This window comes from Corylus avellana, chromosome 10 (assembly GCF_965113065.1).
Source record: "Corylus avellana chromosome 10, dhCorAvel1.hap1.2, whole genome shotgun sequence".
Classification (NCBI taxonomy): Eukaryota; Viridiplantae; Streptophyta; class Magnoliopsida; order Fagales; family Betulaceae; genus Corylus; species Corylus avellana.
In genome coordinates, this window is record NC_142499.1 from 6,594,671 (window position 1) to 6,659,918 (window position 65,248).

Genomic DNA, 65,248 nt, shown 5'->3' on the forward strand with positions numbered 1-65,248 from the left:
ATAAATACAAATGGAAAAAAGCAAAGCAAGAAATTAAAGAAAGGCATCCTAATTGGTTGGCAAACAAGAGCCACTAGAAGAATTTTCATTTCTTTTTCTTTGATGATACGTAATGGTCATATACATGGAGGCTGAGGTGGTGCACAAAGTGCTTGATCCTTTCACTATATGGTAAGTTCTGTTTGGCAGAATTGCTGCTTTAATTTAATGAGTTGTCACAATAAAGAATCTGTATATTTAGGGCAAATCTGCTCTGTGAATACTCCATCCATTGACTCTTTTTCTGGCTAAACATGGGTGCATGGTTGCAAGGTTTCCATCAATCTCACTATTTCTCATTTGAAGGGAGATAAAAAGGGTTGGGACCATTTCCTTCCATGATTCCTTTTGTTCACACATTTTGGCTTCTTTCCTTGGAAATGACATTGAGAAAGTGCTCCCTACTATTGCTTGAAAACGATATTTCAACCTTCTAGACCCCTAAAATATTCGATCTTTAACGGTTCAATCTCTACCTCACCGTCTCAAATGATGTTTGTTTTTTTTTTTTTGCCGTCTCTATACAACTATGTAGCTCCTAGTTCATCCAGTAGAGTTAAGTTAAAATGGGTGTTCTTTGTTGATATCCGCATCGTCTACCATGGGACGCTATAACCAGTATCGCTGGTAGCTTTTCTAATTATCTTCGAGGATCTCCTTTACGGTTGTGGTTAGATTGTTGTCAATATTGAATTTTCTTTGCGGGTGTCTTACACATTACCCTAAATTTTCTCATTGATTCTTTAGTTAGATTAATTAGTCGGTGTTGAATTTTAATGGGTGCACTAATCTGACTTTTTTTCCCTTTTGTTTTTTTTTTTTTTTTTCTGCAGAACCTCGTTAATCACTCTTGATTGCAATCATATGTGATATTTATGTTACCATTGACCATCACATTAGATATTAAGGCCATAATTTTCAATTTTTAAGTCAACATGTTGATTTAAACTCGATTGTTATACAATATTAATCACTTCAATATTATTAGCCATGTAATTGATTAACCTCAAAGGTTAATCAAGCAGAAGTATTAAATTGATAGATTGTTTAAACTTTAAGGCAAACATTGTTCAACTCTAGAGGTTGGCTTGATGGGTTGTTCAACCAAAGTGTTTCATAAATCATTTTAATCTGAGTAATTCTAAGGGATTAATTGATCAATTGCGCTCAAGAAGCTTGACTATCACCTGTATAAACTCAATAGCAAAAGTATTAAACTGATAGATAATCGTAGCATATATTTTGCTCTGTTTTTATTTTTTATTTTTTATTATTTTTTATTTGAGTTGGGGAGCCGCAATAGGAGAAAATTGCCCATCAATTTATTTTTGAAATCCTGGTCATCAATTTTCATCGAACAACCACCAACCCGTCACATGTTTCACTCAATATAAAATAATAAAATATTATTTACATTTAAAAATTAAATATAAAATAAATTATTAAAAGACAGGGGGTATTTCGGCCACCCCATTTTCCCCATAGTACGTGGTTCGGGCCCCTAGCCACCCCCAAAGACCGGTTGGGGGTGGCTTCCCCCTAGGCCCTAGGAGGTGGTTCTGTCACCCCCTATAGGGAAAATGGGGTGGCCGAACCACCCCAGATTTTTTAATAATTTAATTTATTTTTTTATTATTTTATTTTAGTTTATATTTATTTTTTAAATGTAAATAATATTTTATTATTTTATATTAAGTAAGACACATGGCGGGTTGGTCATTGGTGGCTGTTAGGTGACAATGGATGGTCAAGATTTCAAAAAAATTGACGAATAATTTTCACAGTATTGCCGGGGATTCCAATCCCTTTTTCGGTGTTTTATCCTCGTAACCCATTCCTTGAAAAAACAAAAAAATATGATGGTTCTTCAACCTAAACTGTCTCGTGAAGCATTTTGATTGAAGAAAAAGGGATTAATCGATTACTCAAAGAATTTTTTTCCTGTAACCTTTTTTTCCTCGTTCAATTAAAAAGGAAATTATTCAAAGAGTTTGAATATCTTGCTTGTACAAAAAGAAAAGGAAAAAAGAAAAAAGAGCAAAATATCGCTAGTTTGTTGGTTAAAAATGAAGTGGTAAATGATTTTTTATTTTTTGTATTATCACCCATATTATTATTGCACTTTAGTTAGGTCAAAAGGTGAAGATATAATACTCATGTCGTTTACCAAGATAACTTTTTTTTTCTTTTTCTTTTTTCATGCAAGAGGAAGTACCATGAGTTAAGATACTTCAACCCAAGGTTTAGGCTTAGGTAACGTGTCACCTAACTTATCCTTAAGTGTTAAGTTTGCAATGGTCCTCAAGAGATAGTTTAATCGGTTGTAATCACGTTTAATGAAGTTGAGGTCACTAGTTCGAATTTCTCTCCCCCTCTTATGCGGACATGTCAAAAAAAAAATTACAATGAATTTGTCAAATAAATGATCTGACCCATGAAAGAACTAATATTACTTAAAAAGGCAATTTCGAACTAGCAGGTGATGGAAATGAGAATGATCGTCTCGAAACCCTTCCCTAAATTAAATAAAAAATATATATATTGACGGACCAATTAAGTTGGCAATAGGTTGGGTTTATGCGAGGGACTAATATCTTATATTTTTATTATACAACTATCTCACAATACTAATGTACCAGTTCAACCAATCTTTAAAAAAATAATAATAATAATTATTCAAGAGTTAATTAAGACTAACAATTTAATATTTTATAATAAAAATATAATTTTTAACATTATTTAATTCGTATTAGTCTTGGTCCTCTTGGACCAAATCAACAAGAACATACACATACGAATATGTACAAAAATGAAATTTTGATATAATTTACGTAGAATATAATTAATGGCATGCATGACCCTCATAATTATGTATTTATGTGGGCCACATCCTATCTCATCACCATTAGCTCTATTTTATATTTCCATCTGTCATATGATGACGCAAGACTACATGAGATCAGCATATTTCTTTATTTTTTTCGTCTAGAAATACACTATTTTATAATTTTAACAATAATTTCTTACAAATTTATCAAGTGCCACGTGGTACAATATAAATTAAAAAATGAAAAACTTAAAAAAAAAAGTCTTGAACTTTTACGTATTTTGAAATTACCTCATGAAAGTTTAAAAACTTTTAATCAAGAATATAAACTTTTAATTTATTTCAATTACCTAGTTCCTAGATTTATGTTTAAAATACTTATATTTTATTATTATAAAAAATAAAATAAAAACCGTAAAGATTCATGCGTTTATTTTTTTATAAACAAAATATTGTTGCAATATTTTTTATTTTTTATTTATAAAAAATTAGTATTTTAAAAATTTTGACAGGATTTAACAGAATGTAGTAATTAAAAGAAATTAAAAGCTTAATACCCTTACTTTAAAGTTTTTAAACTTTGAAACAGTGCCAGAACGAGTGAAAGTTCATGAGAGTTTTATAAAGTTTCCTCTAAAAAATACTGATATGTAATCAAGAGAGTTTTTTACGTAAATGATTACATATCAGTTTATAAAAAATTTATAATAAAAATGATAGTATCCTAACAACACTTTGTTTTTTATTATTATTATTATTAATTTCCTTTTGTTTATGTGTTTGTGGGAGAATCTTTGGCATGACACGTTCGTTGATGCACCAAAAGCAACATGATAACATATAATAAGCAGAGAGTAGGCAGCTTAACCTTCACAATAACAAAAGTAAATTAAAAATAGCCAAATCCCAACCATGTGCTGATGTGCATGCCAGCCATGCATATAACTAAGTTTGTGCAATAGCTAAATTGGTGGTGCCTATAACCTAAGTGGGCATTGTGAAATGGACCTTAATGGGTTGGTGGTTAGGAAGACTGATATTCAAAGTTGAAGTGTAATATTTGAGGTATAATAATTGGAAGGATTATGTCACATTAATTTTGGAGGATGGGGTGATTAATAGCGTTATGGTTTGTTTGGGTTTGTGATTTTAAAAAGTGTAATTTTAAAATATACGATTTGAAAATGTGATTTTTAAAAATGCAATTTGTCATTTGACAAAATCACAGTTTGACCTTTAAAATCGTAATTTAACCTTTAAAATTATGTGTTTTCAAAAAAGCATCACATTAAAAACGCAATCCCAAACAATACCAAACGCACCCTTACTCATGTATGAATTTGATCCACCAATTTTCTTCTCTCCTTAAAAAAAAAAAAATAAAAAAAATAAGGTAATGATAAGTCGGTTGTGGGTAAATTTGAACAAAAATTTGCTACAAGTCCATACAAGAATTAGGATCCTTTCCAGTTCATTTCAACATGAGAATATCCAGTTAGTTATAGTAGAGGGATATTTTTATTTCCTCAAAAAGTGAAAAGACAAAAATACTCATCAATTATAACTAACTGGATATTTGATCATGTTCTCCTATACAAACCCATATAATAAAGTGACAAATGTCCCATAGCTATTAAAAAAATATGTATTTCTCACATGTTAAGAGACATATGTCACTTTATTATATGGGTTTATATGAATTAACTACAATTTGTAACAAATTTTTATTCGGTAAATTTTGTTTTTTTTTTACCGGGACTGATGCTCTCCATTTCATTTAGTTATAAAAGGATGAGCAAAATTATTTAAAAAAATAAAATAACACTGTTACCCTTCTTTTATAACTAACTGAATCCTAATTATTTCATTTGTTTCCGTCCCGAAGCCCGGAAGCCATACAAAGCACACAATTTATTACCTTCATCAGAACTAACAAACAATAAAATTTTCCACCAAACTCAATCCTAATGATTGATTAAATTGGAAGGATTATTGTTTTCCCCAATGACCGGAAATAGAGTATCCATTGCTTGCTTCACTGTCGATCACCAAGTTTGTTTTGTGCCTGCCGTTGGGATTTGTCCCTTTGTGTGGTCCATGGGCATTTCTGTTTTTACAACCTCTGTGTCTTTGTTGGTGATAGTTCCAATATTGTCTTCTTCATATAACTCAGCCAAACAGAAAGAAAAAAAATAAAAAGGACACACAAACAGACACGCAAACAATGTCTTCTTTGCAAGAAAGGGCGTGTTTTTTTTGTTTTTTTTCCTAATTAAAGCTTTTTTAAAATAATAGATGAATAATAACTTCCATGGGCATTTTATTATTTCATTACAAATTTCTATGACAAAAAAGGTTGTGCTAGCTGTGCAAGCAGCTCATTCCAATTCACCTCGGAAAAGGTTTGAAGTGGTCCATGGATTGTAGTGATTTTTGTACTTTGTTTAATGCACACAAACTGACCTAGCTGTAAAAGCAACAACCCATTGTTGATATGAGCTGTAAATTTGTATGCGTTTGACTGGTAAATAAAAAATTAAAAGATAAAAAAAAAAAAAAGTATCTTTGCGTTTGCAAATAATATCAAATGCAATTTGTATTACAAATAGCTAATCAACGTGTTGTTTAGGTTCTCCAATGAAATAGAGTTTGTAGGGCTTGGATACCGACAATGTTAGGAGAGTCAGTCTGGTTCACTGAAAAATTCAATTGACTTCTAAAAGTATGAAAGATTGCGAGTCATAAGAAGCTCGATGACTTCACATTCTAATGATTCATAGTCTAACCAACTACCGGGATTCAAGTGGATTTTCGTGAAAAATAAATGTTATTAAGCAAACGATTTAACTTCCGTCGGCTCAGCTAACCGAACGCTCATACCAATTACCCCTCCTAACAGATTGAATGAGAGAATCTTCATGTTAGGCAACAACCTCTTTGCGGGAGACCTCAAACCCTATGAGGACGCCGTTATAACAAGCTCGATGACCTCACATTCTGACGATCCATAGTCCAACTAGGTATCAGGATTCGAGTGGACTTTTGTGAAAAATTAATGTCATTAAGCAAACGATTCAACCTTCATTGGCTCAGCTAACCGAACGCTCATACCAATTCCCCTCCTAACCGATTGAACGAGAGAATTTTTATGTTAGGCAACAACCTCTTTGTGGGAGACCTTAAACCCTAAGAGAACATCGGCATATTTAAGGAGCCTAAATGAACCTCACATGTATGCAATTTGGCCCTGAACAAAACTCTACCAAAATATTCGTTCGTCATACGCTTATTGACTTGGGTTTCAGAGTAGCTTTACCAAACCTTACCGGTAAACTTTTCTAACCTTACAGAGCTTTTCATTAAAAGACAATCTTAAAAGTCACCATAGTTCCTTGCACCATCAGAATTATGTAGTTCCAAAAGTATAATCAAAAGGCAATTGCGTGAGGTAGAAAATGTTTAAAGTTGAATCAAAGTGACAAATCATAGAACATACGAGCCTTAGGAGGAGTAACCTTCATTGTCGAAGAACGTTTTCTTATGTTTTTCCAAAAACACAAACATGAATTTCTGACTTTGCCACATACATTATTTTAAATAATATATAATATTAATTGTCCAGTATTAACAACTTCTCTTAAAAATTAAGCTAAAGTTTATTTCTTGAGGAACAAGAGAACAGCTTTCTAACATGCCCAACAAAGTGACGTGGACCCAACAATTCCCTTCATTTGTAAACCACTATTCTTAATTCACTTAAAAAAATAATAATAATAATAATACCATCTTGATAATGGACTGGCTCAATAAAGAAATAAATCTACAATCTTCTAGTCCCTTTGAAGAACACATTATTTTTATATGCATTTTTTAATAAAATGAATCTTACATACATTTTATAAGTACATGTAAAAATAAGTTACTCTTTCATATATGTCATTTCAATTGATATAATTGTCACATGATCATAAGTAGTGTGAGCCACATTCGTCCTGTGGTAGGCTTTGATATCATAAAGAAATTCGTGAGCATAATTCATCTCATAAAACCGGTTCAATAAGAGAATGTTGCATATTCCTTATAAACATGCCCAAGATCTTGTCCACACGCAATGTGGGATTATTCCTTAACATAATGTTCTCCAAACTTTTAATTGCGACAATGTCCCCCCACCCCCAACTACAAAAAAAATTGTCAATGTCTCCCCTAATGATGAAAATACCCTTAATAAAAAAAATTAAAAATTAAAAAAAATGGAATGGAAATTAAAAATATATATTTTTCGAATTTTTGACAAAATTTAAGGTAATATCTGTCTTTTTGCTGCCTTGAGGAGACATTGTCAATTTTTTGATAATTTGGGAATGACGTTGTTCCAAATAAAAATTTGGTGGGAACATTATTAATTGGGTGCTAGCTTGTAGAGAATACGTTAACTTTTTTTTCTACCATCTTGAAGAAAAATAATATGAAACCAATCATATGGTCAAAGCTAAAGATAAAAGGACCCAAATCCAATGCAGTTAACATTATCCAATGACAGAAATTATAGCCTGAATAATTCATGTGTCATTGTGTTTCTAAATAATTGATGAGAGATTTTGAGCCTTTTGTCATAAAAATCATCATAATTTTGGCCTCACATCCATAGTATAGGTTTAATCCTGGCCTGGACTATACATGCCGAGTGGTGCCAAATCGTACCACTAAATAACAAAATTATGCACCAACCATCAATCTGTTTCCCCAAAATCATTAGCAGTTTCTGGTAGTTTGCTTTGAGAGGGGGGGAAAAAAAGTTGTAGTGCATTTTATTGGAGCTTTTTGTGTGTCTCACTCTCGCTTTCTGAAACACAAAAAAAGTAGGAAAATCTTGCAGACGGGATGGATATCTTCATCCTGTTGTATTCTAAGCATAAAGACAAAAATAAATACACTAATATGATAACAAAATCACCTAAAATGGGTTGCGTTGATGGGGACTGTGTTAAGTTATGACTTAATTGAAAATAAAAAAAAATGTTTGGGGTTCTTACTATGTAGGCTTCTTATGCACAATTCTTAGTAAATAGGTGCTACTATAGTCATGTCTTTGGGAACGTTTGGCATTGCGATTTTGGGTGCGTTTGGGAGTGGGATTTCGCAAGAAAATAATTTGCGTTTTTAAAAAATATTGCAAAACATAAGGTGTTTGACATTGCGATTTGAAAAGTATTTAATCTAAAATATGAAAAAAAAATAATAATAATAATAAAATAAAATTATAAAGTAGGGTTAAATGCTTATTTGAAAGTGAACAAATTTAAACCAGAATCACAATTCCGCATAGCAAATTTTGATAAATAAAAAGATAAAAAAAACTTTTTAATATGTTTAACCAAACACCTTTTTGATTTTAAAAAGTTACGATTTCAAAAACGCAATTTTTAAAATCACACATATTGAAACCGCAATCCCAAACAGGCCAGAAACTTGTAGAAAATATATTTTTTCAAATCTCAGGTAAGCATGTGTTTTTTTGAAATGTACAGTTTTAAAGGTGAAATTGCGATTTTGTCAAACATTTAACTGCGTTTTTAAAAATCACATTTTTCAAATCGTTATTTTTAAATCGTACATTTTGAAATTGCAAATCAAAACTGACCCAACATAGCCACTCTAATCGCCCCCTTTTGTCTTTTTTTAATAGGAAAAAAAAAAAAAAAACTATGGCTTAAACCAACTGATTAATTAATCTATGTTATAATATAAGATTTCAGTCAAACAAACACTTGATAATGCTTTTGAACGGATGGTTCGATGAGACTTCCGACTCATGGCCAGCTGTTCTTGGGTCTCTTAAAGATCTTTGCTTCTTTAATGTTGTCTTTTTTAGCTTTGATTTAACGTGTTACCATAAAATCTATCGTTAAATCTAGGATTAACAGCTTTATTAGTTTGATTCCATCAAAGAACCTTGGTTTCGGAAAACGACACGCGCACGACTGGTTTTTCCCAAATCAATGCCTTTTTTTTTCTTTTTTTTTTTTTCAAAATTCTACAACCCCAAGTCTTTAATAAATATTATAAGAAAATAATTTTAATAACTATACATCAATATTTAACCATAAATACATAAATATTTGGGAAAACTTCACAGAAGACCCTCGAACTTTCACATGTTTTGAAATACTCTTTTAAACTTCAAAATCTCTTAATTTAGTTCCTTGAACTTTCAATTGCTCTCAATTTGGACCCTCCATCAATTTTAACAGTTAAAAATACAAAAAAAAAAATTGTTTTTTTTTAAATAAAAAAAAAACGCTTTGGAAGTTGGAATTTTATACAAAAGTTAAGGGTATAAACGTAATGTAACATTTAAAATCTGACGGAGGGTCCAAATTAAGAGCAATTGAAAGTTCATGGAACTAAATTGAGAGATTTTGAAGTTTATGAGAGTTTATCAAATCAGGTGGAAGTTCAGGGGTCTTCAATGAAGTTTCCCTTAAATATTTTTATTGTATATAAATTTATAACTGAAATGGAGAGGAGGCATGGCCGATACCGGCCCCTCGGTTTTGTTTTTGCACACCCGTGAACGGGCGTGTATAAGTAATTCTATGAAATAAGTGATTTTGTTTTATAATATTAGTAATAAATGGTATTCTTATAATTTTGATAAAAATAATGTGTTGATTGAGGGTTAATTAGATTCTTGGTTAATAAATAATGGACAATATTATTTTGACTAATTTTTAAACCAATAGGGCTTTAAGATTATAAATTTTTATAGGCATCTTATAATATTAAATTAATGGTACACTTGATTTGTTCCAATAATTATTTTAATATATCTCACGGAGATGCAAGCATCGTGAATCTTGATACCAAACATATAATAACAACGGTCAAAGAAGACGTTAACGTCGTGATACGCCCGTTAGAGAAAAATAAAAATATATTTGTTAAAAAAAAAAAAAAACAAAAAACAAATTACTGAAATAAAGAGATGAAATGTCAAGTCGTGGCGAAACAAAGCCGCTTTCCTCTACAGTGTAGTAGCAATGCAGTCACTGTCTCGTCCAATAGGATTGTTTGTCTCTAAGATGTCATCTTCCTATTGGACGGTGGTGGACAAGCCGTTCAAATTTCTTGTGTGATCGTCACTAGTCTATTTTCTGTAGGCCCGCTCTCCCACTTTCTCCGATTTGTGGCTATTTTTTAGTCTCTGTCAATTTCAATCTCCTGTGCTGCGTGTTGGTGGCAAGCTCAGTGGTTGTAGTAGAAAGCCTTCAATGGAGTTTTCATGATTGTAACATACAGAAAACAGCCAAAACTAAAAAAAGAAATGAAAAAAATAAAGAAATAAAATTTGAAAAATAACAAACACAAACATTTTATAATAAAATTAAGGGGTAACTTCACTTTAAACTCCTGAATTATCAAGCAATTTGACAAGTTCCTGAACTTTCAATTGCAGTCAATTTGAACCTCTCTGTCAGATTTAAAAGTTAACTTCTAACAACAATACCTAAAAGGACCAAAATATTCATGATTTTCGCCTTTTTATTTTATTTGGAATTAAGGGTAAATTTGAAATTTTTAAAAAAAATTCAAGGGAATAAACGTTATTGTCTCACTTTTAACGTTTAAAATTTGACGGATGGATTCAAATTGACTGCAATTGAAAGTTCAAGGGTTCAAATTGAGAAGTTTTGAAGTTTGAGGGCTTGTTAAGTCACGTGATAATTTAGGGGTTAAAGTGAAGTTACTTTTAAAATTAAATTATATTGCAACAATCAAATTACATTGATTGTAATATTTTATATTGAAATGTATTAAATTAATAGTTGGCATTCTATTTCTATTATATATATATATATATATATATGTGTGTGTGTGTGTGTGTGTGTGTGTGTGTTGGTTTATGCATTCACATCATCTTAATTTTTCTATTTTAATTATCAATTTTTTTTTTTAAAAAAAACACATATATCACATTATATATTTTAGGCTTTTTAGTTATCAACTTTTACTATTTAATTTAAATATTATTTCTCTTTCAAATCACTAACATTTTAATTAAAGTCGTGTGCATGTCTTAGGATAAGTTTCAATATTCATTAAATTTGTTAAACAACTCATTTTTGCCCAAATACACGTTCCGACTAATCGAAATAACATTTAGCTAACCGAGTGTGAATGCATGGCGAAATTAAATTAGTTGAATGTACAATTATGTCGGTTTATAAATAAATAATGAACAAAATGATGCTTTTGGCCCCTCAACCCCACCGAGCCTGAGAAGGCCAGAGCACTTGTTTTCCTCTAGAAGGCCAACACAATCTATAACGTCATAAATATTCGGATTTTCACGTCCGTATGGTTTGACCCTTCAAATTAAACCCCTACGTCCTCTATTTTATTTATTTATTTTTTTAAGGAAAGATGTTACACATTCATTTAGAATTAATTTTTTTTGTCAATTTTCTTTTAAATTTCTACTGAAATTCTTAGAAGAATTCTAGTTTCTGAAATTTCAGATCTAGGTTATTAGTAGTGGGACACGTGGCAGAACAATGACTATTGGATGAAAAATAGACGGTCTAGATTTGAAATTTCATAAACTGAAATTTCTTATTATTTTATTATTTTATTAGTAGTGGGACACGTGGCAGAATAATGACTCTTGAATGAAAAATGGACGACCTAGATCTAAAATTTCAGAAATTGAAATTCTCTAAAAATTTTAATAGATCATGATCCTGTGAAGCCTACACTAGATCTCATAGATTCAGTAATAGATTTGCTCATCTTTTATATGTAGATAATCATTGGACAAAAGATGAAAACAAAAGATTTCTCTTTCTGAAAAGAGTATCATGTAAAATGCTTGATAAAATAAAAACGAGGTAAACTGACAATTTAATTTGTAAATTGCTCATCTTTTACGTGTAGATAATCACGAAATGGGACAAAAGATGAAAACAAAAGATTTCTCTTTCTGAAAAGAGTGTCATGTAAAGTGGTTGATAAAATAAATACGAGGTAAACTGACAAATTAATTTGTAAAGACTTATAATAAAAATTAGGAAAAAATTTACTTTACCCCCTGAAGTTTCAGGAGTTTTTCAATTTGAACCCCAATGTTTCAAAAATTTTCAATTTAAACATTCCGTTAATAATTTCCGTTAAATTGGACGGAAATTTCTAAAATTACATAATTACCCTCAAGCTTTTTTTAAAAAAATTTCCGTCAAATTTAACGGAAATTGTAACGGAAGGTTTAAATTGAAAATTTTTGAAATATTGGCGGAGTACATTGCCACTTTTTAAACTTTGGGGTTCAAATTGAAAAACCTCTGAAATTTCAGGGGGGTAAAGTGAATTTTTCCCTAAAAATTATACTACTTTAACAGCATTTGATGTAAAATGGTTTACTTTATTAATTGTTTCTGTAATTATAAAAAATTGTTTTCCCTTATATAGCCAATGGATTTCTTCCCAATTAATTACTTATTAAAAAAAAAAAATCTTCCCAATTAAATGGCCGGTAATGGCAGGCCTTTGTCTCTTCGCATGGCTTGGATCTTATAAACCTATTAGCAAAATCAATTTCTTCTGTTCAGATATTGGTGGGTGTAGACTATATAAAACATAATTTTAATATATATAGTTTATTTGAGGAACATTCTATCCATAGGTTAAATAGAGATAATTCCAATAGCCTTTCACTAGAATATCAATTACTACGGCAATAATTTTAAAATTACAGTACTGTGAGATTTGATCTTTGTCTTGCTAGCTGTATGAGTCATGACCCTTCGTTTATTATTAAATAAATAATAATAATAAAAAAAAAAGAATAAGACAAATTATGTTTCGTAAACATAGATGGGAATTTCCACATGGCTTCCTGGCCAATTGGTTTCAAGTTGGCAAATTAATAACAATGATTACTCTATAATTTCTTATCATTTTTTTAATATATATTTATATATATTTATAATTGGATTCCAATATGAATTTATAAGGACTGCTCCAATCACTGCAATGAAATGCATTGTATTCTCAGTCCAGATTGTGACTCACACACACATAATATATTCAAAATAATAAAATCTTCAATGCCTACGTGATACATACCCTACAAATTCGGAAATCTTCATGCTGTTTAATTACTTAAATCAATTAATTTATACTTTGAGGACAGCAAATTCATCTCTCTACCATATTTTTTTTTTTTTAAAAAAAAGGGTAAGTTTGTCTTTTCAGCTTCAAGCACGAGTGATACAAATCTTGATTACAAAATAAAGAGATGGTGCCTAAGTACACATGATTAAGAATTAAGATTAAATTTAAGCTTAGGAGTGAGAATTCGTGTTCGTGTGTCGGGTTTTGATTGTATTGAATCATAGGTATAGAATTATATAGGTTGGACTCTTCAATCCTAATTTACTAACATAATGTTGGATTCATATCAGGTTCACGGGTAGTGTAAAAAATTGCCAATTCTAGTGTCGTGTGTCGGGTTTGGACCGTGTCCTGTCTAAATATGAATAAAAAACTATATAAGTCAATTATAATCCGATCAATTAGATTAACATGCCAAAATTTTCAACTCACTAATTTCGTTTTTGATTCATGTTGAGTCTTGGTATCGTTAGGATGAGGCATGGCAAGGGGCTTAGAGTGCGTCATATATGTTAAATCACCAATTTTTTCATAAACTTAAGTTTATAGGAAGAGATAAATTTAATCACTTAATCATTACTGTAACATTCCCTCTCACGTGTGGGTTCAAACTCCATTTTAATATGTGAGACCCAACATGTGGAATATTTAATTTAAATGGAGGTGATTTGATGGAATCAAGGTTCGATCTCATAACTTTTTGACTCTGATACCATATTAAATCACCACTTTTCTAAGTTTATAGGAAAAAATAAATTTAATCACTTAATCATTACTTTAATAATATCCCCCACTACTACATTGGTGCATGATGGTTAATTGTAATTCAACCCTACCTAAATCCTAATTACATAGTGAAAAGAACAAGACGAGGTTTGGTAGGCCAGAAGCATGTGGTCTGAATCGTCTGATGCATGCACTTCTCTTGCACTTTACATTTTGTGGAGAGTTATAGGAACACATTGCCTCAATAGAAACTGATTATAATGTCTATCTCAAACTTCATTTTCAATCCCAATTCCACCCCACTTACAAGCTGCAATAGTGTTTGTCACTTAAATAATAAAAATATTCAGTTGACGTGAATACGTCGCGTTAACTGGCACTGGTGTGAAGAATAGCGTTACTGGCTTCTTAAACAAATGCCCTCGAAAGTGACATATCGGGGCGACCCAAATCAAAATAAAATGATTTTGTTTAGTTTAGGGCAAACCCAAATGTCTTAGCATGGAAGTAGAAGCAATGAGAGGAGTAGATAGGAGGAGTGGGGATGAAGAATTCAAACTGGGGTTCAAGTTGAAGGAAAAATGGAATCATTTCCCCAACTTGAAAGGGTCTAAAAACGTCAAAACAGGCCAAAAGCCAAGCTGTAAAGCCAAAGGGTGTCCCATCAAGAGAGGAAAATATTAACTTGTGTGTGTGCCTCACAGAAAGGATACCCAAAAAGTCATCCATCCCTACCCACCCTTTTAAGCAAAAAACCACATGGCCACCCAGCCCATGTGTCGCGCATGGAGTCAAACGTCTGTGTCCAAAGTCATCACTAACTCTCATTGGTTGGGCCACCTTAAACGTTGACTTATCATTATTATTCACTAATATAACACAATTAATGCCAACCCCAAAAACAACAAAAATTGTTGAGTGGGAAAAAAAAACTAACTAAATCCAATAAGAAATTTGGAAATAAGTTAATCGCACATTTTAAAACTACAAAACCAATCAAACGCTAAATCTGAACCGTTGACTAAAACCTCGGGAGATTAAAAAAAAATAGAAGTTGATATGCTCATCCGGGGTCTTAGTTCATTTGTCAAAACTTTTTTTAGTGTGGGTTTTGTTTTCATGCTTAAAAAAATGTTTTGATTTGCCGTGCATATGAAAGTACTTTTGAGTATTTTGTAAGTGTTTTTATATTTTGAGTTATTTGTTAATACTTTTACTCTAATATCTGTCTGTTGATGAGTTTCCGGGAGTGTTTTTTTGTATTTATTTGTAAACTTGTTCTGACGTGACATGAAAGTGAAAATCGTTTTTATGTTTCAATTAGTTGTTAAGAAAACAAAAACCAAAACAAAAATTTTCAACTAACATAGATTTTGGCTTTATTTGGCATGGAATTAAAAAAGAAAAAGAAAAAAAGAAAGTGTTATGAAATCAGCAAAAATGACCATATTGATAGTGAGGACTTTTATTTAAATTGCAATAATGTGATTGTGTGCAGTATTTTGGGATACTAATAATTGTAAATGATTCAAGAGTTAGCCCACCATTGGGTTCAATCCTTGTGAAAGCAAGCCATGCCCCATGTCTCCATCAACCCCTTTTCTAACCCTAAAAGTCTGAACTTGACGTGAAAAAGGGGAGATTAATTAAATACAAGTTAATTAGAATTTGTAATTACACAAATGCTCCTTCTAGGATTTTGAATTTTGACTCTATAAATTATTATTCATAAAAAGAAAAAAGAAAAAAAAACAAAGTAACTATTTTTGTAAAGATGCATATACTGGCCATTACTCATTAGGTTGGTGGTCAGATTACTTAGAAGTAAAAATTTAGAATCATGAGAACTTGTACTACTTTGAGCACCTGGTATTCAATTCCCTATAACTTACAATAAAAGAATGAAAAATAGTAAGTCTATACGTCTACTCACAAAAGGTAAAAAGAGGACACCCAACCTTCCAAATTTTTTTTATTTTAAAGCAAGAAAGATAGGCTGGATAAATTAACTGTAACTATTTTACTTAGGCGTGATCATAGTAGTACTTGCTCGCTGAGAGCCGCACAAGAAAGGCTTAGACGGTGAAAATTTTGCAAGCCCTCCCTCAAGTCTGACTGAATCATAGTGTAACACAGCCCTATCAAAACATCAGTGACACCCAAAAGGGTTAATACTAATAGGACTGATGATTCTCATTTAGAAAGTTGAACTCTCATCCCCAGTGGCGGAGCCAGACAATTTATATTGAGGGTGCCGCTAAAATTTTTTTGAAGGTACTGAATGGTAACTTGCGTAAATAGGAGAGAATAATTTTTTTTTTCTTTTTTTTTTTTAGAGTACCGTGTTGAAGTTGGGAGAAAAATAGGAAAAAAAATTAAAAATTAAAAGCTTTGGGGGTGCCACGGCACCCCCAAAGCATTTAGTGGCTCCGCCACTGCTCATTCCAGTACATGTCTAACCACTTAAAAAATTTTCTTGAGACTGCTGAACCACCACTACTGATAATCACCCGACCTTTCAATTGATGTGTGGGGTATGGTTTGAGATTTTTATTTGTTAATAGCAGTTGGTTGAGATATATTTATTAGCTCCTGCTTGAACAGGGAAAATTAAGTTTGAATTCTAAATAACATTTTTCCATGACCAGTCTAAAGGGATTTTTAGTCTTTGCAATTATTTGCTACATGTGAGAAAGGGAATTCCACTTATTTTGACGATTAGTCGCAGTCATATTGAATTCCCAACGCTTCGTCATAATTTTTTTTTTTTTTTAAAAAAAAAAAAAAATTAGAGAAATTAGATAATCTAGTGATTTGAACAACTCGTTGGTTATCAATTTGTAATGAAAATTAACTTAAATCACTCAAAGTTCAACAACCAAGATATAAATTTTAAAAAATTGCTTTAAAATGTTTATAAGATCATGTTTAGTATGTAAGAATAGAACCGGAAATAGAATATTTATTATGTTGTTTAGTTACGAGAATATAAAACAATGAACAATTAAGAGAACTTTGGCAGATCTTCCTCTGATGTTTAAGTTAGCTCATTTAATTCAAGTGTATGCTCAAAGCCAAATTATTTAGTCTAGGTGTTGTATTTGGTGTAGGGGCCTATTTATATGCAAGGTTGTAGAATTGGACTCATACTAGGTCTCATTTTTCAACTTGATATAAGAGTGCCAAGAATTTGAATTGGCTTGAGGTCCTACTCTAATTAGGTTTGAAGTACGGCTATTGTATCAGATTCTTGAAAGAGTTCTAATCGGTCTTGGATTAAGATCCATACTCCTATAGTGCTTTATGTCGGTTAAGAGATGAAAGTTCCTGGAATCTTTCGTATTGAAGTAATACCTATCACCTCGGGAGATGTTTTGTCCCGGAGATATCCGATGATCTCGGGAGGTGCTTGTCCTAGGAATAACTCTTTGAATACTTTGTGTCTTCCCGGGATATGCCAATCCCGGGAATTTTCCTATCTGGGTCGTGGGCCTATCATTGGTCTAAAAGCCCAGGATCTATAGGGTTAGCTGAGTAGGATTATTCCTAATACAATTCATAATTATTCCTCTAAAATGAGAAATAATTACTTCTCCTTTGAGGTTCAAAATATGTATTCACCCATGAATTAAAAAAATCAAAAAAAATTTGGGTGGTCGCACCATCTCCGAAGCTCCTTGTTCATGCGTGGTACGACCACACTCGATATGCACTGTCGGGGCTGGCCGCAACCACCGTTATGGCTTGGGAGTGGTTGCAGGCCTTGCGACGACTTCTGAATAGTCATATAGTGGTCACAACTACCAGATGGCTTGGATCTGGTCCACGATGGTCGGGGTGGCGCTGACCAGGAGGAGTGTGTACTATTATTATGTTATTTTTTTTAAGTAATGGTATTTTAAGAAATTTAGTTGAAATTTAAATTCATTTTAGTTAGAAATTTTGGTTATTCATGTGTTGTTATCGAACGAATAAAAATGATCATTTAATTCTAATTTGTTGTATTCCACCCACATAATCATCATTCCAGTATATCAATCGTGCCTAAATTAAATTAACCTTAAATAGGAAGCAATTACAGTGTAACACTTACCTTGGAATAGGATTTTGCCCCAAATTAGTTATCTTTCTTTACACTTATCATTATTTTCAATTTAATAAAATTTAAATTATCTTATTAAAAAATAAGATTATAATTTAAATTTTCTAAAAGATATAAAAGATAATAACAAAATAAAAGAAAAACTTCATGCATCTCCAAACTACTAGGCCTTTTGCAATATCTCCAAAAGTTAAAAAAAAAAAAAAAAGGTTTGTAATGTGAGTGTTGGTTGTATCAGCCACTTTTAATTACTCCTTGTCGTTAGGAATTTTGTTAACCCAAACAATTAATGAGTGAAATGTCCCATTTACCCCTGTAAACATTTTAAAATACAAATATACTCTTTAAGTTAAAAAAATAAATAAAAAAATAAAAGAAAGATAAGGCCGTGGGTGATTTTTTACACATTTTTTATTTTGTGAATGAATATATTTTGGTCATTTTTCGCTTCTTTCATTAATCTTTAATGAAAATCCTAACGGAGAGGTGATTGAAAGGAATTGATAGAACATTCACATTGTAAAATTTTAAATTTTGAAGGAACATTGCATAGGATCAAGATCTACTGAAATTCTTAGAAAATTTTAGTTTCTAAAATTTTAAATTTAAGCCGTCCATTTTCTATCAAATGGTCATTGTTCTGCAATGTGTCTCACTATTAATAAAATAATAAATATTTATTACTTTATTAGTAGTAGGATACGTGGCAAAACAATGACTCTTAGATGAAAAATAGACGACGTAGATCTGAAATTTCAAATCCTATTGCATAAGGCGTGATAATTTAGAGGGATAATAACAATCTTCTTTATCTCATTTAAAATAATTAGAATTTAAAATTATTGCATTAATATATCTAACCGTGTAAATAATATTACATTTATTTAAAGATTTAATGAAAAAAAGTGACATTATATCCGCCAACATTGAAATTCTTGTTAAAGGAAGGATAAGGCTTAAGCTAAGCTTTCCTTAAAAAAAAACAAAAAAAAACAGCTGTTCGGTTAGGAGGATTATCCAACGATTCTCTTAACTGGATAAAACTCAAAAAGCAATCCGGATATAATATAACAAACAAACCCTGAAAGCGAAGACCAAAACAGGACGGAAGTCAACTACCTCGTTAATACGCCGTTAGTCCCGGTGATACCCACAATGTCACAAAAACAATCCGTTGTTTTATTCAATAACCCTTAACCCAGGATGGTCTCTCACTGTTAACCCAACCATGGTTAACAACGAAGACTCTTTAAAGTTTAACCCAACCAATCCCCGACCCGAGTAGTTCCCTCATTTCCCAAACCCATCAACGTTGCCACAGTATTCTATCTCTCTCTCTCTCTCTCTCTCTCTCTGTTTCTCTCATCGCCACTATATAACGGCATATTCTCTTCCAATCCTTTTCTCTCTCACTTTCTCTCCCCGGAGTTTTTCTCGGATGTGAAAAAAAAAAGGGGATAAATTTAACCGTTTGGAGTTTTGTGTGTTTCGTTTTTCTCTTTCCTAAATTTCTCTACGGATTTCTTGGGGCTGTGTTCGGGGATTTTCGCGACAATTGGGTTTCGTTGATATTAAGGTGGTTGCTTTTGTTTGGTTGGGAAATGGTGGTGAAGATGATGAAGTGGCGGCCGTGGCCGCCTCTGGTGTCGAAGAAGTACGAGGTGAGGCTGGTCGTGAGGAGGCTGGAGGGGGGCGATCTGGTGCGGGAGGGCGTAGAGAAGGCGGGATTGGTGGTGGAGATCAAGTGGAAGGGCCCGAAGCTGGCGCTGAGCTCGCTGAGGAGGACGGCCGTGAAGAGAAACTTCACAAAGGAGGTGGAGGTGGGGGCCGAGGCCGAGGCCGAGGCCTACCAAAACGGCGTTGTCGTGGAGTGGGACGAGGCGTTTCAGACCCTCTGTACTCTCTCCGCCTACAAGGACAATGTGTTTCATCCCTGGGAGGTCGCTTTCACTGTCTTCAATGTGAGTCTCTTTGTGTAAACCGCTTCTTTTTATTGGGTTTTCTTTTGTGGGTCTTTGTGATTTTGATTACTATAAACATAAATTCGTTGGTTTTTACGTTTTCTAAGATTTTATAGGAATTTTGTGGCTTTCGATGGTTTTTTGAGTAATCTTGTGGGTTTTTTTTTTTTTTTTTTTTTGGTTTGGTTTGATTGTGTTCGATCTAAGGGCGTGAATCTTGAAAATCTTGTGGCTTTTGGGAGATTAATTTGCATTGGATTTACTGTTAATTGGAATTTTAAGCCTGATATATGATTTTGATTGTTGAATAGTGGCACTTGCGAAGTATTTTGTCTTTCTGCTATTGTTTACTTTTTCTGTCAAATTACTTTCTGTGGTTGACTTATAAGAACGAAGGTTTCTTGGTTCCTCACTTCCTCTCTGTGGAATCAATGGTTGAATTGACGTGATATCAAGTCTTTGATTCTGCAATTGAGGTGGTAAAGGTTTGTGGAATTACATTTATTTTGAAGGGTACTTGACCGGTGGTTTGGTCCTGATTATCTGTTCCATCTTTGACGGTTTGAGGTATCAAAAAATATGTAACTTTCGGAAATTTGTGGGTTCTTATTGCCCCGTTCGTGGGTTTGGAGTAGATTGCTTTAAAGTATTTTTGCCTTGTAAGACCTGGAACGTTTTGTAATTTTTCTTCTAATTGTAGTTGTCACATATTAAGAGAGAAGCTATATAATTTTATGCCGTTGTAGATATGATATATGTTTTTGTTACATTCCTATTTAGAATGGTATAAAGTTCTGGTTGTAACATGCAGTGGGGGTTTCTTATCATTTTATCTGATTTTTACCATCCTTTATTTTTTTATTTTGGAGAATTGTCGATGGACTTTTCGTGATAAAATTTGTCTACATTTTTGCAATCCAGGGATTGAATCGAAGTCAAGGGCCAAAGAACAAGGTTCCTGTTGTTGGAACAGCTTCATTGAACCTTGCTGAATATGCTTCTGCAGCTGATCAAAAAGAGTTTGAATTAAACATTCCTCTCACACTCTCTGGCAATGCTACTGAGCCTTCTCCTTCACTCTGTGTATGTGCCTCTGAATCACTTTCCTGTGCTTGTTAGGGAGCAGACTTACAGTTCCTTTTCATTTTGCTGTCCAATTTTGTTATGTTCTGATCTCTACCCTTTATTGTTCATATAGATATCACTGAGCTTATTGGAACTGAGAACGACTCAAGAAACCATGGAACCAGTGCAGAGATCAGCAGTTCCTGTTCCATCGCCACCCCAATCGGGAGAAATTGTCTCAACAGAAAAGGATAAGGATGAGCTTTCTGCAATTAAAGCTGGTCTCAGAAAAGTAAAAATATTTACAGAGTATGTGTCCTCCAGGAGAGCAAAAAAGGCGTGCCGTGAGGAAGATAGCAGTGAGGGCAGGTGCTCTGCCAGGAGTGAGGACGGTGAGTATAATTATCCCTTTGACTCGGACTCGCTTGATGATTTTGAGGATGGAGAAGTAGATGAGGGCAAGGAGGATTCCATTGTCAGGAAGTCTTTTAGTTATGGCTCACTGGCATCTGCTAATTGTGCTGGAGGATCATTTTATTCAAGTATGAGGATCAATAGTGAAGATGAGGATTGGGTTTACTTTAGCAATCGGAAATCTGATGTTGGGTGCTCAAAAATTGAGGAGTCAACTGCATCAGTGGCTGAGCCACCTCTATTGCAAAGTTCAAAGCGCAGCATTCTACCTTGGAGGAAGAGGAAGCTGAGCTTTAGGTCTCCTAAAGCCAAAGGAGAGCCATTGCTGAAGAAGGCCTATGGAGAAGAAGGTGGAGACGACATTGATTTTGATCGTAGACAGCTTAGCTCTGATGAATCTCTTTGTCTTGGGGTAAGAGTCTGCTCCTAATTGCATATTTTTCATGGTTGTGGAAAGGTCTTAATTCCAATTGTTTTTGTGATTAACAATACCCAAACCTTTTGCTTACAAAAATTACTATGCCAATCCCATATTCTAAAATTTTTGCACATAGAAGAAGCAAGCTGAAACTTGATCATAAAATAGTTCATTATCTCCTTGATCTCAAATCAGAAGTGTATAAAGTGTTAAATTATGAAATACATCCTGTCAGGATGATATTTAATCTTTTTCTAGTTTGTTGTCTTTTACGACTAGTACCAAATAACTGTTAATGAAATTCTAAATGCAAATTATTGCTACCATCTTGACAGTGGCACAAGACAGAGGAGGATTCATCTGCAAATCGATCCTCAGTTTCTGAGTTTGGGGATGACAACTTTGCCGTAGGCAGTTGGGAGCAGAAAGAAGTAACAAGTCGTGATGGACACATGAAGCTTGAGACCCAGGTTTTCTTTGCTTCCATTGATCAGCGGAGCGAGCGGGCAGCAGGCGAGAGTGCATGTACAGCCCTTGTTGCTGTCATTGCCGATTGGTTTCAAAACAACCATGATCTCATGCCCATAAAGTCCCAATTTGATAGCCTTATCAGAGAAGGCTCATTAGAGTGGAGGCACCTTTGTGAGAACGAAACCTATAAGGAGCGGTTCCCCGACAAGCACTTTGATCTTGAAACAGTCCTTCAAGCCAAGATACGCCCTCTTTCTGTAGTTCCTGGGAAGTCCATTATTGGGTTTTTCCATCCAGAGGGGATGGACGAGGGAAGATTTGACTTCCTGCATGGTGCAATGTCCTTTGACAACATTTGGGATGAGATAAGCCGTGCTGGTTCAGAATGTCCAAGCAGCCGTGAACCTCAGGTTTATATTGTCAGTTGGAATGACCATTTTTTCATCCTCAAGGTTGAGCCAGAAGCTTATTACATCATTGACACGTTGGGGGAGAGGCTATACGAAGGATGCGATCAGGCCTATATCTTGAAATTTGACAGCAATACGGTAATTTACAAAATGCCAGATGCTGCAGAATCATCAGAAGAAAAAACAGGCGGCGACCAGCAGATTGTAACAACAGCAGCAGAACACAAGAACAGGCAGGGCCAGCCAGCTAACACAAAGGAAGAGGGTTATGTAGCCAAGCCTGAGGAACCCATAAAGAGTGAAGAGGAAGAGGAGTTTGTATGCAGAGGGAAGGAATCCTGCAAAGAGTACATAAAGAGCTTCTTGGCTGCAATTCCAATAAGGGAATTGCAGGTTGATATAAAGAAAGGTCTAATGACCTCAACACCTCTTCATCACCGGTTGCAGATTGAATTCAACTACACCCATTGCTTACAACAACCACAATGTGAAACGACTGCAGCTGCAACACAAAATATGGAAGACCCATTCTCAGAGGTTGCCTGCTTAGAGGACTTCGTGTAAAATTATAGGAAGTGTGATTACTCTAACTTGTTTTTTCTTTTTCGATTATGGGGTGTCTTTTGATGTGCATTGTTTTAACTAAGAAGAGCCCATGTGATCTTTTTGAGTGGTATATGAGAGAGAGATGGGACTGCAAATGGAACAGTCTGTATTTTTTTTTTTTAAATGTTAATGGAGCTTGTGTTGTGTCTGCCTCTTTCTCATGCCATTTCTCTTAATCTCCTTTTATCTTTCTTGGAAAGGGGTGTTCTGTACACAACTGTAATCTCCTTTTCAACTGAATCACCCCTAACTTTCCACATGAATCCAACTTTTTCTTGCAAATATCGAAAAATTCTCCTTTTGGAAGATTTTTTTAACTTTTGCAGACTCTCATAGACTCATATAGGCATAATCCAACTATTGTTGCTTTTGCTTGCATCTGCTCTCTGATTCCAATTCCCATATAAAAATATTCCCTTGGATTTGACGTTGAGAATCTTATATGGCTTACATTGAGGATTCTGCATTCCAAACAATCATTTATATTTGGACAATTGGACCCAATATTCCATCCCAATTTTGCGGCATTCTCTTCGATGTAAAGATGATCTTTTCAAGGTTGTTGCGTGGAAGGACATGAAAAAAGGTTTCTGTAATTTGCATGTTCTTTTTTCGTGACCAACTTCAAATGTTATGCCATGGATGGAGTGAAAGATTTCCTACAGAGACTCTGGCCCCAGCAGCACACGGTTAGAATATTCCATCCCCTCCATTTAATTTAAAATAAAACAGGTATTATCTATTTTATAAGATTATATAAGTAAACTCTAACTCGACTCATTTATTTAAATAAGTCAAACCCTTAAACCTTCATACTCTAATTTTGTATTGGGTTTATGTCGGGTTCACGGGTTATGTTAAAAATTGTCATTCGTGTCGTATCGAGACATAGATATAAGACTATATAAGTCAACTTTATTATGATCCATTTAATTAAATGGGTTAAACTCCTCAACCCTAATCATTTATTTTCATGTCGGGTTCGAAAGTTGTGTCAAAAATTGACAATCCTAACAAAAACTTTAAATCATAATAAATAAAATTGAAACGGTGAAGAAAAAAATACACAATCTTTTGGTTCATTATGAGTGAATTAATATTAATGCTAAAAGGGTAAAGCCAAAAAATTGCCACGTAAGGGAAGTCCCTTTTGGGCCTAATTTATGAAAATGACAGGCCGAAAACGATCCTCATCCAACTTCAACGTCAATTCCTTTCCGGCCTATCATAGGCTATCCCTTCTATTTAAAGGCTTTTTGATTTTTGGTCAATTTTGTTACTAGTTTTCTATTAATGTGATGATAATTATGATTGATTAAAGATTAGGCTGAGATTCTTGACCATGTCAGTTATTGGTTGAGATAAGCCGTTAAGTTTGTATGAGTCTAACCTTAGGGACCCAATTAAAAAAATAAATAAATAAAAAAAGGAAAGGAAATTGTAGCTTTTAGTTGAATATATAAACCTGAATTATCATAAAATAGATATCGATGGGAAAGAGAAATTTAATTTGAAATGAAAATAGATTGAAGGCTTAATGGTAAAGAAAGATATATTAAATAGGGAGAGAACAAAGAATATGAATTTAGATAGATAGAATCATAGAAAGGTGAAAAAGAATACATTTAATTGACTTTGATTGGTAGGTAAACTTTAGATTTGACCTTAATTTAATTGAAATTAGAGGTTAGTTAAGCTGATTGGGTTTATAAGTTTGCCCCAGGACAAGTTGGTGATTGCTATGTTACTGTCTTCAAAAGGGTTGTTTTATGCTCGGTTAAGCCTGGGTTTATTATTGGGCTACCTCTAGCTTAAAGCACAAGATTGCAGGTAGGATTGTCAATTTTTAGCACGATCCGTGAATTTGAGACGAACCCAATACGAAATTAACGGGTCAAAGTTGATGGGTTTGACTTATTTAATTAAATTGGTCGGATTATAATTGATTTATATAGTTTTATACCTATGCCTCAACATGATTCAAACTTGACACATGACACAAGGGTTGACAATATTTATCATTACCTGTGAAACTCAACACAAACTCAACATGAAATTACTGAGTTAGAGTTGAAGAGTCTGACACGTTTAATTAAATGGGTCGAGTTAGGGTTAACATATATAGTCTTATACCCATAACTCATCACTACTTGAACCCGACACACGAACATGAGTCGTCTAAGAACTTATCTTGGTCCTTATTATCGGATAAGAATTCTTGTAAGTTGGTTGTTCAAATTGCACGTTACGAAGATGAGGGCATCGTTTGATAAACGATTTTGCCTGTTTTTGGCTCTACACTATCCATCACACTTTTTTATTTTTTTTAATATTCTCTTACTTTTTATATCATATCAATCATTTTTTATTATTATTTAAATAAAAAAAATCACTACAAAACAAATTTTTTTCATTTTTTCATATCAAACATTCTTACTTTTTCACTTTTTTTTTTAAAAAAATATTCTTACTTTTTTTTTACATCAATCACTTTCTGCTACTGTATCGAACTAAAACCAAAACAAAATCGTTTATCAAACGAAGTCGAGGCTGCAAAACCCACTTGTTTCGAATAGTTCAGAGTCCATGGCCTACTTACCCCTGACAAGTATAATTCGGACAACTAATTGATGAGAATATCGATCCCTTATTATCTCCCTTATGAGCCTTAACTCTCTACTCATTGCAGCTGCTAAACCAAGCTAAAGTTGGTCACCATTTGGCGGCTTAAATGAATGGATGAAGGCTGGTTTTAGGCTCTCTAGTCTAGTAATAGAGTTACCCATCATTCCCTTATCCATCTTATGTCTATCACTTTTGTAAATTTATTATTGAATTTGTAGAACCTAACGAATTTGCCCATCCACGGTACAAAAATGTACAAGAAATGGCCGGGAGTATGTCCATCACTTTTGTAAATTTATCATTGAATTTGTATGACCCAATGAATTTGCCCATCCACTAGATAAAGATGTACAAGAAATGGGCGAGAGAATGATGTCTATCATTTTTCTATATAATAACACCAACAAGATGTAGTGTATCATCTAGACTTCAATTTGCTGACTGTCTTGCACCATTTTCTGGTCCCTGGGCTAAGGCTGTCAATCAGGGTCGTCTTGTTTAACCTGGTCCCATATGTTTCTTCCATTGTCATAAACATAACAAATTTGTTGCTCTAATTGATTAAATTTCTCCCCGATTGAGTAGATTCCTTTGTCTTCTTGACCATCAAAGAAAATAATGAAAATAAAATAAGGAAAAGCAATGTCCACACTTTGGCATAAAGTTGTTGGCGTGCATGCTTCATCATAAGCTCAAACTCCTCCTTGCTCGTAACCTTTTGATACTCAGTGACTTTTTTTATATCTTATCAACACCCATGTGCTTGTTCTTCCCTACTCATCATTCCATTTCTGTATTGTTCCCCTCTCATCATATTCAGAATTTCTACTAGAAATGAAATTCAAATTTATCGATCTCAGAATAAATCACACAGAAGTTGAATCATTCATTAATGCATAGAGTCCCTAAAGGTTCTAAGTCTCTCTAAATATTCAATATGTTAAAGATGCCATAGCAATAACATTCTCTTTGAACTTTAATCCCAGGATGAAAGGTTCCCTATTGAAAATTATACAACATTATGCTGTGCTTTCTCCACCAAGGCAAGCTACTGCAACAGCAATCAGTTTTAAGTATTATACAAGTTTGAAGAATAGTGTAACATGAAGACCAAGAGAACTAAGAGAAGGAAATTAAAGCACACTACTTGTCATGACCAGATGGGGAAGAGCTAGAAAAAAGGCAATATTGGTTAGATTTTCAGCAGCAAATTGGGCATTGGACCAACCCATTTTCATTGCATTCAGGGCATCTGATGTACAATATTTCACTGTTGTTGTTGTTCTCCCCATCTGCAACAATCTTCCGGCTGCCACTGCAATTAAGGCAAACCACAAACCTGGCATTGGCACACCCTCTGCATGAAGTGGAGAGGTCAAGTGGGATGCCTTCCAAAAGCTTCCTAAGCTTGCCTTGCTCATGCAATCCAGCCACTTCATCAGCTCCTCCAATGCACCTCCCCTTTATGAAAAGCCTTGGAGGGATGACTTTTCCACCCAAGATTCTCCACAGCTCTTCCCTGTATTCCAAATGCATTGAAACATCCCTCTCATAGAACAACACTTTGAAGCTTTCCAACAAGAACCGGATTGTGTTGCAGTCTTCAAATGTTTTCCTGATGCCCCTCAAGCTTGTTGTGTAGAAAATGATCGACTCGCTTCCTCCTGGTGGACATTTCTCTTCAAAATCTAGCAGAGATGTGCATTCTTCACTGCCCTTTGCTTCATGTGTACTGCAATCTTCCATCATCATGATGACTTCTTTGGACTTCATGGGGGATTTAAAGTTATCCTTTTTACCAACACAAAAGTACTCCAATTCCATCTCTTCATCTCTAGGAGAGCCAGAGATGCCCTTCTGATCTTGTTCTTTGTAAAGCTTTTCTTGGGGGTCTGGCTGAAGGACTAGACCTTGTTTGAAGGTGCTCAAAGATGGGATGAATTTCAATTTCCTCAAGAATTTTCCCCTCATTCCTTTCATACCCAAAATTCTAATCTATCTACAGTTTCCGGATTACAATGCATGTGATGTGATGGTACGAAGTTTGAAGAAAGGGAAGGGTGAGTTCTTGCCCTTGTGGGTGATGAGAAGGACTTGTGAGGAGAATAGAAGACAGAAGGAGGATGACACTTCTCTTTTGGTTTCCAATTTCTGGAAAGTGGAAACTGAAAAAAGCTGCTTTTTAAAGTTTTGAATGATCACTGCATGGGGCATGTCCATCATGCTTCTCTCCAATCTCCATTACAATCCACTGACCCATCACCAACCAATTTGGTGGCTAAATCATGTTTAGAGGGGGGTATGTTTGTCAATTCCACCATGGGACTGAGACTGGTACATGCATATATGGCTAAAATGCCCATGCTTGATTGGCCACCAGGGTGATCATGGCTTAACATGGCACAGTTTGATTGGGCTGATTACACTTGTACAGAAGGTGGCATAGGAGCAGAGCCAATCCCCGGGAGACATGGTGTGCCGATTGACATAATTTCAAAAGCAAGAGGGCCACAGCATCTTTCCCTTTCGTCCTTTTTTTTTTTTTTTTTTTTTTTTTTTCTTAATCAATTAAACATAGAACCTGGGATTTGGCTCAATCCTCTGAATTTGCCTGGGAGGAGGATGCTTCATTAACTTGATTATTTACTGCTATATATATATGTCAGCACTGAAGTTTGCAGACACATCACATGAATGCATGCATACACACATTTGTCAAAAAAGGTATGGGGTTGATATACTGTTAATACTCTCATATTGAACTTACACTGTACCTTTTATTTATTTATTTATTTATTTTTTTATTATTATTATTATTTTTTAGAGATGAGTAACAATCGAGCACTACAGTTTGAAATAAATAAATAAATAAATAAAATTATAGAATCTAAAATACAAAGGCCAAAAAAAATCTAATCTTTTAATGGCAATCCAACCACAGCTTCAAAGGGAATCTCTAAAGGTGGAGAAGGTAGTTGCCCATGGTGGGTGTTGTGGGAGTCCACAAATGAAACATATTTTTACTTTGGCTCCTGATAAGTATCAACTTATGAGAGAGCCAAGGAGAAGAGGTAGTTGTACATTGACAAAAGAGACACCATCTAAGGTAGTGGGACAAAGAACCACCAAGATTGAATGTTTTGAGGTCCAGACCCGGATCTCGAATTTTTGGTAAACCAAAAGAATTGTACAAAAGAGAGCCAGAAGTGTTGTGATTGAGTAGATATTCAGCAGGAGATCAAAGGAGCAATAGGAGGCCAGTAGATGGTTGAGTGGTAGCCGGTGATGATGGAGGAAGCGCGTGGGTGGTGGAGATTGTGAATTTTTGCAGATCTAATCTCTAATAACCCAAACAAAATACTAGGAAAACTAAAAAAGAAGTAACAAAGAGGAGATAGCAAAGGGGAAAACATCAAGATTGCGGTGGGGTTCCTGTTTAACATTGGACTCACAGAAATTAGATTCATTTGTAAAGGGGTTAGATTTTGCTTTCACTCTCTCTCTCTCTCTCTGTCTCTCTCATACCCGACATAAAAATTACCAAACACTGTCTATCTGCATGCCAGAACAGTTTATCATACACTCTGGGGTAACTTCCCAATAGTCTGCCAAGTAGTAGAGATGGTCACAATTATACATCGGATCGTAATAGCAAAGTGAAGTTTGAAAGCATAAATTCTTTTTACATGCTACTCATATGGTGATTATGGAGACTTGGACAATCATTCTTGGAAGCACTTAGCTATCGGCCAAAGACGATGCAAAGCCGATGTCAAAATCGAAACCAATGCATGTCAACTCCTTTTTGGCTGCATCAAACATCTTCATTTTAAGAGAGTATGAGCCCTGCATGCGTCAAACATTGTCAGAGACATGAAACATCACAAATGATTTAAGATTCAACATCACTATTCACTAATATTGCATCAAACAGAGCCTACTCTATCCCAGCTTAGCATTCTATCGCCAGAAGTGAAGTAGGGCTACAACTAAATAATGGCAAGTTGTTTTACGGATACCATGTGCAGTTTGAGATAATAAATTATCAAGTAAACCTACCATCGAGTTTTATTAGATTTATTCACAAGGGTGAATCCCTTCTGAGGTAATATTTTAAGCAACTATCAGAAAATGACTCAAATGAATACACCAAATGAGGCTGAGACCTGAGTCTTTGGATTGCTTCTGATGGAAACCAACAATTAAACTTGAAAGGGCATGTTCCAGCTTGCAAGTCAGCAATAGTAAAACAAAACAAAACATAAATGTTAAATATGGAAATAGAATAATGACTTACCGGTGGAGTGAATCCAGGTAAATCTTGTGAGTGAGAAACCACAAAATCTCCAGTCGAAATAGGGCAAGATGTCTCTCCGCAAAGGTCATGAGTCTCACTGTGGATGTGCCATCCAAAATATGAAACCTCAATCACCATTTTTCCTCCAGAGATATCTTCATCTTTCCCTACATTGTGCATACAAACAAGTTCACGTATCAAAACTAAAATCCAAATTACTATTTCAAGGGACATGGGTTTGTCCAAGCTGGTTTTCATTTTATCATAATGTCACCAGCCCTGTGGATTGAGTTTTTCAATAAAAAATTGAATGTAATGGATTAAAACGGGTGGAAGACAAGGAAAAGAGATCCTAGCTTTCTCTCATAAACAGGTAATTTAAGAAAGCAGACACGTGCAAGCACAAGACACAATCATGAAAAGGGGGTGGGGGGCTTGGGGGTGGGTCTCACCCAAGAAGCTTCTTGTGATTTCCATTTGCATATCCATCTACAGGTACTTAATGTTAAAACCCAAGTAATGAAATGTATGTTATAGTTTTGTTTATAATTTGAGAAGTGCTAGGGAGCCAAACAAATGAACAAAATTTTTTTTTTCAAACTGACGAGACAAGAGTTCTTAAATTAAAAAAATGCAATTCCTTCTTCCTTGTCTGCCACTCACGGCCTGCCACATCAGTTTGAAAATTTTTCTGGGTTCATTTGTTTGGCTCCCTAGCACTTCCCTTATAATTTATCTCCCTCAGTTTTCTTCTGTCTCATGGCTGTCCATCTACTTACTGGCAATTTAGAAAGTGGTACAGATTTTCAGTTATCATGCAGCCATGATACTGACCACAACCATATCAGCTATTATACACTCATTAGATGCAATGTCCCACAACCACATGCCACCTTCAAATATAAATGTTATGCATAAAATTTGGTTCTCGGTAAATCTTTTTACAGACTCGTTCTAAGAGCATCTCTAGCAGATTGTGTAAAACCTCAAAATTGTATCTTGTACCATGGTTTAATTGTGAACTTTATACATGAAGCAAAGTTGCTTCTATAATTGAGGTTCTGAATTTGATCTTTATAACAATGCATATTGTAATTTGATTTAAATATATTCACCTTCCAGGAAAATCATTGATTTTAGCTTTTATCTCATATTGGCCTCCATTTTTTTTTTGTAAGAATATATATATATATATACAAAAAACAAAGAGAGAAATAATATTTAAAGAAAATAGAGAAGTTGTTAGAGTGTATTGAAAAAATAGTAGTTAAAATAGAGAATTGCACTTGTTAGCTAGCTATTTTACCTAACCTTGTTGGAGATGTTCTAAGTTGTTAAGAGAGAGGTCCATGATCCAAAAAGTTGAGAAATGGCCTGACAAACATCCCCACCCACCGCAAAAGAAAATAAAGAAAATGGTGGGAAGCTGGACTTGACCTGATTCTAAGACTACAGCCTATAGTCATTTTAATATCATTTTTTTGATCGAAATATCATTAAAAGTGTAAGGCACCTCTAAGTACACAAGAAAAACCATTTTGATATTGTGCACACATACATTTTATTTTTATTTTTTTATTATTGGTATGTAACTCATACACTCCACAGGACTTGAAACCAAGACTTCACCCACCCCATAGTTATGAGAGTGGAAGTGCCGTTTCACCCAAAGGCTATCGTGCATATACACAACTTCTGATTTACCAAAACAATAATTCCCAATCTCGATCAGTTAAATAAACAATGCCAAGTAATGATAAGTATCAAATAAGCAACACACGCACAACCCAAAAGCCAAGAAGACATGTAAAAGGTCAATGACCAACATCCAGCAGAGCAGTACCTGAACAGGCAGAGATGCTGAAGGTAGCCGGCTTGCCTCTCACTACAGGATCCGGGATTATCTCAACCTTGTTGACCTTAACGTCATAGTCAGCATTCTTATCTACAAAAAAGTTAGAAAATGTGACATGTATCAGCTACAAGATTCACCTTGTCACAAGAAACCCATATAAACATTAAGGGACAAGATAAAAATGCCCCATCTTATGATCAATTCCCTTTAGCATCTCAGCTTTACATTGTACAAGTAACAATTTTTATTCTTATTTTTCAAAATAAGAGAATTTATTTATTTATTTATTTTATAAGTAATCGACAAATATCATTAAAAGTGGTTGTATTGAATAAGTAATCGACATAAAGCTGACTAACAATATTATATCGAAGAAATCGAGAAGTAATAGACAAATATCATCAAAATAAGAGAAAATTGTATTGAAGAAACTACCAATATTAAATTTTTTACGTCAAAATAAACGAATCCCATGAACGACATCACATAATTACCACATAAAATTTCTTAATCATCGAAACAAATTGAAACCCAATTGATCACTCCGATATATCAGTCACAATAAACAGAAAAGCATCCGAGTTTCTGATAATAAAGTGATCAAAATGATACAGATTGTCCAGCAAAAGAATAATGAATCGATTCAGAGAATTCAAAAAGTTTAGAGAGATAGAGAGAGAGATTGACCGCAGTATTTGACGTCGGTTGCGAGGGCCAAAGGCACAACCAGACAAAGCGCAAGGAGGAGGGGCGCGAGAAACTTGAAGTGAACGGCTTCCATGGTTTAGATTCTGCAACCTGTCAAAACAAATGATGTTTATACGAAAAACAGTAGGTAAGGAATTCTGGGTCGTGAGGATTTGGGATTTGGGGGATAGAAAAAGAAGAAGAAAACGAAGACCAAAGGATCGGTAGTTGGCTTTCGGAACGTTAGGTGGGTTTACAGGTCTCAGATGTTTATATATATATATAATTTTTGTCTTCCCTGCCATCATACTGTCTCTTTTAATTCCTTCTCGAAGCTTTCTTTTGTTAAAGCACCTTCCACTTATATCTGTATTACTGTATTTTGTTGCCATCTCAGGTCTTTTTTTTTTTTCTTTTTTTTTCAATTTAAGGGCTAGGGATGTCTTGTTTTTTTTAACCGCTATAATCACTAATTATTAACCGCTTAACTGCTATAACCGCCTAATAGTTAGCGGTTATTGGGTTAGCTAACCGCTTTTTTATATAATATATTTTTATAATTATAACTATAATAATATTTATACATATAACATAATCAATTCATCATTAAATCACAATTTTTTTTTAGATAATTAAATCATAATTTGAGTATTAATATATTATCACTATAATTTATATGATTATATCACATGATCAATTGATCATTAAATCATTTGATTATATAATAATAAATTATACATATATAATATGACATAAATTATAAGTATACCAATTCATACTAATATAACAATTAAGTACCTAGAAATTTAGTTCCAATGCATGTTATAAACTTATAAGTCTATATATGTTATACATTATAATTATACATATATGCATATGAAAAATATAAATATATAAGATCAAATATTTAATCATATGATTCAATGACAATTCAAATACTTTATTCAAATTAATCATATTAAATTTTAACATGTTATGATTTATATTTAAGGATTTTTTTTTTTAAAGTACAAGTAAATGTAAATTTGGGGTCAAATGTTTTTGATTTTTCAATATGGGCTTTTTTTTATAGCAATTTGGCTCAAGAAGACACTAAAAATGCAAAAAACGTAAAAATGCTACAGTGATCCAAAAACAAAAAGCCCAAAACTGAAAATTGGTTATATGTTTATCTTGAGAAAGCCCAAAACGCATAATTTTGAAAAAGCAATTATAGTGGGCAGTTACATGTTTTACTAACTGCTAACCGCTAACCAGTTATGGTTGTGGTTAGTGAAATTTAATAACCGCTAAGGTAGTTATGGTTAGCGATTTTTGCCGCGCATTGATACCCCTATAGGGCAAGAGGGAAAGACGAGTTGCAACACCTAAAACATTCGCATCGGGTTCAATAAATTTTTTCTTAATTTTAGTTAAAAAAAAAAAAAAATCTTTTTTTTTTTTTTAAATTTTAGTTACATATAGGATTTATTAAAATAAAGGCTTTTTTGTATTTTTTTATATTTATTAAATAAAAGGCTGGTTAACCCAGGTTTGGTTAACCAGCCTTTCTACGGATGGTTTCCTGAAGAAATGCTACTCCGTAGCATTACCCATATATATATATATATATATATTTTGTTGAGTTACTATGTATTTTATCTATATATTTTCACGATTTTATTTAAATATTTTTTTAATGATATATTTATTGAGAAGAGAGAATAATAAAATAGATTTTCAATGATATATTTATGAGCATAATTTTTCCCCAAACCAGTCATGAGGAAATTTCCTGTAACCCATTTATTTAAAAGTGTCAAGTGTCTATAAACATTTAAAATGCACATTAAATTCTTAAGGTCATTAATAGTAGTTTACTAACTTAGAGAGAAGCTTAGGTGCGGTAGTCCAAAACTACCACACCTTGCGGTAGCCCAAAATGACCACATTTTGAGCATTAAACGACCACGTTTTGTTAAATAAATAAAATTAAAATATTAAAATATTAATATAAAATTCATTAAATATTAAAATATTTAATAATTAAAAAATAAAAACATTAAAAAACGAAAATTATTAAAAAAAGAAAAAAAAGAAAAAAAAGAAAAAGAAAAATTAAACGGGTGGCTCCAACCACCCCTTTGCCAAAATGGGGTGGCCGAATCATCACATTTTGGTCAAGGGGGTGGCTGGAGTTTACTAACTTAAATTAACGTTTTAAATGTTTATAGGCACTTGACATTATTTTAAATGAGGTGAAGGATATTTCCTCTATACTGGTTTGAGTGAAATTTTTGTCCTATATTTATTACTATTATTATTTTACATTTGATGAGTAAATTGGTTATGTAGCAGCTTATCATTTTTTTTTTTTGGTTAAACTAGATAATTGGATGTGGGCTATTTTTCACCTAAATATGCATCCGGGATATTGGAGATAAGACTACATCAACAAATAGGCCAAAGAGAACTCAAACACTTAGAAACTATGTAATCTATAGCCTTATTGTATATCTATAGAACTAAGTAGAGTTATTGTCAAAGTCTTACTATTGTAAACTAAACTCTCTCTCTCTCTCTCTCTTCTATATATCAAACACGACCATACGTTTTATGTAGGCTGAAAGCATACAACAAGTGTGTTATCTTATACTAGAAATAGTTAGGCTTGAGTTTAGGGGCTAACCTATATAAGATTGATAATAGAATAGTATAGGGCATGAAAATAATTATTCAGTAAAAGGTTTCTTGAAGATTAGCTGCTCTCAAATCAGCCTTAGAGATTCTTGGGCTTTCCGAAGTGCCCATTTCCAATTACCATCCAATCTTTCATATTGGATCATTCTATCCATTCAAATATCTCAAATTACATATAGGAACTAGAAAATATGTGTTACACAAGGAGGATGTGTTTAGAAAAAAATCACAAAATTTTCACCTAATATGTGCCGTAAGGGTATATAAGCACATCTACAAGTTGATCCATGTAGGCAACAAGGCATAGTACTGGACAGTAGATGATGTTTCATAGGGGTATACAAATTGTAATGGTTACAGTTAGTGGCTACTGCTTCTAACTACAATCGCACCGCCTTAGGCCATTAACAGTTATTGAAATTCAAAATTGCACCGCATAACCGCCTTTTAGATATGGGCCTTTTAGACATATTTTGGTATTTTGGGCATACATTGGGCCTTTTTAGGGCATATTTTAAATGGTTTGAACTATTTAGGACCTATTTTAAATGGTATTAAACACCAAAACAACTTTCTTTTGGTATATTATTATTTTTTATATATATTTAATATATTATATATAAGGGTAAGCGGTTACCGGTTATTAATCGCCTCCGTTAACTGTTTAGCTTCTAAATGGTATTTTTTTTCCCCCTTTTTTTAACAAACATTGTGGTTTTCTTTTTTCTTTTTTCTTTTTTTTTGGGAGGTGCAAATTAATATTTCTGGGGTTTTAAGAAAGAGAAATGGGTATCTAATTATAAAATGTAATTTTATATTAAATAACTAGTATGGGTACTTGGGATCAAGTGCCTGTCTGCGAAAACAGAGTGAGAATTTTTAATACTTGCACGTTTTTCCTCGCCTCTGAACATGGATGTTGCATTATATGCTCGTCTGGGTTTTGGTGTTTTGTGGCCTGAAAGTTGATGTGGCGTGATTTTTCAATCAAAAAATTAATCTCTATGCAAATATCACTGCATAAGCTTTGGGGGAAATGGGGTGATGTGTAGTGTTACTCGGGAAAGTTAGCCAAGAAGATTAGGAAAGAAAGTGCTGTTTCTATTGGGATTAATTTGGGTTATTATTGCAATATAAGGGTATTGGAAGACACAAAATGTTATCATTGTGTTAACTGGAATTAAGGATGCATGTGCCAATGTTTTTGTTTGATGATATTCATGCATGTTAACATGATAAGCAAGTCCTATATTGCAGTCTTATTTGCAGACATGCAGTGAAATATGCAGGGAGTCTGGTTGTAGTCTTGTAGAAATATTAGAGTTAAGAGGTATATAGGGGAAGGGGAGATCAATTAAGTTTGACCCTTTTGAGGGGATGGCATGAGGATTTGATGCACAAAGAGTTTCTTATGAAAGAAGTTATGCGGCATGTTTTTGTTGAAATTTTTTCGATTTTTCTAAGTTTTATGTTTTCTGGGCCCAGATTTTGCTGGATTCTCTAAATGCAGATGCCTCTTTTAAGTTAACATAACATTCGACTTACTCTCTTCACATTGGGGGAAAACACTTCTTGGATGTTTCTCTCGTATGAATTATTTCAGATCATGTGATTTGAAGAGCAGGTGTTTGTTTTTAAAGGTTGGGGATTAATTTCAATGTTTAATTTCAACCAGGGTTTTGCGAGTAAGGTTATTGGAGAAGCTTGAAAGTGGCATTCAACTTCAGATCAGAGATGTACATGAAAATCTTAAGCATGATGGCAGAGCCAAAGACTTGGAGATCTTCTGCAAGTTGAAGAGGCAGATTTCCCTTTTATATAAAATCGGAAGTTTGGATAATAAGCAAGAAGATGTGGCTTGTGATCTTCTTAGTAAGGCAAAAGATGGTTTCTGAAGTTTTCAGGCTGTGATTATAAAAGGAATGGGGGATGATATCCAAGCCTTGCCATGAAAGAAAGAGTAGCAAAAAATACACTGAATTTCCAAAGAGTGCAGGCCTCTAGAAGAGCATTCTTGGGAATCTTGCAGCTTGGCAGTGTGGGAATTGTTCCAAATTCTGCTGGAAAGATATTCTGAGGATGTTGTGGGGTCTCATAGCATCAGAAAATCTTTAGAAAATTTGGTGTTATCAACCAAAGAGGATGATTTGTGGCATATTGAGTTTCTACGGTTTTGTCATCCTTCTTTATCTGTTGTAAAGAAGGATAATTAGAACATGTGTGAGAGAGAACAGGAGGAATTACAAATGCATTTTACAAATATTTCTGTCTCTGTATGATGCAGAATTAGATCTAACTTCTAAGGCCACAGAAAAGAGAAAAAAGAATTGATGAATTTTCGTTATAGCAAAAGAGTTTTCATGTGTGGGAGCTCCAATAACTAGTGCAACTTTTACAGTGTACAAGTTTTTGGGGAAAAAAAAAAAGAAAAAAAAAGACCAATCTAGCCATCAATCCCTCCTGCTCGCCAATGGAACCACCTCGGCCAGAGGCGTCGACAGCGGAGTCGGCAATGGAGATGTTCTACAGACAGGACATGTCGGGTGCAGCCGCAACCACGGGTCGATACACTTGAGATGAAAGAGGTGGCCGCAATCCGGCAGCAGGCGGAGCATATCACTACTCTTGTAGTCTGCTAAACATACGGAGCAGCATGTGGCTGTGGAGTCTGTCTTATTGATCTTGGCTTCAGAGTAAAGCAGCTTCGGATAGCTGAGGATGGTTGCCTCATCGAGTCCCACATCGATGACAAAGTTTTGTGGTTGATCATCGGATGGCTGATCATGAGGAGCAGTCCTTTGACTTGCCGGGGCTCCACCTGGCTGCTCTATCCTGGTGCAACAATAGGAAGCCAAGGTGATGGTTGTGATGAGCAACAGCATCCCAACTGAAACTCCAATTCCATAGCCAAAGCTTCCGATGTTGTCAAGAAGTCCCCCGGAGGAGCCTGTTGTACCGTTCATCTCCTTCACGATATGATTGGTGAAGCCATGGCATTGGCCAGAAGATTGGTTATTAATTTGGGCTGTTTCTAAAGTCAACGGGTGCATGAGCGAGAGAGAGATTAAAAGGTTTAATTTTGTTGCAAGCAAAGAGAGCCCAACAGGCCCCCACATGTGACTTCATTCTTCTTTTTTATGCCGTAGATCAAAGGTTATTTGTTTTTGGGTTAAATATATTTTCAGTATTTGTGATTTGCACCAAAAGTAAATAGTCATATGAATTTTTTAAAATGTCATAAACAGTATTTGTGGTAAGCAAATAAACCCACTTAGTACTTTCGTCAAAATTCTATTAAAATTTTTAACGGAGTGTCACGTCACCCTTACACGTGGCATGGTATCACCCCTAAGCCAAACAGGATGGCTTGGGTTTCACACCACGTGTAAAGGTGACGTGGAGCTCCGTTAAAAGCTATAACAGAATCTTGACGGAAGTACCAAGTGAATTTATTTGTTTACTATAAGTACTATTTGTGATATTTTTGAAAATTCAAGTGACTATTTGATTTTAGTGCAAACCACAAGAAAATGTATTTAACTTTTTTTCTTTTTTTTTTTTTGCAACTTCTCGTTGGTCAACGGTTCTCATATCCTTTTGGATTACGCTTGTTGTTTGATACGAATCACTCACGTCTTTATTTCAAAAAAGTAATTATATATTCGATGCCTTGTAAAACAAGCAAGCCTGTATTGTGTTCACACCATAACTTAGTACAGCTAATAATGCCTACTTCACAGCCAATTCCATGATGCCACATAGTTTTCGGACCGGGATTCTTTAGCTATGTTTGGTAAAGGAAAGCTCCGCACTGTAACTGGAACGGCACTGTTCTAGCTACAGTGCAGGGCTGACATTTGGCCAGCTTTTACTTTTTTTTTTTTTTTTTTTTTTTTTTTTAATTAAGCAAAACAGAGGGGGAAGATGGGGGTGGTTCCAGCCACCCCTTGGCCAAAATGGGGTGGCCGGACCACCCCATTTTTGGCCAAGGGGGTGGCTGGAGCCACCCTTTGGCCGATCTGAGGGTGGTCGAACCACCCCCGTGGCCAAGGGGGTGGTCCGGCCACCCCCTTGGCCCAAAAAAAAAAAAAAAAAAAAAAAAAAAGGATCGGTGCATTTGGGGGTGGCCGGACTACCCCCAAGGGGCTGGGAGTGGTTTCGACCAACCCATACGGCCGGTATGGGGTGGCCGAAACTACCCCAGCCCTTTGGGGGTGCTCCGGCCACCCCCAAATACACCCCTTCCTTTTTTTTTTTTTTTTTTTGGCCAAGGGGGTGGTTCGATCTGGGGGTGGTTCGACCACCCCCATGGCCAAGGGGGTGGTCCGGCCACCCCATTTTGGCCAAGGGGGTGGCTGGAGCCACCCCATCGTTCTCCTCCTTTTTTTTTTTTTTTTTTTTTTTTTGCTTTGAAAAAAAAAATTAAAAAAAAAAAAAATTCAGTGCAGCAATTTTTAACCCAATTTTAATACTTTGTGTTTTTTTTTTTTTTAAAAAAAAAAAATTACAAAGTCAAGATTGGTGTCAGATTGCACTGTAACTGAAACAGTACCGTTCCAGCTACAGTGTGAGGCTTCCCCTTGCCAAACGTAGCTTTTATAATTAGAAATTTTTTTTGTTTTTCTTTCTTCTCCAAGCAGAAAGCCCACCCGTCACGGCGAGAGCCCCGCCTCACAGCTCTCTCCTGTCATTTTTGTCAATTTCTTTTCTCTGGGCAGTGTGGAAGGTAGAGGTCTATATCCCTACTTTCCACCAGCCTAGATGCCATCATGTATACAATATTCAAAATTATTGGCAATGCTTGTAGGTAGTGAGTGCCCACCACCTGTATGTTAATATGCGTCTTCAATATTTTAAAGGAAATCGTGACGAAGAGAGGCTTGCAAATTGTGTGTTCTTTTTCTTTCTTGAGGTGATGTAGGCCGGTGGAGTGGTTGGTCCTTAGTCAAAAGGATGCAACTCTTCCATTTCCTTGGATGCCAGAATATTGCAATTCGGGACACTATTATTTTTAATACTTTTTTTAAATATTGGGTGTGGATGAAAAAATGCTAATCAATGCAAATCATTGAAGACCAAAAAAAAAAAAAAAAAAAAAACTCAACTACATAATTTTGGAAATTTTTGTTTTCTCTAGTTAATAAGAGAAATTTACGGGTACCGTCGGGTTTCAAAACAAAAACAAGAATATATGTTCGACACGTAAAAGAATTTTTCAAATTTACTATTGAATTTGTGTGACCTACATGTGGGTCCTACATATTCAATTTTTTTTTTTTAAAAAAAAGGTGAAGATAGTTGAGAGATGGTTAGTAGATGGAAAAATAACATTTTTCTTTTTAATTAGTGGATGAATTATGAGTAAGGGGACATATTTTCCACCGCGGAGAAATTTAGGCTCTATTTATTTTAGCATAAAATATTTACGTACTTTTTGATGTTTCGTGTGACCGAAAATAATACTCAAACTAAAAATATTTTGGTTTGACAAAAAAAGTTTCTATGTAAAAACATTATACTTTTGCAACTTACAGGAGCCTTAATATGAGATATCCCATATGAAATTCATCTTTCCAAATAAAATTTGAACAGTCTAGTGATATACTCGAGCATATAGGTCCCATATAAAAAACCTCTCAAATTAGTTACTCAAATTGTTAGCAATTCAGACAGCTAATTATTGTGAATCTGAATCCCTCTTTGTGATACATTTTTCGACGTTTGAAAACGAAAGCTACCACTTTAGTAAACCGAGTAATTCTAGACGTCACTCTTATATTCCTAAAAAAATGAGGTGATTTTTAAAATTATCATTTGATCAAAATTTAATAATAATAAATTATAAGTATAATGATAATTTTAAGAGCCACATCATTTTTTGGGGATATGAGTATGATACAAAAGAGATTTATTGTAAACCTCAAAGCTCATTCCTCAAACCGTTTCCAGTTATTGCGTCGAATTTTGGAACTGTTAGGTCGAAATGCTCTCAAAACGCAGCACATTATTTGTTACGAAATGCTGATATGACACCCTTAATTTGTTACCATCTAATATGTAGATTTGTTACGGCGTATTTTTAAGTGACGTGACAAAAGTGAAATCCGAACACTCCAAAAATTTCCAAATTCCAACATCGATTACCAACGAATACTCTCCTTGTCCCTTCAGACTCGAAAGAAACGAACTCCCAAAAGCATTCGCGATTGGCCATGGCGGTTCTTCGTAGAACGCTAACGATGTCGTTTACGAAGATAACTGCGATCCTGGCGGCGGCTATTGCGGTGCTCTCCGTGAGCGCGAGTGACAACAACAAGGTGTACTCGCCGTGCTTGGACACGACCGTGGCGCGGTCCGACGGGTTTACCTTTGCGATCGCGTTCGCGGCGAAGGACTCGTTCTTCTACAACAGCACGCTCCAGCTGTCCCCCTGCGATTCCAGGCTCCACCTCTCCAACGCCAACTCTCAGATCGCGGTCTTCCGGCCCAAGGTCGACGAGATCTCCCTCCTCACCGTCAACTCCTCCTCCTCTCCGGTCAGCTCTCTCTCTCTCTCTCTCTCTCTCTCTAGGTTTCCCGTCCGGTTAGGATTTTTGGTTTCCGACTTCGATTCTTTAGGACTTGAAATTGATTGTGTTGTGAACAATTGGACATTCGATTTCGAACTGATTTGGTACTTATTAGGGTTTTGTTATGTAGTATGTAAGTCATATGAGGGTTTTCTTATGCTCTCTCTTATAGCTGTTATCTTTATCGATTCTGAACTATTTTCTTAGTTATCTGCATATGCAAGAGAATTTCTTTTCTCATTTGAAAGCCGAGATTAGATTAGTGTTATATTTGGTTATGATATTCATTTGAGAAATATCAACCTCGTCTCTCTCTTTGAGGAAAATGGTATATGGTTTTCGCTGTTCTTCGTCTTTTCTAGAAACTTTGGTACCTGCTGGCAACCGTGCTGTTATAGTGGGTACAATTCTCGTCTTTCCTTAGCCATACTCACTTGTGCATTAACTCAGCTTGCGCGCTTTAGAATTGCTATTTAATTTGATTTGCGCGATAAGCATTACAGATTTTTGTTTCTACTTTGGATCGGACTGATTTGCATCTGGGTTGGAAATATTTTTGAGTTACGATGGACAGTAATTCGGCTCATCTACCGTTAGTTTCTTCATTCTTCTTGTGTTGCTTCCCACCTAAATCTGTCTCTCTGTTGCATTGCCAAGTAATGATAAAAAAATGGAGGACTGCAGTGAAATTAGCTTTCGTGCTATTTTGAAGTGAAAAATATGTAGTGAATTTGTTGAACTGATTTTGTGTTGACTGAAACAAAAAGTTTTGCATTCTGTCGAGCTTAAGTGCTCAAATGGGGACAACTGATTTTTTCACTCTTCCTCTTGATTGACTAATTTGAGTATTTTACTACAATTTAGTTAATCAAATCTTGTCCTTTAATGTGGCTGAGTTCACCTGTATAAATGTTTTGTCTTTATGTCACTCATAATGTTCTATATTCTTCTGCCTTTACCAGGACTCTTACGGGTATATGGTTGCATTTTCCGGTCGGAAATATGCTTCAAGGTCCACTCCTGCTTTTGTTGCAAATAGTTCATACATTGTAACCAGCTTTACTCTTGTAAGAAGATCCTTTTTTTTATTCATTATTTGTGAAATCATTTTCTCGTTCTTAATCATCTCTGAAATATAAATACCATTATAATTTTGTGATGCAGGTGCTTGAGTTTAAGAAGGGCAGGCTGCAAAACTTGTATTGGAAAAGGGATGGTTGTTCTAAATGTTCTGGTAGCTCTAACTCTAGCTCTGTCTGCCTCAACGGTCAGGATTGTGCTATCAAAACTTCCAACTGCATGAACAATGGAGGCAAGGTAGATTGCAGTCTTGGGATACAAGTGGCATTCTCTGGTACGGATAAGCACTTTTCAGCTCTCAACTCATGGTATGAAGTGTCAAACCTACGTCAGTACTCACTTTTTGGCCTTTATTCAAATCTCAAGGATTCTCTCACTACCCAGTATAGCAACTTCTTCTAACTGCACTTTAGCTGGTAGTTAGAGTTTCCCTGCCAGTATGTTGTAATTCCTTTTACTGTTTGGTTTCTAGACCAATGTTGATCCTTACTTCTTTTCCTTTGTGTTTTTGTTCCCTCCCCTGATAAAGATCTTCAGAGTGTGTGTAAATTTATAATACTTAACATTGTTTGATTGTAAAAAGAGAGGTAATTACATATAAAACCTTCCATGTTCATAGTTATGAAGTTTGATCTCAATCTTTGCTAGACGACTTGTGTTTTCTGCTCGTCAAGGATTTGACAGACTTGGCAGTCCGAACAGTTATCTGAAATTTTATCCCCACCTTTCTAATTTAATTTGGTGAACTGGTGATCATCTAGTTGCAATTACATTTCCAGTTTCACTTTGTGATCTCAAACTTTATTTAAGAAAAATAATTTTTAGTCTGATGCTTCATGATGGGAGACTCCTTATATTTGATAAGTGAAGTGATTGTCAATCTAAGGGGAGGTTTAGGTGATGTGATCAATTTTTTGGTCATTTATTTGGAGAGGTGGAAATTACAAAAAAGTGACACTACCTAAAATACTTAGGTTGCTTTTGGTATGCAGGATTAAAATACGACAGGAATATGAATGGTTACTACGAGTAATTAGTAACTTTGGTGATGAACTTGTTATTTCTATTCATTTGTTTGATTGCTGCATTCAAATAGAATCGCTATGATGAACAATTGCTTTTGAAGGTACCCATCATCTTTGATTCAAAATCATGCAGAAACAATTTTACGTTCCTTGCAAAAGCCCCAGAATGTGAAAACTTGAGTGAATCTATGGGTGAAACTCTGCATATGCATGATTGCATCTCCCATTCTCCAGCACCAAACAACAGAAATTTAGGGGTTTTCAAGTCTAAAGCTCGTTAGCACCCACTTTCTGATCGTTCACAGTTTTCACCCATTTCCACACGATCTCCAGAAACATTTGAACTTTGTCGCATACAAATGTCAACCAAGATCTTCACAACAATGCTGTCAACTCTTATATGAGAAAGAGCAGATAAAATATGGTGGACGTCGATGTAACGGTAATCTTGAAACCGTCAATCATAACTTAAACTACCAATTGCTTTAAGATTTTTTTTTTCTTTTTTCAAAAAAAAAAAAAAAAAAAAAAAAGAAGAAGAAGAAGAAGAGAGAACGTGATTCCCACCTTGACAAATAGGTTGTTTTGTTGTGTTTTCAATACGTTAGAGATTTTATTTTTATTTTTTTGGTAAAAAAAAGAGAAAAAAAAAGGTAGCGATTTTAAAATGTAGTCAATGAAAAAGTAATTTTTGTGGTTTCAATATGTGAGATTTTTTTTTAAAAAAAAAGACAAAAAAAAAAGAAAGAAAGGTAGTGATTTTAAAATGTAGTCAATAAAAAATTTGAACATCGAACTGAATCAAAAACCCAATTCAATTGAGTCATCAGCTATCGGTCGGTTTTGGTTCCGCCGGTAGCTAGCATAGTGAAAAATGATGGGTGTCGATCAGGTCGGGTTTGGTTGGATCTCAACATCCACTATGGAATCTTGAACCGACGGTCTTGATTTTTTCTGAACCCTAGCATCAAAATTGACCCACCGATCATTAGAAACTGAAAGATGTATACTGTAGTTAGGGATGGTTTGGTAGCCTTTATTATAAGACAGAAAAAACAATAATGAAATGATTAGATTCTAATTCATACAAGATATCAACATTTAATGATTTAAACATTCATTTGCTCTAATCTGCTCCACTTCACCTTAAATGTACACATATATGTTGCCACTCTAGACACTCATCTAGGCACGTCCAAATCCAATTACATTTTCCCTCTCTGTCTTCATGTGAAATGGACATTTGGCAACCATTCAAACACAAAACAGTTGTTTGGCCAGATATTCGTTTTCTTCTATAAACACACTGCATTAGTGGTATGACATGATTGAGAGTCACGACAATTATTTGTTCGAATTATGAGATATTCATTTTCTTCTATAAATACACTCATGACAATTATTTGTTCGAATTGTGAGATATTCGTTTTCTTTTATAAATACACTACAACAATGGTGTGACATGATTGAGATTCACAACAATGATTTCTTCGAATTGTGAATGATTTGAACTGGCAATATGAGACTCACCTGTTTGGATAGGTGGCCGAATAACTCAAAATTTACTCACATTATCTGCTCGAATTGCTAGCAATTTGAGTAGATAATTTGCTGTGAATCCTTTATCCTAATATGAAAAGGAGTGAGGCAAGAATAAATAGCGAAGACTTTTACTTAAATAGCATTTTTCATCTCCTTTTTGGTATAGAATACATGGAATTATAACTTCTGATTTTGTTCCCATGCATTAAGATGCTTCATTTCTTAGTTTGTCTATATAACCTATATGTATAAACCAAAAAGAGACATCACTATTACTTAAAAATCAATGGAGAGAAACAGAAAATGACTGAATGCAAACATTTCTCACCTTACAGAGAATGAGACATGCATGATTCCATAAATGGAAAACAACAACACTAGAGAAGATCACATTGCAATCTAAGGAGAGAAAAAGTTAGGCCATGGTTTAGTGGCATCATAAGGCAGCTCGCCAGCATCACTTCCAGTTCCAGCAATGCTACCTCCTCCAAAAAAGCCTTGAGGCAGCCCCATCTCACTTCCACCACTGCTGCTGCCAATGTTAACATGAGGCATGCTGAGCCCCATATCATTTGCAGCATCACTGACATTCATATTCCCATGATAAGGCAGCCCCAGCCCCACATCACCTCCAACACCAATGCCTCCAAAACTCCCATGAGGCTGCAGCCCTATGTCACTCACACCAATGTTAAACCCAAAACTCCCATAGGGCAAGCCTCCCATCTCACTTCCTTTGTAATTCCCATGAGGCAGCCCCATCTCAATCCCATCTCTGCCTCCTCCATGGTTCCCAAAAGGATCACCAACATATGCATGTGGTGGTAGCCCCATATTACTCCAGATGCTGCTGCTGGTACCCGCAACGTTTTCATTTTGGCTCACCATGTCTATGAACCACTGATCCCACATGTAACCCTCTGTGGGAGTCTTTCCCTCTGCAGCAGGCGCTGCACTCTCGAGGGGAGGAAAAGAACTTGGGGCAAGAGCATTTTGCGGAAAGTATTCCACCCTTTTCCCACCATCTTTCATCTTCTGCTCCAAAAACCAAGCCAAACCAGTCATTTCACTCATTTCAAGTTCATCCAATTTCCTACCCTGGTGGATTTGTTGCATGAGATGTCCCATTTCCATCTCTTTGTTTTTCCTCTGTTGCTTCCTTAGTTGTTCTCGGAATTTGGTTGCCCTCTCCTTGAGATAACTATCTTGGTTCATCATTTTCCTGTACTGCTCCATTTCTGGCACGCTTTGGAACCTCGCCAGCAGTTGTTGTACCTCCTGGTGGGACGGCCACACCTCCGCCTCCTTATCGCCCGGACCATAGATGATGGCAAAAGCACTTACACCGCATAAGATGGTCAGTTCACTGACTTTTTTTAACAATCCTATCCTCCTCTTTTTGAGACTAGCTTTCCTTGCACTATCATTCACAATCCATGAAAGTTTTACCTTCTTCCTTGTCATGGTTAGTGCTTTGGTGGCTCCAACTCCCTGCACTTTGATTCTACTTGCTCCACCAACCAAGTATGGTATATATAGGGATCATGGATAAGACTGTACCCTTTATATTTTAGGGTCAAAATTGGAAAATAAGAACATGGAGAGAGTTCAAGGACGTTTTGAACATTAAAACTATTATTCCTATTGGTTAAAAATCTATCACTGAAGATTATGAGATTATGGTGTCTGAGTAGGAGAAATTAGTTTTATTGCTGGCTGAGATAGGAAAATTCATTATAATTTAATGCTAGGTTTGGAAAGTATATCTGGACCCTTCTAGGCATTTGGTTATTTTAATGATTTAAATTTCATACATAACCTTCATTGATATAGGTTAGATATATCTATATCAATATCAATATCAGCAAGTGAAATGGATAGAAAACTAATCTAGTGATCATCAACACTGCCAACAGAGGAAAGAGCATCTAATGGGCTGAAATGTTTGGAGATCAAATTTGAAAATTAATCTTAACTGTCCACTGTCCATTCCCATTTATGGGTAACGATAAAAAAGTATATCGTCGATCGGTTTCAATAAATTAGAGCGTGGTTTTCAGTTGCGTTTCAGCCACACTCTATGTTTTCTTGACAGATAAGACCATATTTATAATCTAAATCCAATATTGTTCTTTCTTAAACCTAAATAAATCCACTTGGATTTTTCTAATAAGAGCTTTGACTATTTTCAACACAAAATATCAAAGGCAATCTACTGTTTTACCATTGGTTAATGCACATTAATTAACTCATGCATTTGAAATTTGAAATCTATCTATATATGCACAATAGCAAGTTTATTTAGACACTTGTGTATCTTAAGGTTGCTTGTGCATTAATGGTGCATACTTTTTGGTGGGAATGAACATCAAGAGTGTAATATGAGTTTGCCAAAAACTGTGTGTATTTTATATAGCATAAATTACATTTCTATTACATTCTTATAAATATAAATGGTGTTTATATCTGTGAAACACCAGAATCAACTGATTTACAAACCTCTGTTATTCTTCATAGCAGTGACAAATTCAGAATAAAAATTGGAAATAAAGTTGAGCTTGAGAGGTTTTCTGTTGTTTAAGATCTTCATAAAGCCTTGAAGTAAAGAATGTAAATACAATGCAATATAGTTGAACAACTCCTATGTCAATTAGAATGAATCATCCTTTCAGGAATTTAGTTGTTCAAAAAACTAAAATTTTAAACCCATTGTTTGATTACTGGATGTGTGTAAATTCATTCCATAAGTGATTGATTAGTTCTTGGATGTTCTCCCCTCTTTACCATCTTCTTTTCTAGCTTTTGTTCATATGCCATATTTTGCATTTATTGTGAGCTGAAGTGATCAAACATATCTGTATATACTCAGCAATAGTATGCATAGAAGTTCTGTGATGGCTTTAATTTTTCAGCCATTGATTTAAAAATCTCATTCCAACTCCAGTCAGTTGATTTGGTCAAAGAAAAAAATTGGTTTAAATTTTTTTTACTCTTCTTGACAAGTGCATCTCATGCGAATTTAAGGATATTGATTGCCTATTAAGTAAGTATCATAGGCACTTTCTCTTTCAAAACAACCCGACTCTCTCCTGTAGAGCTTTCCCCGCCACCGTGCAACCACCCAACCAAGACGTTGAGCATCCTGCCACTCCTATTTTAGATTTGAGTAATGCTACATACTACACGCCATCCCATTGGATTGCAATTTGTTTTTTTTTTTTTTTACAAAATCCATTGTTTTGTTTTTGTTTCCTTTTGATTTTCTATTCCAAATAACTAAAGATTTGTTAAAGTTTTAACTAAAGTCTTTCTATATTTTTCTCTAAGAAAATTTGTAGAATAGGAAGTTTTCTTGATTCATATGATTTTAATCTTTAGGTTTGTAGATACCTTGATTCTTATGTTTTTCTATTCAAAAAGAATTTGTTTAATCTCTAGACTTGTTTGATATAATTATGTTCAATAAAGTTATTAAAAATTTATTTTGCAAAAGTTCATTCATTTTCTTAAGAAGAATATTTTGTGATAATTTTATGGGAGATTTCATTGCAAAATTATGTATATTATTATTATGTATTTTTTTTTTTTTGGACATGTCCATACAAGAGGGGAAGGAGGGATTCGAACTAATGACCTCTACTTGATAAGGCGTGGTCCCCAGTTAATTGAGCTATTCCTTAAGGACGAGTTGTTTGAAATTTAGATGAAAAGAAAAAGTGTATATTTTATTTTTGGTGATTTGTAAAAAAAAAAAAAAATGGCGTTTATGGAAATTTTGCAAAGAACTCCATAAGAACGGAGTTCTGATCATTTTTTAGAAATATTTTTAAAGGTTTTTTTTTTTTTTTTTTTTTTTTTTTTCAAATTTTGATCTATTTAGTTAGTCTTTTTGTCCCTAAAAATTGTTTTTGGACTTTGAGTATAGCACCCGTGTGAAAACATACGAAAATAAAATAAAAAATACGAGATAAATAAGTAAAATAATGAATAGTAGTGCATGAGAGAAAACAAATGATTGAGATTAAAATCTATGGAATATCATTCCAACTGCGGATTAACCGATCACTTATTAACTCACTAACTAAAGAAGTCAAAATTATTCCATGTCGTTATAAAGTCGATTAATTAATTAATTTAATTGACTTCTATGATTTGGTAGGTGAAAATGCCCCTATTGACACCAATCAAACCGTTACCCACCCCTAATGAAAAGGAAAAGGATTTGTATTGACTTCAATACCACGGTGCCTTTTATTACCGATCCAGCTATAGCTGAAGTTGTGGCTGCTTGGAAGGTAGTTGTTTTTTTAGCATTTGTGATGGTACTAGTTATCTACTATAACATTTGCCAAGATTTTAATTCCTCATTTATGAGACCTTAATTTGATACTAAGATTAGGTTATTAGAGTTGTGATACAGCCACAACTTAAACTCAACTTCTAGACCAAATTTTTCTCTCTCTAGTTTAAGGCTCTCTCTCATCCACATGCAGTTTTTTCTTTAAACTTACCAAAAAAGTTAGGCAAAAGTTGAGTTTAAGTTGGACCTTTATTATTTTCCAGGTTAATATGTATGTATCATAGGCCAAATAAAAGCTTCTAATGTATTTAAGGGATTATATGAGTATTTATAGAAATAAATATTGGTTGGTAGATGTTAATTTTATAAGCCCTGATTTTATTACTAGGTTCTAATAATATTGGTGAGTAATTAAAGAGATAAAAAAAGGATTTTTAATTGGATGGGTTGGATATTCAGGGAACTGATTTAGATTAAAATAATAATATATGAGATTAAAATGGTAATAAAAAGTATTAGTGTGGTAATTAATTATTTGTAAGGTTGAGTTGTATTTAGATGGAAATAAAAAGGGGTTGAGAAACAATTAAGAAAGAAATGAATAGAGTTTGCTGGGGGGTTTAATTGTGAGGTTTAATTGTGATTTAGAAAAGCTATAGGTTAAAAATAGAATTGTAAGAAATGTAATAAAAGGCTTATGTGCGTTTTAGTTGATCAGTGTCTGCGTTTTATAAAGCCGGAGAGAGAGAGAGAGAGAGAGATGAGGAGATGTTAAGAGAAAGACGAACGGAGGGACCAAGAGGGAGTTGGGTCTGGGCAGTTGATGGCCGTGACGCCACCGCGTCACTACTCCGGCCACCGTACGTGACTCCGACCCCAACGTCATGCCTTCCATGCTTCTCTCTAACATGGGGGAATGGCAGTCATCAGTCATGCTTCCCGAAGTCTCGTCTGAGTGATTCAGGCTACCAACAACATTAGGGGATTTTCGCTGGTACCAACAATCATGGGAGCAACTCAGCTTACTACCTTTGTACATAATCAGTTTTCCCGCTCAAACTTTCTATTTTTTAACTTTCATTACTCATGCTTCTCCACCGTGATTCTATCAAAACCCAATCTCCGCCCCGATGCGAGGAGAAAAGCCAGCAAATTTCTCGTTTACTGCAACACCCAGATCACGAAATACGGAAAAAATGGTGATATCAAAGCGGCTGAGTCCGTCTTCGACCGCATGCCCCACAAGAATACCATCTCTTGGACTGCCATGCTCACAGCATATGCAGAAAATGGCAAAACCGTTAAAGCTCGGAATATGTTCGACCAAATGCCCGAACGAAGCACAGCTTCATATAATGCCATGATCACTGCGTATATTCGGAACAATTGTAGGGTAGAAGAAGCTTTTGAGCTGTTTTCTGAGATGCCCGAGCGTAATGCTATCTCTTATGCGGCCATGATCACAGGTATTGCACGGGCAGGGATGCTTGACAAGGCCGAGAAGCTCTATTCTGATATGCCTGTGAAGTGGCGGGACCCCGTTTGTTCGAATGCCTTGATAAATGGGCTTTTGAAGGTGGGAAGGTTGGAAGAGGCGGGTTGGGTTTTTGAGGGTATGGTGGAAAGAGACGTGGTTTCTTGGAGCTCTATGGTTGATGGGTACTGCAAAGAGCAACGGATAGTTGATGCCAGAAATTTGTTTGATATCATGCCCGAGAGAAATGTAGTTACTTGGACGGCAATGATTGATGGGTATATGAAGATAGAGAGTTTCAAAGAAGGGTTTGAATTGTTTTTAGGCATGCGAAGGGAAGGAATAGTGAAGGTAAATTCTACTACCTTGACTGTGCTCTTTGAGGCTTGTGGCACTTTCGGTAGGTGTGGAGAAGGGATTCAAGTGCATGGATTGGTTTCACACATGGGATTTGACTTTGATGTCTTCCTAGGAAATTCTATCATGACCATGTACTGTAGATTTGGTTGTATGGATGTAGCTACCAAGATATTTCATCAGATGAGTAGGAAAGATGTAGTTTCTTGGAATTCATTGATTGCAGGTTACGTCCAATGTGGCTCAATTGAAGAAGCCTTTAGGCTATTCGAGAGGATGCCTGGAAAAGATGTAGTTTCATGGACAACCATGATTACAGGATTCTCTAGCAGAGGGATAACCGAAAAATGCGTCCAGTTGTTTAAATTGATGCCTGAGAAAGATGATATTTCTTGGACTGCTGTCATTTCAGGGTTTGTGAATAATGGAGAGTATGAGGAGGCCTTCCGTTGGTTTATTGAGATGCTTCAGAAAGCAGTCAGACCAAACCCTCTTACTTTGAGCAGTGTGCTTAGTGCTTCAGCCAGTTTAGCAACACTTAACCAAGGGCTGCAAATCCATGCTCATGTATTAAAGATGGTTATGGAATTTGATTTGTCCGTTCAAAACTCTTTGGTCTCGATGTACTCAAAATGTGGAAATATGGATGATGCTTACCGAATCTTCACAAATATCATTGCACCCAATATTGTTTCTTTTAACTCGATGATTACTGGATATGCACAAAATGGGTTTGGGGAAGAAGCACTCCGATTATTTCGGAAAATGCAGAATGAAGGCCGGGAAACAAATCAAATCACATTTCTTGGTGTTCTTTCAGCCTGCACCCACGTGGGATTTGTAGAAGAAGGATGGAACTATTTTATGTCAATGAATTCACAATATAATATTGAACCAGGGCCTGATCACTATGCATGCATGGTTGATCTCTTTGGCCGAGCTGGATTGCTAGACAAAGCAGTTGATTTGATCCAATCAATGCCTTTTGAGCCACATTCTGGAGTTTGGGGAGCTCTTCTTGGTGCAAGCAGGACCCATATGCGTATTGATATTGCAAAGCTCGCGGCTGAACACCTTATCAAATTGGAGCCTGATAATGCAACCCCTTATGTGGTCTTATCGAACTTATATTCTGTAACAGGGAAAAGGAAGGATGGGAATGAAGTCAGAATGACCAAGAAATCAAAAGGGATCAGGAAGAATCCAGGTTGCAGTTGGATTATAGTGAATGACAAGGTTCATTTGTTTCATGCAGGAGATGAATACCATATGGACTTGGAAAGGATTAAGGTTACACTTTGGACCATTGCAGTGGAAATGAAACAGTTGGATTACAATAGATATTGATCTGTTTCCTTTCTTTAAAATGACCTATGTCACTGGAGGACTGCGGGTCATCACCATTAGTATTTCTTGTACATATCTTGGTTGTCTTCTGTGTCTTATGTTTGATTATTTAAGGCTAGTAATGAGGCTTTATTTGGGAGGACAACAGAGATTCTTAGGTTGCTTTTCCTCCTCTTACTTTCGCTGGAGGCTTGAGGAATTAAGTAAACAATTACAAGAAAAGGCATCACTCTTTCAATGGGTAATGATGATTTAATATGCAGCTTACATCAAATTTGTTTTTTGTTTTTTTATTTCTCTTTGGAAACTTGCATGGGGCTGAAAGTTTTGAAGAAGACATCTGAGTTTTTTAGCTGATGGGTACCAGCCGGCAACCGTGCTGTTATAGTGGGTACATTTCTTGTCTTTCCTTAGCCGTACTCACATGTGCATCAAATCAGCTTGTGCGCTTTAGAATTGCTATTTAATTTGATTTTCGTGATAAGCATTAAAGATTTTTGTTTCTACTTTGGATCGGACTAATTTGCATCTGGGTTGGAAGTATTTTTGAGTTGCGATGGACAGTAATTCGGCTTATCTGCCATTAGTTTCTTCATTCTTCTCGTGTTGCTTCCCGCCTAAATCTGTCTCTCTATTGCATTGCCAAGTAATGATAATAAAATGGAGGACTGCAGTGGAATTAGCTCTTCGTGCTATTTTAGAGTGAAAAATATGTAGTGAATTTGTTGAATTGATTTTGTGTTAACTGAAACAAAAAGTTTTGCATTCTGTTGAGCTTAAGTGCTCAAATGCGGACAACTGCTTTTTTCACTCTTCCTCTTCATTGACTAATTTGAGTAGTTTACTACAATTTAGTTAATCAAATCTTGCCCTTTGTTGTGTCTGAGTTCACCTGTATAAATGTATTGTCTTTATGTCACTCGTAATGTTCTATATTCTTCTGCCTTTACCAGGACTCTTAAGGGTAGATGGTTGCATTTTCCTGTCGGAAATATGCTTCAAGCTCCACTCCTGCTTTTGTTGCAAATAGTTCATACACTGTAACCAGCTTTACTCTTGTAAGAAGATCCTTTTTTCATTCATTATTGTGAAATCATTTTCTCGTTCATAATCATCTCTGAAATATAAATACCATTATAATTTTGTGATGCAGGTGCTTGAGTTTAAGAAGGGCAGGCTGCAAAACTTGTATTGGAAAAGGGATGGTTGTGCTAAATGTTTTGGTAGCTCTAGCTTTGTTTTGCTCAACAGTCAGGATTGTGCAATCAAAACTTCTACTGCAAGAACAATGGAGGCAAGGTGGATTTCAGTCTTGGGATACAATTGGCATTATCTGTTACAGATAAGCACGTTTCAGCGCTCAACTCATGGTATGAAGTGTCAAACCTACATCACTACTCGCTTTATGGCCTTTATTCAAATCTCAAGGATTCTCTCACTACCCAGAATAGCAAGTAGCAGCTTCTAACTGCACTTTAGCTGGTAGTTAGATTTTCCCTGTTTGATTTATAGATCAATGTTGATCCAGTATTCCAGCATGTTGTAATTCATTTTACTGTTTGATCTATAGACCAATGTTGATCCTTACTTCTTTTACTTTGTGGATTTATCCCCTCCTCTGATAAAGATCTTCAGAGTTATTGTGTGTAAATTGATATTACTTAAAACATTGTTTTATTGTAAAAAGAGAATAATTACATTTGAAAGCTTCCTTATTCATGCTTATGAAGTTTAATCTCAATATTCGCTAGATGAATTGTGTTTTCTGCTCGTCTAGGATTTGACAGACTTGGCAGCCTGAACACTTATCTGAAATTTTATCCCCACCTTTCTAATTTAATTTGTTGAACTGGTGATCATCTAGTTGCAATTACATTTCCAGTTTCACTTTGTGATCTCAAACTTTATTTGAGAAAAATAATTTTTAATCAGATTCTTCATGATGGCATGAAAGAGAGAGAAGAGAAAAAGAAAGCGCCAATGTTACCTACTTTCACAATAGCTTCCCATACATTTCACTATACCATTTAAATATTATTTCTTTACAAAATACAAGTTCCCTATCTACCCTCACTTTTTTTACAAAATTCCAACACAATCTCCAATTAAAGACAAAAAGATGAAAGAGGAAAGAGGAAAGAGAAATGTTTATATTAAAATAATGTATAGGGAATCACTTTTGGTTTCATACACATTGGAAAACACTATAGCAACCCTTGAGGGTTGGTTAAATATAGGGTATCTGATGTGAGTAGGTTTTTGTGATTTTTTTTTTTTAATTTTTCCTAAACATAAGAAAGAGAATGACATATAGGGCATCTGCTACTAGTGCTCACTAACAGAAGCTTTCCTTTGATTTTCCCTAAGTTTAGGGCACAAAACTATTTTTTGCTTTCCTATGAAAATATATTTCACAATAGTTTCCCTTACCTTTCCCTATACCATTAAAATATTATTTTTTTTACTAAATACAATATTCCTATCTACCCTCACTTTTTTCACAAAATCACAACACAATCCCCAATTAAAGACAAAAAGATGAAAGAGAAAAGAGGAAAAAGAAATGTTTATATTAAATTAATGTATAAAAAGTAACCACTTTTGATTTCCTACATATTGGAAAATACTGTAGCAACCCTTAAAGGTTGGTCAAATGTAGGGAATATGATGTGAATAGGTTTTTGTGGTTTTTTTTTTTTTTTTTGAAATTTTCCCTAAACATAAGAAAGTGAATGACATATAGGGCATCTGCTGTTAGTTCTCTTAATAGGCAATCAATCCTTAATGAAAAAAAAAAAAAAAAGGCTCATTTGATGTTAGCAGTGACCACTAAAATATTTTACCTTGGGAGGAAATATCTTGCTTAAGGATTTAACTCCCGGAAAGAATCAAAGTCCAATATTAATCTCACCTATATCTATTTGATGTACATGATTTCACATTATTAATGTTACATGCTTTTGCTTAATTTAGTTGTGGTAGCTACGATCACTAGTGATGCTTATTATACATGACTTCTTGTTTCTTCATAGTTCTTGGTGGTGAAAAAAATACTATACAGAATCACTGGCAATTAATTCTTAAAAAAAGTCATGATAATACCTAAATTTAAAGCTAATTGACCTTAAATCCACATGAGATGCACTTGTCAAGAAGAGTAAAATAAATGTAAGCCTATTTTTTTCTTTGACCGGAGCAAATGATTGGAGTTGGAATGAGATTTTTAAATGCTGTTACAGAACTCCATCATAATCATCATAAACTGGGGTGGAAGAAACTATGCAAAGATTCATATACAGATATGTTTGATCACTTCAGCTCATAATAAAAGCAGAGAAGAAGGGATTAAACTTGTGAGGATTGAGATAAGAATAGAGGGGTGAACATCCAAGAACTAATCAATCACTTAAGGAATGAATTTACACATATCCAGTAATCAAACAATGGGTTTAAAATTTTAGTTTTTTGAACAACTAAATTTCTGAAAGGATGATTCATTCTAATTGACATAAGAGTTGTTCAAAACTAAATTCATGAAGATCTTAAACAACAGAAAACCATTCAAGCTCAACTTTATTTCCAAGTTTTTATGCTGAATTTTTCATTGTTATGAAGAATAACAGTGGTTTGTAAATCAGTTGATTCTGGTGTTTCACAGATATAAACACCATTTATATTTATAAGAATGTAATAGAAATTCAATTTATGCTATATAAAATACAATATTACACTCTTGTTGTTCATCCCCACCAAAAAGTATGCACCATTAAATGCACAAGCAACCTTAAGATACACAAGTGTCTAAATAAACTTGCTGTTGTGCATATATAGATAGATTTCAAATTTCAAATGCTGAGTTAATTAATGTGCATTAACCAATGGTAAAACAGTAGATTGCCTTCGATAAAACAGTCAAAGCTCTTATTAGAAAAATCCAAGTGAATTTATTTAGGTTTAAGAAAGAACAATATTGGGTTAGATTATAAATATGGTCTTATCTCTCAAGAAAACATGGGAGTGTGGCTGCAACGCAACCGAAAACCACGCTCTAATTTATTGAAACCGATCGACGATATACATTTTTATTGTTACCCGTAAATGGGAATGGACAGTTAAGATTAATTTTCAAATTTGATCTCCAAACATTTCAGCCCATTAGATGCTCTTTCCTCTGTTGGCAGTGTTGAAGATCACTAGATTAGTTTTCTATCCATTTCACTTACTGATATAGATATATATAACCTCTATCAATGAAGGTTATGTGTGAAATTTAAACCATTAAAACAACCAAATGCCTAGAAGGGTCCAGATATACTTTCCAAACCTAGCATTAAATTATAATGAATTTTCCTATCTCAGCCAGCAATAAAACTAATTTCTCCTACTCAGACACCATAATCTCATAATCTTCAGTGATAGATTTTTAACCAATAGGAATAATAGTTTTAATGTTCAAAACGTCCTTGAACTCTCTCCATTTTCTTATTTTCCAATTTTGACCCTAAAATATAAAGGGTTCAGTCTTATCCATGATTCCTATATATACTATACTTGGTTGGTGGAGCAAGTAGAATCAAAGAGCAAGGATTTGGAGCCACCAAAGCACTAGCCATGACAAGGAAGAAGGTAAAACTTTCATGGATTGTGAATGATAGTGCAAGGAAAGCTAGTCTCAAAAAGAGGAGGATAGGATTGTTAAAAAAAGTCAGTGAGCTGACCATCTTATGCGGTGTAAGTGGTTTTGCCATCATCTATGGTCCGGACGATGAGGAGCCGGCGGTGTGGTCGTCCCACCAGGAGGTAGGACAACTGCTGGCAAGGTTCCAAAGCTTGCCGGAAATGGAGCAGTGCAGGAAAATGATGAACCAAGAGAGTTATCTCCGGGAGAGGGCAACCAAATTCCTAGAACAACTAAGGAAGCAACAGAGGAAGAACAAAGAGATGGAAATGGGACATCTCATGCAACAAATCCACCAGGGTAGGAAATTGGATGAACTTGAAATGAGTGAAATGACTGGTTTGGCTTGGTTTTTGGAGCAGAAGATGAAAGATGGTGGGAAAAGGGTGGAATACTTTCCGCAAAATCCTCTTGCCCCAGGTTCTTTTCCTCCCCCCGAGAGTGCAGCACCTGCCGCAGAGGGAAAGACTCCCACAGAGGGTTACATGTGGGATCAGTGGTTCATAGACATGGTGAACCAAAATGAAAACGTTGCTGGTACCAGCAGCAGCATCAGGAGTAATATGGGGCTACCACAACATGCATATGTTGGTGATCCTTATGATAACCTTGGAGGAGGCAGAGGTGGGATTGAGATGGGGCTGCCTCATGGGAATTACAATGGAAGTGAGATGGGAGGCCTGCCCTATGGAAGTTTTGGATTTAACATTGGTGTGAGTGACATATGGCTGCAGCCTCATGGGAGTTTTGGAGGCACTGGTGTTGGAGGTGATGTGGGGCTGGGGCTGCCTTATCATGGGAATATGAATGTCAGTGCTGGTGCAAATGATATGAGGCCCAGCATGCTTCATGGTAACATTGGCAGCAGCAGTGGTGGAAGTGAGATGGGGCTGCCTCAAGGCTTTTTTACTGGAACTGGAAGTGATGCCGGTGAGCTGCCTTATGATGCCTCCAAACCATGGCCTAACTTTTTCTCTCCTTAGATTGCAATGTGATCTTTAGTGTTGTTGTTTTCCTTTTATGGAATCATGCATGTCTCATTCTTGTATGCTGAGAAATGTCTGCATTCAGTCATTTTCTGTTTCTCTCCATTGATTTTTAAGTAACAGTGATGTCTCTTTTTGGTTTATACATATAGGTATAGTTATATAGACAAACTGAAGCATCCTAATGCCTGGGAACAAAATGAGAAGTGTTTTATAATTCCATGTATTCTATACCAAAAGGAGATGAAAAATGCTATTTAAGTAAATGCCTTTGCTATGTATTCTTGGCTCGCTCCTCTGCATATCAAGATAAAGGATCCACAACAATTATCTGTCCAACTGCTAGCGATTCGAGCAAATAATTCGAGTAAATTTTGAGTTGTTTGGCCACCTACCCAAAGAGGTGAGTCTCATATTGCATGTTCAAATTGCTCACAATTCGAACAAATAATTTTTGTGAATCTCAATCCTATCATACCATTGATGCAGTGTATTTATAAAAGAAACTGAATATCTAGCCAAACAACTGTATCGCCTTAGAATGGTTGCCAAATGTCCATTGCACTTGAAGAGGGAAAATGTAATTGGATTTGGACATGCCTAGATGAGTATCCAAAATGGCAACAAATATGTGTACATTTAAGGTGAAGTTACAGCAAAAGAATGTAAATCATTAAATGTTGATAATTTGTACAAATTAGAATCTAATCATTTCGTTATTGTATTTTTCTGCCATAAAATAAAGGCTACCAAACCAAAAAATTATTACCTATTAACTAGGTAACATCGGTGCTTTCTCTTTTGGAACAACCGACTCTCTCTCTCTCTCTTGTATAGCTTTTTCCGCTACCATGTAACAACCCAACCAAGACATTGAGCATCCTGCCAGCATGCATTTAACACTTCTATTTTTTATACTACATCCTCAGCTCAAGAGATAACTCCGATGCTTAAACCATTGATGTTGGAGTGGATCCCTTACTGTAAATGGTCCGATGGAACCGGGCTTGTGGGCCAAGTTTCAACCTTTCCATGTGAGTTTTGTACGTTGTGCGGGCACAATTCCCAACAGTTAGAATTCTTCATTCTTTTATGGCTAGGAGTGGGAAGATTGGCTAATTTGGCTTATCTTGTTATTAAACTTAAGATAAGCTTAGTTACCAACTAGTTTATTATCATTGTTATCTCATTATCGCCATGCATGTTTTTTTAAATAGAATTAATAAAAGCTTCGATGAAATTTGGCTCAACAACTCGTTGTTAAGGGGGGGAAATTTGGCTCACAATCGCAAGATTGTAATAGAGATGAACATGGAAAAGGCCCAGTTCACCCAAGGTAATGCCTTTTTCTTTTTTTTTTCTTTTTTTTTTTTTTTAAGGCGTTTAAAATTTATTAGTAATTCTAGACTGCCATACTTTTCTAATTTCCTATCTTGAATCAAATTGTTTAAGCCAATTTTTTTTTTAAAAAAAAAAAAAAAAAAAAAGAAAAAGAAAGAAAGAAGAGTTGATTGGGCCACCAAAAGCCCAAGAGCCATCTGGGCTTTTGGCACCAAGGGTTGAGTCCAAAAGTCACAATGGGCCACCACATTTCTTTGTTTGTTTGTTTTGTTTTGTTTTTTTTTTTTTTTTTTTTTTTTTTTTCTATTGTATCCTGCCCGTAAGAGAAAAAATGGCTACACCGCCCAATTGGGCTCATCCGAATGTTACACAGCTTTTTTCCTTTTCTTTTTTATTGTCTCACACCCAAAAGAAAGAAGAAAAAAAAAAAAATTGTTGTTGGTAGGGAAGCTCTGAAATAAAGCTTTGATATGATGTACGTTGAGACATCACTTGAATTCAAAAAATACTCATTTTTGTGTATACCATCTTATGAGGTTTAATCACATGCACTAGCACCATAAAAGCGGCCGGTTATTAATCGGCTTTCTCCGCCATCCAGGTGTCCAGCCATGGAACAGGCAGTTAGGCTTTCCACCTATCCGTCCATGATGAGCGGACAACGGGGGCCTAAATAACCAAAATTACATACTAAATCGACACCGTTTCATCTAATATATTAGAAGTGAAATAATAATAATTATTATTATAATAATAATCAGCAAGCTTTCTCCGTTCACATCAAGAATCCTTTTATCTTCTTAAAAGGAAACAAAAAAAACAAAAAGCCAATTGGTAAAAGTTTTGTCATGGAATAAATTTATAACAAGAATATCCCCACCCTCCAAATGAAGTATATATATAGCTCAAGTATATAACACGTAGCCAAGTGTAGGTTCCAGCAAAAAAGAAAAAAAAAAAAAAAGTTTTGTTACGTACAATCAGTGTACTTAATAATAAACTATATTATATAATTACATATAAATATATAAATATATAAATATATAGGTGAAGCATGCTCAATCCTAAGTTCATCATCACTAACCAGTCTAAACTTTTTACCTTTTTTTTTTTTACCCGAATTTTCATTTGGTTGCCGGGCACTAACACACAAGATTATCATATTATTAGTTTGTTAATGAAAATGTTATCCACCAATGAGAGATGTGAGAGAGCTGTGTAACCTACTTAATGATGTGCAATAAAATTATTGACCCAATAATTATTCTAATTAATAATTAAAAATAATAATAATTAGAAGCCCACCCACTGGCTTGTTGGTCCCCTCCCTCCATCACAGGAAAGAATCTCAAACTGTTAGGGCAGAATTCAAGACAGATTATATATATAAAAGTTGAAGAAGAATCGAATGGGGAGATATTTTATAATTTTTTTTTTTTTTGGTAAGAAGATATTTTATAATTTAAATCAAGTTAATGGTGTACAAGATCTAATCCCACTAATGGCAAAAGACAAATATTGGGAAACCCTGATCTAATGGCTTAGTGGCAATTCCATTTCATCCACGCGTATACTACTTTCTGAGTAATCATTTCTCTTAAAGTCAGAAAAAAATAAATAAACAATTTTTTTTTTTTTTTTAAAATTGATGTGGGCAATATATATATATATATATATATATATATATATATATATTGTGTGTGTGCGCGCTTCCCACACAAGAGGAAATAGAAGAGGAATTCGTACTAGTGACCTCCGCTTCATGAGGCGTGGTTTACAATCGATTGAGCTACACTTTTGGGACGCTTCATCTTTGAGCTTACGCACACAATAAAAACAATAAAAAGTATTTGTAGTTTAATCTCTCCTTTTCCCTACCTAATTTTTTTTTTTTTTTAATATAATTTGCTTGACATTCTCTGAATTATAACTCTAATTAAATTTGAAAATAAAATCCATTTTTATTCAAGTTGTTTGATAAAATAAAAGACTGATCAGTACTATATATCATGTATCCTGTTAAGTATAACTAATAACTTTCTTTTACAACTTGAAATGTTTTCTTGTATATCTCCCCTAATTAAATTAATATTGGTAAAAAAAAACAATCATAATGATGTATAACCAAGTATTTGAAGGAGCACTACCCATAAAAAATATTCAGTAAATTTGTAACTTTCAAACCTATATAATTAGGTCAAGGTCCATTGCTTAATGCGTTTTCTTAACGTGAAAAATATTCGTTTATTAAAGCTTTTGCTTTATGCATTTGGTTTTCTTTTCTCAAAACAAAAACATTAATAAATAATTCGAATGCAAAACGCTTTTAAAAATACAAAAATAATTTTTACTTTTGCTTTATATTAACACAAAGAGGACTCCCTAAAATGCATTAACAAACAAAACTCATGGCTAAAATAGTTAAACCAAAAACAAAATACAAGTGATAAATAATGAAAACCACAAATAATATAAATATTTGAAGGAGTAGTACCATAGTGCTGAAGTGAATATTCACAAAGATTTGACCTTCACTTTAGTGAATTTTTAACTACTAAATAATCTTTATAATTTGGCTAAAATTCCATCCCTTAATGTGTCTTTATAGTGTGGGAGATCTTCTCTTAATCAAGCCTTCCATTGTTGAAATACTTTTTGATTTTTTAAAAATAATTTTTTCAAATAATTAAAGCTATAAATTAATGAATTGAGAGAATGTTGCATTAGTTTATTTATATGAGTTATCAACTATCTCTAACAGCCATGTTCTCAAAGCAATCACTTATAGAACTTGAGTGACTTGATCTATGCAAAATAATAAGAATAAAAATCAATTAGAGCTAAGTAACAAAATTATCAAGCTTAATTTACATATTTTCTTAACCTCTATCGTTAGTGAGTCATTACCCGTAATTATAATAAGATAGAATTAATAAATAGGAAAAATTTCACTAACATCGTTAAACTTTTCATTACTTTTTGCAATCTCCTTCTAAAATTCAAAAATTTTCAATTTAACGCATAAAACTTTAAAAAATTTGCAATCTCTCCACTCTGTTAGGATTTTCCGTTGAATCCTAATGAAGGGGTGAGAAATAACCAAAATACCCTCATATTTTTTTTTTTAAAAAAAAATTAATTTAAGTGCAAATTTGTAATTTTATAAAGTTTACATGGGTATAAGAGTCATTTTATCCTTTGACCGTCTGATTATTCCCAAATCCAAACGGAAGGGGTAAGATTACAGAAAATTGAAAGTTTGATACAGTAATTGAGAATTTTTGATCTTTGGGAGAGAGATTGCAAAAGTGGCGAAAGTTTAGAGGGTAAAGTGAAGTTTTCCCTAATAAATACTAATTAATATTTTGAATAAATAAGTATTTCTACCAACATGATGTAATCCTAAATCCTGAGGTTATTAAACCTTATCAGGAGAATATGGTAAGTAGTAGTAATTAATAGAATCAAGTACTCTTATATTGAGAATCTAGTATTGTTATGGGTTAGGAGTCTAGGTGGGTAAATATTATCAATCTATGTTCGTTATATACATTAGTAGGGATCGTTGTATAATATTTAAATGACAAATACTTTTTTGTTTTTAAAAAATAAATGTTCTAATAATTAAAGCTGTAAATTAGTGAAATTGAGAGAATGTTGTGCAAGTTTATTTATATGAGTTATCAACCATCTCTAACAACCATGTCCTGAAGCAATTAGTTTTTTAACACAAGACCTATCAACGACGAGAAAACACAAAGGAGGGAAGAACGGCTCCCTTTCTTGTCCCTCTTTCTCCTAATAGCAATGCTCGGTGTCTTATCTGTAGTCTCTTTTAAACTCCGTTTATGGCGGTTTTGTTTTAGATCTAGTTTTTCAAACTCATATCCACTCGTCTTCACCAGCAAAGGCGTGTCTTCACGGGGATGTCTACGATGTCATACTCTTCCGCTACAGTTTGTATTGAGGATTTTGTTTTTTAAGTTTTTGTTTTGATTTTTTGTTATTTTTGTCCTGGTCTTTGGGTCGAGGACGTGAGTTGTTTTCCTGACCTTTTAGGCCGAGGAGGAGTAAATCGGTGTGGGAGATTATCTCTCATGTTCGAAAAATAAAGTTTGAGAATTTGGGCTACCTATATCTTAGATCTAATCCGCCCAGAACAAATCTATTTCATAACTGTAATTGTATAAGGTTAGCGGAAGCTAGAGTTATAGATAGTACTTGATTGTAAGAATCTTCCGATTGTATCTATGATTTTGTAACCTCACAATTTTTTGCTATGATTTATCAGAGTTTTACGCTTTGTGATATAAGAGCTTTATACTCTTGATCTTTTATCAATGAAATCTGACAAGATTCCCGTTAAAAATAAATAAATAAATAAATAACCATGTCCTGAAACCAATCACTTATAGAACTTGAATGACTTGGTCTATGTAAAATAATAATAATTAAAAAAAAAAAAAAAAAAAACAAACAATTAGGGCTAAGTAACAAAATTCTCAAGCTTGATTTAATTAATTTTCACCTCTACCGTTAGTGAGTCATTACCAGTAATGTTTTGAAATAGAGTAAAACTTTCATCAGTTAATCAAAGATAAAGTAATTTCTCCATCAAAATAACATCACATATACATTTGGGAGTTTCTTCAGCCAAATCCTATCTATGACTTTCTGTTTTGCAAGCAAAGCAAGTGAATGAGTAGGCATTTTACAATTCCTACTAATAGAAACACACTACCATCCTTTGAAATCCTATAAAACCGTTCTCGTGTCCTCCAGAATATGCCCAAACTGGGTGCCATTGGTCTCTTCTCCTACCACAGCCTTCACAACTATTTGAGCATCCCCCTCCAAAATTAAACATTGAATACCGATGTGTTTACAGAATTGTGCAGCAAAAAAAGCTCCAATTGCTTCCGTAGATGTTGGGTCTGGTAAACCCCTTCTCATTGAGCAACTTGCAACAATGAAATCACCCTTTTGGTCATGCACCACAACACCCACCCCAAGCCGCTCTTGATTTTTTTCAAGTCCCACATCCCAGTTTGCCTTACACCTACCTAAGGGCGGTGCTGTCCATCTCACTGGCATACAACTGCTTCCTCCCCGTGACTCTACTTTGCACTACAACATTGGCATGTCTATATTCCTCTGTTGTCTTTTTATTTTCACTAACAATTGCATTTGGATG

General features: G+C 34.7%; 8 protein-coding genes and 1 pseudogene across 9 annotated transcripts; 5 read left to right on the forward strand and 4 right to left on the reverse strand.

Moving 5' to 3' along the window:
• Window positions 1-19,171: 19,171 nt before the first annotated feature.
• Window positions 19,172-23,361, forward strand: LOC132161665 (structural maintenance of chromosomes flexible hinge domain protein). The gene is made up of 4 exons (XM_059571835.2): window positions 19,172-19,828; window positions 20,750-20,911; window positions 21,027-21,719; window positions 22,061-23,361. The coding sequence occupies exons 1-4, from the start codon at window positions 19,469-19,471 to the stop codon at window positions 23,168-23,170; spliced, it is 2,325 nt and encodes a 774-aa protein (XP_059427818.2). The 5' UTR covers window positions 19,172-19,468; the 3' UTR covers window positions 23,171-23,361.
• A 3,386-nt stretch (window positions 23,362-26,747) lies between these two features.
• LOC132161858 (uncharacterized protein At5g39865) lies at window positions 26,748-28,007 on the reverse strand. Its single transcript, XM_059572063.2, has one exon. It carries the CDS (start codon window positions 27,815-27,817, stop codon window positions 27,038-27,040), a length of 780 nt encoding a protein of 259 aa, XP_059428046.2. The 5' UTR covers window positions 27,818-28,007; the 3' UTR covers window positions 26,748-27,037.
• A 1,386-nt stretch (window positions 28,008-29,393) lies between these two features.
• On the reverse strand, window positions 29,394-32,934 carry LOC132162613 (uncharacterized). Its single transcript, XM_059572887.2, has 4 exons — window positions 32,677-32,934; window positions 31,978-32,079; window positions 30,135-30,301; window positions 29,394-29,683 (listed from the first exon to the last, which is right to left on the reverse strand). The coding sequence occupies exons 1-4, from the start codon at window positions 32,768-32,770 to the stop codon at window positions 29,576-29,578; spliced, it is 471 nt and encodes a 156-aa protein (XP_059428870.2). The 5' UTR covers window positions 32,771-32,934; the 3' UTR covers window positions 29,394-29,575.
• Window positions 32,935-37,788: 4,854 nt separating this feature from the next.
• On the reverse strand, window positions 37,789-38,318 carry LOC132162100 (RING-H2 finger protein ATL70-like). Its single transcript, XM_059572350.2, has one exon. The coding sequence runs from the start codon at window positions 38,316-38,318 to the stop codon at window positions 37,806-37,808; it is 513 nt and encodes a 170-aa protein (XP_059428333.1). The 3' UTR covers window positions 37,789-37,805.
• Window positions 38,319-41,490: 3,172 nt separating this feature from the next.
• On the forward strand, window positions 41,491-43,653 carry LOC132192094 (uncharacterized). Its single transcript, XM_059607305.2, has 3 exons — window positions 41,491-41,891; window positions 42,887-42,991; window positions 43,089-43,653. Exons 1-3 carry the CDS (start codon window positions 41,568-41,570, stop codon window positions 43,404-43,406), a joined length of 747 nt encoding a protein of 248 aa, XP_059463288.2. The 5' UTR covers window positions 41,491-41,567; the 3' UTR covers window positions 43,407-43,653.
• A 2,317-nt stretch (window positions 43,654-45,970) lies between these two features.
• Window positions 45,971-47,035, reverse strand: LOC132162237 (MADS-box transcription factor PHERES 1-like). The gene has a single exon (XM_059572498.1). The coding sequence runs from the start codon at window positions 47,033-47,035 to the stop codon at window positions 45,971-45,973; it is 1,065 nt and encodes a 354-aa protein (XP_059428481.1).
• Window positions 47,036-50,619: 3,584 nt separating this feature from the next.
• LOC132191926 (Tetratricopeptide repeat (TPR)-like superfamily protein) lies at window positions 50,620-53,050 on the forward strand. Its single transcript, XM_059607060.2, has one exon. The coding sequence runs from the start codon at window positions 50,878-50,880 to the stop codon at window positions 53,047-53,049; it is 2,172 nt and encodes a 723-aa protein (XP_059463043.2). The 5' UTR covers window positions 50,620-50,877; the 3' UTR covers window position 53,050.
• A 967-nt stretch (window positions 53,051-54,017) lies between these two features.
• Window positions 54,018-54,636, forward strand: LOC132162238 (uncharacterized; annotated as a pseudogene). The gene is made up of 2 exons (XR_015909291.1): window positions 54,018-54,107; window positions 54,203-54,636. The product of XR_015909291.1 is annotated as an uncharacterized LOC132162238 (transcript).
• Window positions 54,637-57,660: 3,024 nt separating this feature from the next.
• LOC132162239 (MADS-box transcription factor PHERES 1-like) lies at window positions 57,661-58,710 on the forward strand. The gene has a single exon (XM_059572501.1). The coding sequence runs from the start codon at window positions 57,661-57,663 to the stop codon at window positions 58,708-58,710; it is 1,050 nt and encodes a 349-aa protein (XP_059428484.1).
• Window positions 58,711-65,248: the final 6,538 nt, after the last annotated feature.

What these genes read in the sequence shown, in the direction of transcription:
- LOC132161665 (XM_059571835.2), top strand. Translation starts at nt 19,469, where the DNA reads ATGGTGGTGAAGATGATGAAGTGGCGGCCGTGGCCGCCTCTGGTGTCG. An exon ending in TCGCTTTCACTGTCTTCAAT is followed by an intron (nt 19,829 to 20,749) that starts GTGAGTCTCTTT and finishes TTTGCAATCCAG; the next exon opens with GGATTGAATCGAAGTCAAGG. An exon ending in ATGAATCTCTTTGTCTTGGG is followed by an intron (nt 21,720 to 22,060) that starts GTAAGAGTCTGC and finishes CCATCTTGACAG; the next exon opens with TGGCACAAGACAGAGGAGGA.
- LOC132161858 (XM_059572063.2), bottom strand. Translation starts at nt 27,817, where the DNA reads ATGAAAGGAATGAGGGGAAAATTCTTGAGGAAATTGAAATTCATCCCA.
- LOC132162613 (XM_059572887.2), bottom strand. Translation starts at nt 32,770, where the DNA reads ATGGAAGCCGTTCACTTCAAGTTTCTCGCGCCCCTCCTCCTTGCGCTT. An exon ending in AACCGACGTCAAATACTGCG is followed by an intron (nt 32,080 to 32,676) that starts GTCAATCTCTCT and finishes ACTTTTTTGTAG; the next exon opens with ATAAGAATGCTGACTATGAC. An exon ending in TACCTGGATTCACTCCACCG is followed by an intron (nt 29,684 to 30,134) that starts GTAAGTCATTAT and finishes TGACGCATGCAG; the next exon opens with GGCTCATACTCTCTTAAAAT.
- LOC132162100 (XM_059572350.2), bottom strand. Translation starts at nt 38,318, where the DNA reads ATGAACGGTACAACAGGCTCCTCCGGGGGACTTCTTGACAACATCGGA.
- LOC132192094 (XM_059607305.2), top strand. Translation starts at nt 41,568, where the DNA reads ATGGCGGTTCTTCGTAGAACGCTAACGATGTCGTTTACGAAGATAACT. An exon ending in TCAACTCCTCCTCCTCTCCG is followed by an intron (nt 41,892 to 42,886) that starts GTCAGCTCTCTC and finishes TGCCTTTACCAG; the next exon opens with GACTCTTACGGGTATATGGT. An exon ending in TTGTAACCAGCTTTACTCTT is followed by an intron (nt 42,992 to 43,088) that starts GTAAGAAGATCC and finishes TTTGTGATGCAG; the next exon opens with GTGCTTGAGTTTAAGAAGGG.
- LOC132162237 (XM_059572498.1), bottom strand. Translation starts at nt 47,035, where the DNA reads ATGACAAGGAAGAAGGTAAAACTTTCATGGATTGTGAATGATAGTGCA.
- LOC132191926 (XM_059607060.2), top strand. Translation starts at nt 50,878, where the DNA reads ATGGGAGCAACTCAGCTTACTACCTTTGTACATAATCAGTTTTCCCGC.
- LOC132162239 (XM_059572501.1), top strand. Translation starts at nt 57,661, where the DNA reads ATGACAAGGAAGAAGGTAAAACTTTCATGGATTGTGAATGATAGTGCA.